The sequence below is a fragment of the Lissotriton vulgaris genome, chromosome 3_1 (assembly GCF_964263255.1).
Source record: "Lissotriton vulgaris chromosome 3_1, aLisVul1.2, whole genome shotgun sequence".
NCBI classification, from domain to species: Eukaryota; Metazoa; Chordata; class Amphibia; order Caudata; family Salamandridae; genus Lissotriton; species Lissotriton vulgaris.
Genome location: NC_141689.1, coordinates 1083678091 through 1083750179, shown reverse-complemented (window position 1 = coordinate 1083750179; position 72089 = coordinate 1083678091).

The following is a 72089-nucleotide window of genomic DNA, read 5'->3' as shown; positions in this document are numbered from 1 at the left end:
TTTATCACGACTTTGGCTGGGTTGAAGTGCCTTTAAATCGCAGATAGCTCCTTGTCAATATGCCCCAAATGGCCTTATTATGAGTATGGCGATCTTGGGACAGAATTCACCAATTTACAATAATTTACAATAATTTAAAACATTATTAAAGGTGCAAACAAATAAGAAATACAACATTTAAATTATTCTATAAAAAATTATTCATATAATTTAATAAAATATCCACCAAATCCTCAATAAATTCAACAACCCCAATAAATAACCATACCTTAACAGAAAACTATTTGAAAATAATTAAAAATACATTTTACAAGAACATAAATGATAACATCAAAACATAATACAATACAATAAAGTATAATGAAAACAATGCTATAGTAAAATATATTTTAAACTTCGATATTATTGTAAAGAAAATAAAAACCAATATTCTTACCTTTAATATTTTTGTCCTCAATATATTTGTAACTACGAAATTTTGATCATGAAATTATGGTCACCCAATATTTTTGTGTCAACAGTTAGGTAATGCCCCTCACACTTGCATTGCTGAGTATGTCCTGCCAGGGGTTAGTGTTTGCCCTGTTTGCCCCTTCCAATGGTCATGGTTGAGTCCAATAATGCAACTGCAAGGAAAGGCAATTTAATGCTATTTAAGGCTTTGCACCATACCTGAGACTACTGACGGACCTCATTTCCAAGATCAGGTACATATTATTAGCTATAACAGATTATTTTCTTCATGAGTTAGAATTTGTTTTAGATAGGTCACTATCAAAGTTTGAATTGAACAATAACAATGTAATTTAAATATCTTGTTGTTCTCAGAACTCTTAATGTTTTTAAACTACAGTGTCTATCAATTGTCAATGCAAAGAAAAAGTAAAAACAGTTTTACAGACAATTCCATCTAGTTCACATGGCACAGAGTCATAAGTAGACAGGCTGCTCACCTTCACGGTCTAATTCAAGAAAAGGTGTACAGGAGTCTAGAAAAAGGTACACCTACCAAAATGTGGATGATTTTTATGATTTTCTTGAATTTATGATGAAACTGCATCATTAGGATGAGAGTTTACATTTAGAAGTCCATCTGAAAATATTTGAACCCAATGATTTTAGGCATATTATTGTAGTCTTGGACACACAGTAATTAACCCTTCTAGTTTAGAAAAATACTAACAGTCTTTAGCCAGTTTCCTGAAGTGAATAAACTAATAATTTGTGGAGTTTAGTGAGAGACTGCAAACCCCATTTTCATTGTCGAGAAATATACAATCAATAAAATCGGTATCACATGGATTCATCATAAAAAAATACAATAGAACAAAAGCCAAATAATGTCTCATAAAATGGTAATACTTTGCTTGCGGGTAAAAACAATAACATCTAATACTTGAGTTGTTAAAACAGTGCTATGCACCACAAGATCAACCTTTATGACTCAGTTTGCTGCAGTTGTGATAACAGTTTTTGGAGGCAGCCACCAGAACCACAGAAGAGAAGTACCTCATACACATCCCATGGGTGTTTACTCGGTCCAATACATTTCCACATACGAGAACAAGCCACCTACACCTAATGGTTACATACTTGGGGCGAAAGAAAAGTAAATATTCCTCAGTTTCTTCAATGAAAGTACAAAGATTACAGCTTCTCGAACCTTCATTAAAAACAGGAAGCAGGAAGCAGCAAGCAAGGACAGTGCTGTTGTGGTGCTGAGTGGTGATGTGGTTGGGCTGAGTGATGTGGTGGTGTCCCCGAGTGATGTGGTGGTGTCCCCGAGTGATGTGGTGGTGTCCCAGAGTGATGGAGGGTGGAGTTGGTGTTGGGAGTTGGAGGGTGCTGTTGGAGGCTGGAGTTGTATGTTTGATTGTGAGTGTGTATTTGGACGTTGGATTTGGCTGCTGGATTTTTTTTTTGTGAGTGTGAGGGTTGAGTTGTCTGAGTCAGAGTTTTTTTGTATTGTGTAGATTGATTTGGCTTGTGTATTTTGATTGTTGATTTCCTGTGTTTAATTGTATTTCCTACTGTGTGTGTGTTGTTTTTCATAATTTCTTTAGTTTTTTCTGTTTGCGTAATTTTTTTTGTGTGTGCTGCTGTTGGTCTTGTGTTGTCTGATGTGTGTGTGTGTGCTTTTTTTGTTGTCCTTTAGTGTGTGTGGGGTGTTGTAATTGTATATGTTTGTGTGTCTGTGGTCTTGTGTGTTGCATTTTGTGTGTATCTGTTTTTTTTTGTGTGTGTGTGGTTTTGGAATGGTGAGGTTGTGTGCGCGTGGTGTTGTGTGTATTTGTTTGTTTGTGTGTATGTTGAGGTTGTATGGGTGTGGGTCTTGTTTATGAGGCTTGTTTTTATTTTTTGGGGTGGTTGTGTGTGTGTGTGTGTGTGTGGTTGTGTGTGTGCGTGTGTTTGTGTGTGTGTGTTTTTCAGTTGTGTGCGGGGTGTTGTGTGAGTGTGGTGGTGTGTGTGTGTGTGTGTATGTGTGTGTGTGTTTGTGTGCTGTGTAGTTGTGTTTGTGGTGTGTGTGCCTGTGTGTGTGTGTATGTGTTGTTTTCGATGTGTGTGTAGTTGTTTGTGTATCTTTGTTGTTTTATTGTTTATATTTTTGGGAAATGTTAAATAGCAGATGTGTGTCTGTCCCATAGCTATATTTACGTATTTAAGTGTTGTGTTCTAGTTTTTTTGGGGAATCGCGTACTATTTTGATTGACGTCCCTGTCAGCCAATGATATTTCAAAATCCTCTCACGTTGCGTAACAATTTACACGCGTCTATTTGGAAATCTCCATATTGGTGAAAGCGCGTCCCGTGTAAGGAGTGTCGGCTTTGTTGTCCATTCCGTGCATCGTTCGACAGGTAAGTTTTTTTTGTTGTTTGTTTTGTGTTTGTGTAGTGTAATGTATTTGTTGATTTGTTGTTTCCTATTGTTTTATTTGCATAGTAGTGTCTTTGTCTTGCAACGAAGCATGTTTCTTTTGAAATGTCTGCTCTTTATGTATGTAATGCATTGTATCCTATTGTTCGGATCTAATTTTTTAATTTTTGGTTTTGGTTACTCGTTGTGTTAATAATTAAAACATAGTGTGTGTTTTTTTGTGTAATTGTGTAGTATGTTGTATATGTGCGTGAATATTTTATATTGTTTCAACCCTACGTTCTATTATATCAGTTATTATTCAATGTACGTTTGTATATCTTTTTATTTTGATGTGTATGTAAATTTCGTGCTGTGTTTTGCAATGCTTCCTCTTCGTTAAACATCAATGCAATGTTTCCGCTTTGTGTTCCGATTTTTTTTTTAAAGCAATATCTTCTTCTTATATATGCTTTCTCCATGTTGCTATGAGAATTCTGACTTATGTCAACATTAATGTAGAATGCGTAATACGTTTTTTATATTTGATGTAATTTCATGTTAATAAATGCGATTGTTATATGCGTACGGCTTTTTGTGTAACTCTTGACCATTGTGTTTAATCCGTACCATTCCCCGGCTGAATAATGCTTATTTATTGCCCCAATAAAAAGTAGCCTGTTTCACATTTGTGTTTGTACATCTTTGTCCTCGCTTCCTGATACATTTTTTCGTTGTTTGTTGGTGTTATATTGTCCGAATCATTTTTGTTTTTGACCTGAAGCCTGATAAACATCATTGCATGCTGTAGCTCACTTTTGGGAAGTAGATTTTGTGTGTAACGTATCTGATGCACTACTCCGTTGTCCCCCTTTTTTTTTATTTTCGTCCTAAAAGTTGTTTATGTCTCTGAAAATGGCATAACATTTATCAATTTGTTACATGTACAAGCTTTTGTTTTTAATAGGGTGGATTAGGAGGCTATTTTTTGAGTCTTTAGTTATATTGTGTTTTTGTATGGTTTAATTAGATTGTTGATTTGGCTGGTGGATTAGGATGGCGTATTTATCGTTTGGATTTTGTTTAGGAGGATGTATTTCTGTTGCGTATCTTGAGGTGGATTTGAAGGGTGGATTCGGCTGTTAGTTTATTAGGGTGGATTAGGAGTCTGGATTTCTATGTTGGAGTTAGAGTGTGGATTAGGATGGTCTATTTCTATTCTTCCTTTGGATGCTGGATTTAGATGGTTGTTTTATAGTGTGGATTTGGATGGTGGATTTGTAACGTGTGTGCAGGTGCCTTTGTATGATGTAGAGGGTGTTATGTTGTCGGTGTGTGTGTGAGATGTAATGAGTCTGAGGGTGTGTGAGGATGAGTGTGTGGGGAAAGTTTGAGCTATTGGTTTTGTAAATGACATGTGTGCACTGTGAGTGAGGGCTGTGTGTACAGTGAGTGAGGGCTATGTGCACTGAGTGAGGGCTGTGTGCACTGAGTGTGGGCTGTGTGCACTGAGTGAGGGCTGGGGGCACTGAGTGAGGGCTGTGTGCACTGAGTAAGGGCTGTGTGCACTGAGTGAGGGCTGTGTGCACTGAGTGAGGGGTTGTGTGCACTGAGTGAGGGGCTGTGTGCACTGAGTGTGGGGCTGTATGCACTGTAAGTGTTGCTTGTGTGCACTTTGAGTGTTCCCTTGTCCCTTTTTTTATGTTTATGCTCGCGCACTACTTTTTCCCCTCCGCAAGGTATTCCCTTAGTAATTATTTAGCTTGACGTTTTGTTTATGTAATCAGAGCGTTACGTTTTTTGACGTAGCATTGCGTTTGGTGTGCGTCAGCTGGGAATTTCCCAGATCTTCTAGAATCTTCGAACGCGGAAGGCGTGTTGTGCTTCCGGTGCTGTTGCTGCGTCATTTGACATGTAAGTGACAACTTTTTTTGTTTTTCCCTATGTTTTCGGATTCCATAATTGAATATGTGTTTAATTTACTGTTAATTTTCCATAGTTTGTATGGTAGTCAGACAAAACAAATTTCGCGAGTGTTTCCAGTTTCACATCTTTATTTGTTTTCTTTTGTTTTCAATGTTTAAAATGATGATGACCTATGTAAATATTTTTGTGAAATGTTTAAATGCTTATATGCCTGCCATGGACATCTGCAGTGTGACCTATTTGTCTTTAATTCTTATAGCCCTGATGACAATACTATGGTCAATTTGTGACACAGGCCACTTATTTTTGCTGGTTGTTCATTTATAGAAGTTTGTGGCGTGCCAATGTAAGAACCATGCAAAACACTAGTTTACATTGCTATGTTTTTTTTTTCTTTCTGTAAAGGTAGGTATTAATATCATAATTCTATTATCCTGATACGTTGCTAAGAGACAGTAAGCAAGTTAGAATAATACCCTACCTTGTTGAAAAGAAATTTCCAGTTTAGACAGCGATTTGCAGACAGCCATTCCCATTACGCGTGGCCACCGCTCCTTTCTCTATGTACCTGCTAGTTAGGTTTTGCTAACTTCTGTTTTTTGCTGCCTTCAGGACTCTTTTTAGGCTTATTTGCATGTTTCTGCTGTACAAAATATGTGCCAGATGTTATCTGCATTGTCATAGTGTTTTTTTAAAAAATTTTGCTAACATGTTGCTGCAATGGTTTTTTTTTTTTTTTTTGCTAAGGTATGGTTCTCTGCTTTCCTGTAAGCTTTTCCCTCAGCCTCTCTCTAACTCCTAATTGCTAGTCACAGTGTTGTTTTCTGTTAGCTGTGCGAATGTACTCATTAATTACTGTGACTAGCGTATCCCACATGTGCATGTTGTGAGCTCCACCTTCCTCAGGTGTTTGTATTTATTTATTGTTTTAATCTGCTTGTCTCCGTCTTTAGTGGGCATACATTGCTTCTAAAACAATGTTTTAAATTCTCACACACTATCGACGATTCCCATCTAAAAGAACGAATTCTATGAGTGTTAAACAGCTCTGCGTTGAGAGATGATGGTGTTGTGCTAAGTGATGGCTGAGTTGCGCTGAATGATGCAGTTGTAAGTTTGAGTGATACAGCGTTTGTGGTGAGTGAGGCTGTTGTTACATTGAGTCATGCTGTAATTGTGTTGAGTGATGCAGGCATTGCAGCGAGTGATGCAGGCATTGTAGTGAGTTATGCAGGAATTGTGCTGAGTGATGCCGGAGTAGTGCTGACTGATGTTGATGTTGCGTTTATTGACGCATTAGTTGTGCTGAGTGATACAGTAGTAGCACTGGTGATGTAGGTGTTCCGCTGATTGATGCTGGATGTATTTTGAGTGTTGTTGGGGTACCACTTACCACCACCACAGCATTACTCTGTAGCACCACTGCAGTAATTTGTAAAACAACAGCATCATTCATCAACACGACTGCACCACTGCACCACCACAGTAGCACTTAGCATTACCATATTAAGACTCAGCATCCTTAAGCATTTGCACTGCATTAGTAACTACCAACACAGCATTAGTTAGCACCACCACAGCACCAATCTGTTCCACTATGAAATCATGCATTTACGGCTGGTATTGTCAATCGTCCCCAAATCAACTCACCATACAAGTTATTTGTTAACAATTTCTATATTTATTTTTATCAAACCAAACGGTTATTTATTTATTAACTTTGTACATAAAAAATGTGAATAATAAATCAAATGTGTCAATCTGAACTTATTTCTTCCTCTGTATTCTCTTTTACAATTTGAATAATCTTCCCATTACAAAAAATCACTTCACATGTTTGTGGTAAATAATGAATAAGTGCTTCGCCAATGTCGTCCACCTCTTCATCCAGCATAAACCACTGTATAAGTGTTTCATTTAGAATGTCCATTGATTGAAAAATGTCTGTGTTAGTTATTTTTGTTGTTATTGTACTTGAAGCTGCGTGTGTGTGTGTGTGCGTGCGCCTGATGAAAGCGTGCATTGACGGCCGGTGTTGTGTATGCCTGGTGAAAGCGTGCACTGATGTCTGGTGTTGTGTGTGTGTTCATGGTGAAAATGTGCACTGACGGGCGGTGGTGTGTATGCCTGTTTAAATTGTGCAGTGATGGCTGGTGGTGTATCTGTGTGTGTCGGGTGAAATTGTGCACTGATGGCTGGTGATGTGTGTGTGTGCCTTTTGCAAGTGTGCGTGTGTGTGTGTGTGCGCCTGATGAAAGCGTGCATTGACGTCCGGTGTTGTGTATGCCTGGTGAAAGCGTGCACTGATGTCTGTTGGTGTGTGTGTGCATGGTGTGAATGTGCACTGACTGGCGGTGGTGTGTATGCCTGTTTAAATCGTCAGTGATGGCTGGTGGTGTATCAGTGTGTGTCGGGTGAAATTGTGCACTGATGGCTGGTGATGTGTGTGCCTGTTGCAAGTGTGAACGTGTATGTGCGTGCGCCTGATGAAAGCGTGCATTGACGGCTGGTGTTGTGTATGCCTGGTGAAAGCGTGCACTGATGTCTGGTGTTGTGTGTGTGTTCATGGTGAAAATGTGCACTGACGGGCGGTGGTGTGTATGCCTGTTCAAATCTTGCAGTGATGCCTGGTGGTGTTTTCTGTGTGTGCCGGGTGAAATTGTGCACTGATGGCTGGTGATGTGTGTGTGTGTGTGTACCTGTTGCAAGTGTGCACTGATGGCTGGTGGTGTGTGTGTATGCCTGATGAAATTGTGCACTGATGGCTGGTGGTGTGTGTGTGTATGCCTGATGAAAGCATGTACTGCTGGCTGGTGGTGTGTGTGTGTGTGGCCTGAGTAATGTAGTTTGATACAAAATAATGGAGCTCCAAGAGCGTGCATGAGAGATGAGAGGAAGGGGGGTGAATGGACGAACATGCATGTGAGAGAGATAGGCTGTGGTCTGCGTGTTTGCGCTAAAGCATGAAACTTGTTTCATATATTTGTATGCAATGACCGAAACTGCAAACTAAAAGTTTTGCGCCACACTTTGTACTTGTGTGACTTGTATCACATTTTTTGTATTAAATGTCGACTTGTATCACCGAAAGAATAGCACGCAAGTAATGAAGTCTGTGGCCTGAGTCTTGTGGTTGGCAAGCAAAGACTGTGCCTGAGAGGGAGGGGGTGAGGTGGACTGGAAGAACGTGCAGGTGAGTGATCGGTAGGCTGTGGTGTGCGTGTTAGCATGTTTATCCCTAAAATTTTGGAGCAATCTGTGGCCAGATGAATGTTTTTTGTGATAAATAATTTTAAAAATTGAGACCGAGGAGTATGTGGCCTGAGTATTGTGTTTGGAGAGCGAAGAGCGTGCATGAGAGGGAGGGGGTGGGGTGGTGGATTGGAAGAATAAGTGAGATAGGCTTTCGTCTGCATGTTTGCTTTCAGTAAAAGAAAACTCCCAAAAGCATGTAACTTGTATCATATATCGATATGCAATACCGAAAAGAGCAAAGTACCAGCCGGGCGCCACACTTGCTACTTATGATGTGACTGTGGATGGGGCGTTGTGCTTTTCGTTTCCTTTAGCTCCGATTTGCATTTCACAAGGGATGTCCGCCAACAGATAAGAATCTTTATGGCTGTGCTTAAAGCACTCCAGTATCCTGGTGTGGTATCCTCACCAGACGGCACCCCCATTCCGTCTGAAAAACAAAAGATGGTCCACAGAATAGTGCTAAGAACGTGCATGACAGTGAGGTGGGGGGTGGAATAAAGAACGTGCAGCAGAGTGACAGAGAGGCTGTAGCCGGCGTGTTTGCGCGCAGTAAAGAAAAAGTATGTAAATTAAAAAAGCATCAAACTTGTCTCATATCTTTACATGTAATAACGTATACAACAATATCCAAGTCATGCGACACACTTTGTACTTATGATCTGAAAAGTATAAGGAAGAACTTTTGTGGCCTTTCTCTGAGGCTCTCGCACACATGAGCCACACAAACAAAGTGAAAGATACCCTGGGTTTGGCTACAACATTTTTTTGCAGGTGAAGCAAGGAGAGTAGAAGAGGGCATCTGAAAATGGAGTAACCTGGGAGGTAGAGGGCATGTAGAGGAATGTCTAAGGTAGTAGACAAACAAAGTGAGGGAGAGACAGTGCAGTGTGCACCCAAATCCGGTGATGTGTATGTCCGTTGAATGCGTGCACAGATCACTGATGGTGTCTGTATCTGCCGAAAGCATGCACTGACGTCCGGTGGTGTCTATGCCTGGTGAATGGGTGCACTGATGTCTGTTGGTGTGTGTGTGTGCATGGTGTGAATGTGCACTGACTGGAGGTGGAGTGTATGCCTGTTTAAATCATGCAGTGATGGCTGGTGGTGTATCAGTGTGTGTCGGGTGAAATTGTGCACTGATGGCTGGTGATGTGTGTGTGTGTGCCTGTTGCAAGTGTGCGCATGTGTGTGCGTGCGCCTGATGACAGCGTACATTGACGGCCGGTGTTGTGTATGCCTGGTGAAAGCGTGCACTGATGTCTGGTGTTGTGTGTGTGTTCATGTTGAAAATGTGCACTGACGGGCGGTGGTGTGTATGCCTGTTTAAATCTTGCAGTGATGTCTGGTGGTGTTTTCTGTGTGTGCCGGGTGAAATTGTGCACTGATGACTGGTGATGTGTGTGTGTGGCTGTTGCAAGTGTGCGTGTGTGTGTGTGTGTGCGCCTGATGAAAGGGTGCATTGACGTCCGGTGTTGTGTATGCCTGGTGCAAGCGTGCACTGATGTCTGTTGGTGTGTGTGTGTGTGTGTGGCCTGAGTAATGTAGTTTGATAAAAAATAATGAAGCTCCAAGAGCGTGCATGAGAGATGAGAGGAAGGGGGGTGAATGGACGAACATGCATGTGAGAGAGATAGGCTATGGTCTGCGTGTTTGCGTTAAAGCATGAAACTTGTTTCATATATTTGTATGCAATGACCGAAACTGCAAACTAAAAGTTTTGCGCCACACTTTGTACTTGTGTGACTTTTATCACATTTTTGTATTAAATGTCGACTTGTATCACCGAAAAGAATAGCACGCAAGTAATGAAGTCTGGGGCCTGAGTCTTGTGGTTGGCGAGCAAAGACCGTGCCTGAGAGGGAGGGGGTGAGGTGGAGTGGACGAACGTGCAGCTGAGTGATAGGTAGGCTGTGGTGTACGTGTTAGCATGTTTATCCGTAAAATTTTGGAGGAATCTGTGGCCAGATGAATATTTTTTGTGATAAATAAGAAAAAAAAAAGGAGACCAAGGAGTATGTGGCCTGAGTATTGTGTTTGGAGAGCGAAGAGCGTGCATGGGAGGGGGGGTGGTGGATTGGACGAAGTTGCAGTTAAGATAGGCTGTCATCTGCGTGTTTGCTTTCAGTAAATGAAAACTCCCAAAAACATGTAACTTGTAGCATATATCAATATGCAATACCAAAAACAGCAAACTACCAGCCGTGGGCCACACTTGCTACTTATAATGTGACTGTGGATGGTCCGTTGTTTCGTTTTGTTTCCTTTAGCTCCGATTTGCATTTCACTTGGGATGTCCGCCAACAGATAAGAATCTTTATGGCTGTGCTTAAAGCACTTTGGTATCCTGGTGTGGTATCGTCCCCAGACGGCGCCCCCAGTCCCTTAAAAAAAAAAAACCTGATGGTCCACAGAATAGTGTAAAGAACGTGCATGAGAGTGAAGGGGGGGGGGAATGAAGAACGTGCAGCTAAGTGACAGAGAGGCTGTAGTCTGCGTGTTTGCGCGCAGTAGAAATAAAATTTAAAATAATGTAAATTAAACAAAACATCAAAGTTGTCTCATATATTTAGATGCAATGACGGACACAGCCAAATCCAAATCGGGCGCCACGCTTTTACTGATGTTGTGACTTGTGATGCAATGACGGATACAGCCAAATGCAATTCGTGCGCCACACTTTCTACTTATGTTGTGACTTGTATCACATGAAAAGTTTGTTCGCCGTTCCTAATTACTACAGTTAAATGCTGTTGTGCTAGAGAAGGGGGGGGGACGGGCAGATAATGTGAGAGAAGTGCGTGTGCGTGTTGCCGCGAGTTGAAAGGCAGGAAGTCGTATGCTTGGAAAGAGTGCACGTCTGAATGTTGTTGTGCTACAGAGGAAGGGGTGGGTTCAGCAAAAGGCGCGCGCTGGACCTTAGAGAGGGTAGAAGGAAGAAGCAGATGGTGTGCGTGAATATCAAAGAGTCTGGGGGCTGTTGGTTCTGTATTAAAATGCTTTGAGAGGAAAGCGGGCATAAACGTAGAAGGGGGGTTGGGAGAACGTGCAGATGAATGAGAGAGAAGCTATGGTGTGCGTGTTGCTGTGCGTGAATGGGAGAGAGTCTGGGAGAGGGGGGGAGAACGTGCAGATGAATGAGAGAGAAGCTATGGTGTGCGTGTTGCCGTGCGTGAATGGAAGAGAGACTGGGAGTGTGGGGGGGTGGGAGAGAGAGTCTGTGGGATGTTTGAGTTTGGTGTGCGTGTTTCCGCGAGTGAAAGGCAAGAAGAGCTGGACCCGAATATATCAGAGCACTTTCATGAGCACCAGGCAGTGTTGTGACTTGTGATGCAATGACGGATACAGCCAAATCCAATTAATGCACCACACTTTCTACTTATGTTGTGACTTGTATCACATGAAAAGTTTGTTCGCCGTTCTTAATTACTACAGCTAAATGTTGTCGTGCTAGAGAAGGGGGGGGGAACGGGCAGATGAATGTGAGAGAAGTGCGTGTGCCTGTTGCCGCGAGTTGAAAGGCAGGAAATGGTATGCTTGGAGAGAGTGCACGTCTGAAAGTTGTCGTGCTACAGAGGAAGGGGGTGGGTTCAGCAAAAGGAGCGCGCTGGACCTTAGAGAGGGTAGAAGGAAGAAGCAGATGGTGTGCGTGAATGTGAAAGAGTCTGGGGGCTGTTGGTTGTGTTTTAAAATGTTTTGAGAGAAAAGCGGGCATAAAAGTAGAAGGGGGTGAGAGAACATGCAGATGAATGAGAGAGAAGCTATGGTGTGCGTGTTGCCATGCATGAATGGGAGAGAGTCTGGGAGGGGGGGGAGAACGTGCGGATGAATGAGAGAGAAGCTATGGTGTGCATGTTGCCGTGCGTGAATGGAAGAGAGACTGGGAGTGTGGGGGGGTGGGAGAGAGAGTCTGTGGGCTGTTTGAGTTTGGTGTGCGTGCTTCCGCGAGTGAAAGGCAGGAAGAGCTCGACCCGAATATATCAGAGCACTTTTCATGAGCACCAGGCAGTTGTATTACAGAGGGACACATTCATTTCTAGGCACAGGGAGATTGCGTGATTTGCCAAGAAACACAGGATGGGGAGTGTCCCTGCCGCGTGTTTGACTGTGGAGGAAAGGTGGGAGGGAACACGGCCTGGAGGAAGCTGGCTGGGGAGGGGGAGGAGAAATCCGAATAAGGCTGTGGAACAGATGGCTGGGCAGAAATGCGAGTCACGGCCATCAAGCAAATGGTAAGGGGAGCCTTTGAAGAGCAAGGCAGGGGGATAGAAGCCCGTTTACGAGCACGTGCACTTCTACAAATCCGGATCGTAAAAAGTCAGCTTTGTGGTTTCGTTGCAATAGGTTCTCTGCGAGACCTAAAAAAGCCTGGCCCAATCAGATCTCTGTTTTTTAAAAATTGGATTTGAGAGGTTCTCCCAACCGTCCATATATGAAAATGGTTTTTTACCCTAATATCTCCAAACCTACTGAACAGATTTAGACCAAATCACAAAAAGCACACGCAATCCAGCTTTCTGCCCATTTTGGTGCATTTCCGTTGAGCCATTTCTTAGATAGCACTGTTTTAAAAAGTCTGCGGAAAATGCTTGGGGAGTTTGCATTTTTGGACCAAATTCTTGACGGAGCCCTCTGAAACTTTCCAGGCACAAACTAGGCAAAAAAAGCACTTTTTAAAAAAGATTTGTGAGGATTTGTCAAATAGTGCCAAAAAGGTACTTCATATGGAAATGCTAACCTAACCATAACTATCCAGTGGCAACCACCAGCTCAGCTGTTCCATAGGAAAAACTTTTTTGTGTTGCTAATAACTTTGGCCCCATTTGAAAAATCTCCACAAAACTTTCCAAAATTATGCTACTTCTTTGACTAGTTTGGGCATGGAAAGTTTGGGGTGATCCATCAAAGTGGAGAATGAGAAAAAGGGGGGTCCCAAAACACAAAATCCCCATACATTTTCATAGACTTTTTTAAGATGTGCATCAGCAAAAATTGCTGATCGGAATTACACCAAATTTGGCAACAGGCTAGATCTTTGTCCGCAGATTGTGCTTTTTGTGATTTGGTGTCAATAGGTTAAGTAGTTTTGGGGAAATTAAGTAAAAAAAATATTTGCATATTTAGACTCTGTCCACGAGAGGCTTGACTCTCAAAGAATCGCCACTTAAAAAATAGAGCTTTCCGTTTGGCCCAGCTTTTTTTCCCCTTGGACCAATTTACTCCTACAGGAGTCAGACTCATGCGGAAGCGAGTGCTCTTATTGGCTCCCAGCAACATGAGAAAATGTTGATGACAGCCATTACAGGACTCATGGACTTAGGTGACTGTCCTGAAGTAAAAATGGTCCCTCATGCCAAACTGGCAAAACAATCTGCAATCTTTGCAGTGATCCCACAGGATTTTCACACGCCCCCCTTCCTGAGCAAAATTCCATAAGGAGCGGGGCATGCGACCCCCTCCAGTGCCATCATAGGCTCTGAGGAGCCTATGAGGAGCCCAAGGCTGAAATGTCATTAAAAGGGGGGAGGGCCGTGCAGTGCCACTGCCTGAGGGTGAGTAGGCTTCAGGAACCCCATCCCCCTGAGCTGCTTTCTATATTCAAGAGGAGGGGGGCTGCGGGTTCCTCTCCCCGAGCCATTATAGGCCCCATGGAGGGGCTGAAATTTGCAAGAAAGGGGAGAGGCCTCTGAGAGGCCATTGGGAGCCCATCCACTAGGTCCGCTATTATTAAAAAAGGGAGCCATTAAAGGCCCCTGCTACCCCATACTCCGGGGTTGGCTCACATACTTTGTTCTAGGGAGCGCATCCCCAGGGCACAGCAGTTTTCCTGCCCACACAGGCATGGGGGAGGGAAACTTGTGTTTGCTTCTGGCTGGCAGGAGCATTTTTTAAACTGCCACCAATCAGAAGCAAACACAAAGTCTGCTCCCAGATGGTGGTAGCTTTAAAAAATGTTCCTGCCAGCGGGGAGCAGACTTATTATCTGTTTCCCTGCCTGCACTGATGCGGGCAGGTAAATAGACAAAGATATTCCTCCTGTGTGGAGGTAGCAGCATAAATAGTTGCTCCGTCCGGGCGGGAGCAATGCCGGATCCCACAACATCAAAGGAACTGGCAGGGGCTGCAAGGGCCTTGGGCCCCCTCCATTCTCCAATGTATGTATGGTGGGTACCCTGGATGGGCACCAGGACACCTCTTTAATTAATTCAAGTCCCGGGGGATGCAGTCCCCAGGACTGACAAGGGCTCGGGAGGGGGCTGCAAGCCCTTCCCTTTCAAAACAGCCGCTAGGGATGGGATCCTCAGGGCCTTATGAGGCTAGGAGAGTGGGCCACACGGCACCCCTCCACTTTCATAAAAAGCCCCGGGGAATGGGGTCCTCCCGGGCCTAAACAGGCTTGGAGAGGGGGATTGAAGTCTCCAGAGATTAATCTTTCTCAGGGAGGGGGGCATGCAGACCCCCGCCCCTTTAAAAAACAAAAATGTGGCCGTGGAGGATGGGGTCCCCAGGATCTAATGAGGCTCGGGGAAGGGGGCCACATGGACTTTAGAGATATTGCAAAGTTAAAAATAACAGTGAAAACAATGTGCTAAACAGAAGAGTTTTGGAGGAGGGCTCTGTGAGAGAATTTTCCAGAAAAAAGGTTTATGCTAGAAATTGTGCATGGAATGTATTTTTCCAGGCAAGAAAAGAACGCATACATCTCACCTTTGTGAAGTGCACAATTCTATCATCAAAACTAGTACTATTGCTGTCCCTACCTTAAATTCCTGACAAACGCCCGAATTTCATATTCAGTCATGCCCTGATTCTGTAGTTACAAAAGTTCTGGTAATGCAACATGAGAAAGGCCTAAATAGTGACAGCAGGGTTAAGACTGTGCTGTCCGAAATTTCCCAGAACACCTAAATGCTGGGAAAAAATATATAAGACGATAAGACCTCATTTTAGAAAGCAGAAATGTAAAGTATAGTGACATGCTATCTGTCAGTTTTGAAATTAAGCAGTTTGAATCATGATGCGTTCTGTGGTCCAGAGTGTAAAAGAGCAAGAGCCGAAGTGTTTGAGGTACTCACATGTATTTATTTATTTATTTATTTATTTATTTGAGAGTATTATATAGCGCTAGCTAGACCCAAAGGTATCGGAGCGCTTTACAACAGTAAATGTTCACATCAAAGCTAACATCTTTTCATTTTGCATTCTGCAGCACACATAGGAATAGGAAATCACCTCTTGTGATTGTTTTTATGCAGGAAGGTGTCTCTTCCTGCACAAAAACAATCCTTCCTCTCATGCAGACACCCTTGCGCCATGGTGCAAGGGTGCCTGCGTCAGTGCATGGCAGCTAATTGTGCCATTTGGCACTGCATTGCTGTTATCAAACATTTAATTATATTATATGTAATAAATTGTTCAATTTTTTAATACTGTTTTCTTGAACTTATTGTTTTTTTCTATGTTTAAAATTATATATTCTCTTGATAATGTAGTTGTTATCGATTTTGGTTTCTTGAGTTACGAGGGGTGTATACAAGAGGTCCGTTCATAGACTGAACATCGGGACTTTTTTAGTTGTTTAAAATTTTTCAAGTGCATTGAACACATCATTTCGTTTTTCATAAGCTGTTGCAACAGCAATGGAAACACTCCTTCATAGAACAGGTGCACCTTGGGTAAAAACAGTGCAATATTCCATCCTTCAGCTGACAGTTACAGCTAGGGCAGCAGGCGCAGTGGCAGTCCCAATTACAGGACAGATACATATCAGGCAGCAACAGTGCAAGATTTGCTTCCTCGTAGAACAGTTACAACTTAGCAGTAGCAAAGTCAGCAGCCCTCACTCAAAGGAGACAGCATGTGTAATCTTCCATTCCCAGCAGAGCAGATCCAGGAGGGCAGACTAGTACAAGCTTTCACAACACATGGAATGTGCACCAGTAAGGCATGATTGACATGTAGGTTATACTGAGGTATATATAGTTCCCTTTGCACAGGTATAGTAAGATCATTTGTGCTTACTCATACTTTTGTGTACCTTGACACAGGCGGGAAACTAGAGCCAAAGTTCGGGGGGTGGGGGGGGGCAGAAGAAGATTTCGGCGGGGTTGCTAATTCTTCCAGCCATAGGCAGAGTGGCTCTAAGAAGGGGTGAAAACACAATAAAAGCCTCATTAACAAGTAAATGCAGCTGCAGTTAGATGGTCGTCAGCCCTCAAAGCTGTCTCACCCGACTGACACACAAGATGGGGTGGGGGGGGGGGGGGGGGGGGGGGGAACGCTGAAGTCCGGTGGGCCCAAAGGGTGTTGCACGCCTGTCTTGACATGTGAGTTATAGGCAGATCACTGGAGCGGGTGCTTAAGTCACCAACTAAAATGTTTTGGTGGATGAATGAGTGAATATGCAAGTTCTGGCACTAGTCTCACTCATAATCCATGTCAGCATCATGAAAGTCCTTCTGCTGTCACCTGGAGAGCTACCGTTGTGTTGATTTTTGGCTTTCCATTTATTGAGAAGTACCCCTTGCGTGGTAGGTCATTGTTTTTGTACCAGCCCACCACAACCTAAGTAAGTATGCTTTTGATAGGCACACTGGTGCCAACCTCTTTGAAAAAGTTTCGAGTGGACGGACATAAAGTGATGCGCAAGCTAACGCTATTAAAATTGTTGAGAACTGGCACTGACCCGGAAGCTCCGATCCCATTCCTGTCTGCAACATGCCTGGAAGAGCACTGTCAATTTCCTCGTTTCCAGCCATTTTAGGAAGAGAGTGATAATGCTATATTTATTCTCCAGGAGAGTGTACATTCTACACGGAATACCTTTACGTACGGTGTTTCTTTCAATTCCCTAGCAGTCACACGCACCAACCAACAAAAGCGATAACAATCATGCTGTCTGATTTCAGTGTTGGAAAATGCTTCTAGAAAATTCTTAAGCATGTAAATTGTGGTTTCTTGAATATATATATTTTTGTAAATTAACTATGGAAATGGTTACAACTTCAGTATTTTACAAGTTATGTTAAAGTCATTTAGAAATAAAACACGTATAAGGATTTATCAAAAATGCTTTCACAATGTACTGTTACAATATGTCAGCAGTGAAAACACTTGTCTATAATTTATCATTTGGGAATTTCCTAGCAGTTTTACCTACTGGCACAGACAACAGACAAGCATGCATTTTTCTTCGGTTGCTATCATGGTCGTGTTATTAGCTTCCTTCCAGTTAAATTCGTCTCACAGTCATTTTGAAAGGGGGCTCTCTGGCCTCTTGAGAATTTCTCTTCTGCCATCTGTTGAAACATGCTCAGTTATACTGTTTCCAGCTGGGCCTGCGCCACATCAGGCCTGGATGACGTAAGAGGGATTTCCAGACATTCCAACCAAGCCTCCCGCTCCTCTCCTCGCACATTCGGGTGGCAGTCTTCATCGCGGGAATACTCTTCCCATGTTCCAACATGTATGTTTGTTAGTTCAACTCAAAAAGTAAACCTATTCGTATTGCTGCAATGTCCGTGTTTGCGCCCAGGACACCTAGTCAGACCTTCTTGCATTTTGCGATTCACGAAAACATCTCGAAATCAGCTCACTAGCGCGATAGCCGTGATATTTACAAATTTGGCAGCGATATTTGACAAAAAATTATCTACTGGGTGACAGCAAAACAAACAATGCCCTTGTATTGGCTGTGCACGCGCACACGTCACTAGCTGCCGCGGTCCAGCCGCCCAATGTCAGCTTCCTCCTGGCCAAAATTCTTCAATCAGCTTTGTGTTTTGCTGGTGTATACCTGTTACTATGCATGACAGCAATAAACACCTCCCTCTTGTACCATCCCTTTCGTGGATATGCTGTGTAATTGCAGTGTGTTGGGCCCAAGAGAAAGTGACAGGAAATGAGGGAAGCAAACCTGTAGGGAAAGTGTGGGAAGTGCTATGACTTCTATCCGCGGCACTCAGAAGAGTTAACACCTCAATGGCTCTCCTGGAGTTGCCCGCCCTGCGCACCCTTGGCTACCCTCTCCATTGTGTGGCCTGCCCTTCCTTTGATGTTTGCCTGTGTTTGTTTATTAGCGCCAGTGGCCTGTATTCAGACTGAGACTCTTACTGAACTGAACCCTTGCCTTCTGTACCCCCTCCCCTTCCCCCAGCGGCTAGCCTAGGAGCTGATAAACATGTCCTGTGCCTTTCGAGTTTAAACATGAACATAATTTACACCTGCTGCCGTTTGCACCCGCTTCTCGATATGATGCATTAGAAAATAAATACCTCTCCCCCACCCCCTCGGCTTAGGGGGTATTAGTCTGACATCTGCTGCTGTCAGACTGTGGACTGCTCTGTTCAGTAACTATGGAATTTTGACAAAGTTCAGCACCCCTGGAAGGACCAAAGGACTGGGCGAGGGCGTAAAATGGCGGGGGAAACTATATAGGGGTCCCAAACCCTTGAGATGGGCCCCATTCCTCCCAAAGCCATTGAATTAAGAACATTCTTGCTTGCACTACATGCTTGTTCACGTAGAGACACAATGTAACATTGACACAGGGTGGGGAGACGTAAACCCTTGCTTTGAGGCAGATGTTGGAATTATTATAAGGTGAACAGGTGAGTAGTGCTGGGTGTTAGGGTTGAATACCACAGCTCACATGGTCGGGTTGATCCTTTCTCTTATATATTAATCTGACCCTCCAGCATTTCGGGATTTACGCAAAAATCGTGAAGTCATCTGACTTGCGTAATGGCCGCAATGTATACAATTTTGACAGCGATATTTACAAAAAAGTGTCTACCGGGAGACAGCAAAACAAACAATGGCCTTTTACTGGCTCTGTGCGCACACGTCACTACGTGTCGCCATCCATAGTGCCAATATCGGCAACATTCATCCGTTCTCATACAGCAACATACATAAATAAACCACACAACACCTTCTTAGTGGAGAAATTTGCTGCAGGTTTATTTGCATAACCAATATGCCAACATGCTGGGTAATCTTACGGGCGATATCAGGGCAGGCCAGCCCCTATGCTGCCGCCCGCCTGATGAGCCAAATTGCACCGTGGCCGTCTCCAATCGGTGATTACCAGTCATTGAGAGGGGCTATCCCTCCCATCAGTGAACCGCCAGTCCACTCCCTTGTTCACGCCCCCCAAAAGGTGGGCAGAGCATTCCAGGCAGCCCCCGGTTGCTCAGACCCACAACCGCCCGTAGGACTAACAGGGCGCCGTAGTTCTTCCAGGGGACACGCTAAGACATCCCTGGGTATCCTTGGCTTAGCACCCTTGTTGTGCTGCTGCAGTATAGAACCTTCTGTACCTTGCAGATTCTGGATCACCCTGTAACACCTCCTGCAACACAAAACAACCAGTTAGATTTTCCCCTTTCCCGTACCCCTTGGCCGTCCACAGGGTAAGCAGTAGGGTGGGAAACAGCGTGACGGCAATGGCTGCGCCTGGCCACCATGCCTAGAGGGTGGCGGGGGTCATACACTCCCGGAGATCGCTACGGGGCACCAAACAGCGCAACGGACAGCAGTCAAGAGACTACTCTGTGGGCGGGGGGAAGGATTTGTACCCCTGTCCCCCTGCCCACTGCCAGAAGTGACGCAGCCAGCAGACCCCTTTGGTCACTCGTCCAGGGAGCCTGGGCAGCCAACTTCTGTGCCTTCCTGTGGCACTAAGGCGACCGCCCTGTTAGAGAGTCCCCTACAGTGCCCCCCGGGCAGCCTTGACATAGTGCCAATATCGGCAACATTCATCTGTTCTCATACAGCAGCATACATAAATAAACCACACAACACCTTCTTAGTGGAGAAATTTGCTGCAGGTTTATTTGCATAACTAATATGCCAGCATGCTGGGTTATCTTACGGGCGATCCCAGGGCAGGCCAGCCCCTATGCTGCCTGCCCGCCTGATGAGCCAAATTGCACTGTGGCCGTCGCCAATCGGTGATTACCAATCATTGAGAGGGGCTACTCCTCCCATCAGTGGACCGCCAGTCCACTCCCTTGCTCACGCCCCCCAAAAGGTGGGCGGAGCGTTCCAGGCAGCCCCCGGTTGCTCAGACCCAAAACCGCCCATAGGACTAACGGGCCGCAATAGTTCTTCCAGGGGACATGCTAGGACATCCCTGGGTATCCTTGGCTTAGCACCCTTGTTGTGCTGCTGCAGTATAGTCCCTTCTGTACCTTGCAGACTCTGGATCGCACTGTAACACCTCCACATCACTGGGGGTGGCCACCATCACAACCAGGGCCCCCCACCAAGGTAGACATTTTTACCTACATCATGCTTATTCCCGGGCCTTTCCTAGGATCAGCAGAAGCAAGTCCAATCCCATACTGGACCAGAGCCCAGCCTGCTCCTCATGGACCGGTGCCCCTGTTGGACAGGCCACGTGCAGGACTTGCTCCCTTCCCGCACGACCGGGCCCGAGCCCGGCTCTTCAGGTATGACACGCAACAACCACCCGTTTCCCATCTCATATGGGACCCCTGCCCCTGGACATCTCCACATCATGGACCCGAACCCCTACCGGCCCCCTCGCCCGGCTTGGGCGCCATCTTGGACACAGCACCACGAGGTCGCGTGGCCTCCGATCGACCCTAACCCTGGGCCTGGCCAGGCCCCGACATCCCGGCACCACCATCCACCCAGGAGGTGAGCGAACTACTTGGCAGGTCAATGGGAGAGAGAGGCGTCGATGGCTCTCCCCCGCCAGGTGCCGATCGCCCCGGCTCCCCCCGGGCACTGGCTCCACCCCCCTGCTGGGTGTCTGGACTCCCTCATCCCGGACCTCCCGACCTCCAAGTGCGAGGGTCCGGACATCAAAGGGGGCCAGACCTATAACTGGGGCAGCTCCAGAGCAGGAAGGCAGTTGTATCCTGGAGTCGAGAGACGCAGTGAAGAACTCATCCTTGATGGACTACTGGCGCTGCCATAGTCCTGCCTTGCGAACTATCGTCCTGCTTGCTGGCGCTGCCGCAACCTTTCTGCAACCTTCCTCGTCGTCGGGACCTGCTGGCGTGGCCGCGGACCGTTTGTAACCACCACCTTCATCGGGACCTGCTGGCTCCGCCGCGGACCGTCACTACCTTCAACCATCCCGGGACCTGCTGGCTCCGCCGCGGCCCGATCATCTAGAACGCCGAGCTCGAGGATTGTGAGCTATTCCATCTACTAGATTGGTAACAAGACTGTCCCGCTACCCTTTTCCCAATCAAGAGACTAGAACCGAGGGGACCCCTTAGTCCAGACCTCCTTGTACCATTCCACCGTACTTAAAGAATTGCTTATAAAGAACGTTAAACCTTATCCTTGTGTGGTGTACATCTGTGGGGGGGAAGTTACTCGTCTGTACGATCGCTGGAGACGGCTCTCCCCGGAGACCTCTCCCCTTATTCTCGGCCGACCCTCCCGGTCCGTCTAACAGCCCCCCTCCTTTTTAACTCCCTGTGAACTTTTAGCCTGGGGAAAAAAAAGCCCTTCTGTTCAGGGATGGATGCATAACTTACACTCAGGGGAATTAAATTCTGGCCGCAGCACCCTCCAACCCTGGAAAGTCAAATCATTGCCTCCCACCAGTCATACCCCCGTGGTGAGAAGGGCGAAAGCCCCCCTGCCTGGGCCGCTGCTTCTATCAAAGCTGTTTCAGTGCCTGAACAATTACACCACGCCTCCCCAGGTGGCTTACGGCCGAATTGCCTCGCCCAGACCTTCATGTGTATGTGCCCAGGATGACCTAAAACAACTGGTACGAGGTAGGTTCCCTGATAACCTTGCCTGGCTGAGGTAAAATTTAACAAGCCTGCCTTTATTCTTCTCACCCAGATAGTTGAGTAAGGACTTGTCAGAGTGTGTCCCTCCCAATCCACCAGTTACCACCCCAGGTGACGCCTTGCCCTCCCAAACTTCCATTAGTATACCAGGGAGCAGACAGTATAGTGTGAACCGCAGGGGAACGCAATGATAGATACCTGCCCATTCTTGAGTACTGGGAATACCAAGTGTCCTTCACTAGTTAGTAGCCTACTCGTGCTTAACCCAGGGGATTCCCCAAGGTTTGGCCCATAGCACACTCGTTGGATGCCAACTTCCACAGCCTACATTGCTGCCAGCTAAGGCTAAAGTGAGGGAGAATTTGCCCATGTTATTGTTAATTAGCTCAATGGTATTTGTTTCATCGACCTCAGAAGGACGAGATACTAAGTGGACCTACAAGGATCTGAACCTGTAACCAGCGGTCAAACCCAATCCCCTTTCAGTTCTGCCACTCACCTGCCTGGGAACATGTAACGCAGGGCCAACTTCCGGCATCTTAATCCATAATTGGACATGCCTGGGCTAAAAACACAACTCTAAAAGCCTTGACAACTGGCTAACCACCAGCCCTGCAGTTGGGTGTTCGCTCACCACTCCCAACAGAAAATTCGCCTGACTGACGCTATTGGTAACATGCCATTAATTAATCAATTTAACCTTAACAAGGCTGCAAAATGTGCTCTTGTGGTTGTCCGTATTAGTGCTCCCTCCCATCCTTATCAGTCCAACCAGGCAACCTGCTCCTTCTTGGGACTGGTACACTCCCGCCCCCAGCAGTGAGAAAATGCCTATTCGTGTGTAGCCCATAACCTTACGTGTATCACTGATGGTACACCAGGGTATATTGAATCCCCAGCTAGCTCCATGCTGAGTGGACATCGCCTCCTCCCAGGTATGTCTTTGCCTATTCCGCTTCTGGTTGTAAAGAGGATGACATTGCCAGCCCTAAACCTGGGCGAAGTAGAAGGAAGCTATACTGCTAACCCTGTGAGCCGCTGCTGTTGCTAATTATGGTACAAATCATACTGGTAAACTAGATGCTGTACTATAGCCTTAGAGGGCAGTAGTAGCCCTTTATTAAAGTCCATGGCTAACCTACTCACAGTATGGCTGGAGCCAGAGAGGCTGTAAATTAAAATCCCAGTGAGATGATCGTTAGAAAGACCCAACAGGGGGTTGACCTATGAAAAGAGGTAGGGACCACCACCACCACACCGCCTGTGAATCAGTCCAGGTTTACTTTGCATGCGCTGTAGTACAGCCACAGTATGCCGGAATATAATCTGTGCCTTGTCATGTGCATTCCCACTCATGCCTCACTGGGCACCTCTGCCTGATGTGTGTGACCTAGGTACATGGTCTCCTTACAAGATAATATGGTGAAGCATGCTAACCTGCCCCCAAACTCAGTGGAAACCCCACATGTGTGAGCTGGCCACCAGCGCCTGCAAAGCATACCAACCCATAAAGTGTTTTGCTTTCTTTTGCTCAAGGGGGGAGGGGGCAGTCCCGTCTAGAGATGCGTGTATATGAAAACCTGTGTCCTGACAGTCCCTATTGTCTAAGGTACCACCTAGTTCACCACCCACAAAATTACAACTTTATCGCCGTGTGGCATGGGTAAGGGCAACCTGTCAAAATATCAAAACGCAACTAAGAATTCAAACCTTACCCTTAAACTATCCATCAGTGGCCCCTAACGAGGCAAACAATGCTAGGGCAACTGAGCAGCCTCTCTCCAACTTTCATTTTGCTTAGATGCTCAAAGACTGGCAGCTAATAGCTTGTTCCTCAGTGTGACCCCTGCCTGCCATCCTTGCAAGGGGGGTGGTATAATGACCACTTAGCATGCACCCTTTTTCCGATGCTCGTCCTCTCTCTGATTAATTGTAGGTCTATGACGAAGCACAAGTTAAAGATACTCAATCAACTCATGGAAGGTACAATGTACTATGTATATGCTGTTGTGCAGCAGTAGAGGAAGCAGAACCTAATAGTAACCGTGATAAAGATGTGTACTGGAATACAACGTGACCTATTGATTATGCACGGTGCTTAGCAGCAGCACTTGGCCCAGCTCCTCAACTTTACCCACTCTGGAAGCAAACCTTTGCTGGTTACCCCTAGATCCTTGCAATACCGCCCCAAGGTCAGAGTGAATTGCTGCTGCATCACCAGATAACTGTCATATCTTGAATAATGGAAGTGACAACTGTTCTCAATACCTGGTAGACTTTAGTTCTTTAACCCATTCCTTCCCCATGATTTGGGAGAGCCGCCTGCTTGTGAATAACCGCTTAGGGCCCACGCTCCCTTGCTCACCGGGAGGGGAGTGTTATGGATAAATACAACATTGTAAGATGCCCTCAATTCCATATCTCACATCCTAGTGGAATTTAAATGAGGGTTGGGACCTCTGATGAAAAAACTGAAGGGGTACTCTGTGTTGGTATCTTGTGCTAGTCCTTGCCTGTGTCCCTTCCAACTTGCGTATTTTCTGCGTATATTCTCCTGAAATGGAACTAGGTGCTGCAAAGCATGTGTTCCTGCTACCAACATATAGGCTCAACCCTCCAAAGTGCTTAGGCTCGGTGAGCTAATAGGTGCCTAACCTATCCATTCCCCAAGAAGCGCAACATTCGCTGCTGTTTTGGAATCCAACTAAGCATTACAATCGATGACCTAGCCCTAGGGATGGAACAACCTCTTAGCCTATGAAACTCATAATGAGCTCAGCTGGCTGAATTCGCGGCAAAGCTTCATAACAAGTGTTGAGCCCTAAAGTCTAGTATGGGGCCTGATACATCTCTAAAGAAATGCCTACTCTCTAGAAGGAAAAGCAGCCTACTCTCTAGAAGGAAAGGCTGCACAAACTGACTGCTACCGCTAATTATCCTAGGGCCACCATACTGTAGCAGGCCCTAAACTGAGAGCCCCGCATCTGCGGTAAAACAGGGAACTTGTCCTTATGTATCCCCAATGCAGGGGAAGTACCAGCATGCTGTTGGTAAAAACAACCCAACCACTAACCGGCCACTTAACCCACCAGGCCCCCGGGCTCACTTCAGGCTATCAATACCTGCTGCCCCAAACACTGCTCCAGCTGAGCAGCCAGACCCCTGAAACATCACCTACAACCTAACACTAACGACAACAGGTCAGATAATTAAGGAAGGCAGGTGAATTGTACCCACAACGGACAATCCACAGAAATTTCAGGTGGTGTAAATGCCAGTTTATTACACCAGCGAAGTGTTATCGTGCCTTGTAAACTAGCTCATATCGGGAAAGAGGTCCCATGGCAGGTGGTGCACAGCATGCCGCAACCTCAGGTATTTAAAATTGCACTGGCTCCACCTGCACGCCCAGTGCTCTTCCTACTACTAAAGTTAGGGCAAACAACTCTATAGGCGTCAATAGGACAGTAAGTCCAACACTAAGCTCTTTCCCCGTACCGAGGTGGGTAAGAATTGCAATTTCAGGTCCACAGAGTTCTGGTTATGTTTTAATTACCACTGACTGACTGCACAAGTGGTCTGCTGCCGGAACCATCTAGGAGAACAAAGCGGAGGTGCTGGACTGCAAAACAATCCTGGGTTTGCTTTACAATTTTCTCCTTAACATTAACATGCCCACTAGCCTAGTGGACGTGTCACTGGCGGTCAAAGAACCGTGACATTCATGCGCTAAGATCATGACCCTATCCCATGCGCCAAGCGTGGTATGGACAAACTCTCACCGATGTCTGAGGATTTGGATAAAGCATACCCGCAAACTACCCTCATGCTTTCCCTGGGCATTGCGTGCCTCTGGAGCGATCTGTGTGCTGCAGAGTTGCTGACTAAACTTGGCGCATGAGAGCACCTTATGTTTCCTCCTGCTGTCCCTTGCGCATAACCACCCACGCATCCATACTTACTATCCTGAATGTGGGTTCTCCTTCTTAATTGGAAGCTGCACAGTGCGTACCTCCAAAATTCTGTGTCGAAAATGAAGCAGACCTACAGGGACCTAATGTCTCTGTTACCACCACGCATGTACCTGTTTTGTTTGCAGTCGGTGAGGGTGTTGTGGGGGGTTGCGGTGAGCCGTCAATCCGGGTGGCAATACTGATCCTGACCTGCTCAGGGATAAAACACGTATGCTTGGTCAAACTGATCACCCATGGATGCCCCAGGTAGTTGCCTCGATCGTCTGCATCGCCTAACCAACTTTCTTATTCCAGAAGTACCACCTTTCGTGCCATTGGTTACCACGCCGGCCCTGCTGTGTATGCGGAACTCGTGCCACGTGAGGACTTGCTGGTGGGTGTACCCTCTCCGTAATAACTCTGTAAAGCAAGAACATATATGAGACATACCCGTACCCCAAAGCCCTCAGGTAACTGTGGAAAAGGGGTGGGGGGGGATTAGCTCTCCGCTTATCATGCTGGATGAAATGTTCCTGGCGAGGAACGTTTTCAACCACCTCAGGACTGGCCTTGTATGTTGATTAGGATGCTGTTTCTGTAATTGCATCCATGCATGTGACCCCTTTCTTTTAGTACCTGCAAGAAGTCAGCAATACTGTTATTACCTGTAATTGTGTTGCCCATATCACTCAGGATTAACGTGTTTAAATTCCACCGATTCCTCTTGCAACTGCTTTGAAAACAGCTATGCTGATTGTACTTATTATCCAAATCCTGAGATCCAGAGTCCAAAAGCCACTGGTTCATATATTCAGTGGTCTGACACCTGAGGGTAACGCTCGCGCCATGTTAACACATATTAAATAAAGCATAGATGCAGCTCCAGACAAGCCCCTGGTGGCAAACTGTGAACATGGCTTGTGGCAATAGAAACGTTACCAATAGCAATTTGCATCCCATATCTATCACTGCTGACCTATCTATTACCCCCATACACTGGAGGCTCCCTTCTGTGCCTATCCTCCCCACAAAACCTGGCATAACCTGCTGTATTGGGCAAAGCGCACCTTCTAATGGAAATGGGGGGAGCGCCGTACCGTAACAAGGCAGCCCGGATCTTCGTTGTAACCCCCCGACCGCCGCCGGGGCACCCTGTTGCTCGTGAATGGAAACGTTGGGCACGTGGATGAGAAGCATGCCGCCCCAGACCCCCCCTCCCCTCCTCTCCAGGACAAGCCTCCCACCCTCTCTGGAATGATCGCGAACAGCCGCAATGCCCGGAGTTTAGGCGCAATACTGTGTCAGCTGAGAAGAAAGGTGGTAAGAGGGGGGTGCGGGGGGCCTGTTGGAAGTGCTCCACACACAGCATGGCCCGAGTCGATCGCCACCCGCGGGATGGGGGAAGGGCGCGGGCACGTCACCGAACACCGCCGACCCCCACAACCCAGGCTTCCCACAAGCATACTAATAAAATTACCCTTGGGGGTACCGCCTCACCGCACTGTAGGCCAAGGCCCTGCCTTCCCGCCCCCACCACCCGGCCACACCACACAGGGAGTCCGGGAAGGGCCCCTCCAGGGCATGACCCATGGCTGTCATATGTTTGATGCAGTGGTCGAAGTGGGAAAAAAAAGTAGGGGAACTGTGGGTGGAGAATCAGGGGGCGGGAATAACCGAAGATTGAATCAGTGGGCGGAGTCAGGGGTGTGGCTGGAAATAGCAAAACATGCCAATTTTCTGCACGTTTAGCATTTCACTGACCAGTTAAAGCTTATAACGTTATTTAATTCAAACAATGGATAAACATGTGTATTTGAGGTTCAATTCAGGAAAAAGCAAACACTCATAGAGAATACAGGTTTATGTAAAGTGTGCAAAATATAAGCAGGAACAACATGTTACCTTAATGCTTTTACTCTCATTGTTCAGAAATCCATGATTATTTTTTGTCTCAAACATTGAGGTCATGAATACAGGGCTCCTCCTGCACACATGTGTTAAGCAGGGCTCAGAAGAGAAAGGGACTCTTTAGTAGAATCTAGACTCACGGAAACCCACAAAGGCTCCTTCACATTCATGTCAGCCAAGTAGCAGCTCAATCATAATATAGCAAAAAGAATAACTAGTGGACAGAATGCAGAACAATGTCATACATTCACCCCAGTACAGAGATCTGGGCCTAAATCCATCGTTTCTTTGCTCGCCATTCCAGTCTGGCCCCAGCCATATGCAAATCTGTCTTGATCCTACGCCCAATGGGAACAGTCCAGCCCGAACTGCCAAGCCAGGTCCTCCCTGGACTGGAAACAAGCATCCTCGGACCAGTTTCGGGCTTTCAACCCTCATCAGCCAGGACAGCTTGATTCCAGTGGCATGGAGAGCACAGGACCCACATCTGGGCATACCCGTCCCACTCTAGGTGACAAAAGCAAATAGAACAACTGATGGACAGAATTCAGAACGTTGTCATACATTCACCCCAGTACAAAGATCTGGGCCTAAATCCATCGTTTTTTGGACACCATGCCATTCCAGTTTGGACCCAGCCATATGCAAATCAGTCTTGATCCTGCACCCAATGTGAATAGTCCGGCCCGAACTGCCAGGCCATATGTATTCAAGTGTCCTTTCATTCGGGAAGTGAACACAAAACAGTACCCACTGAACTATGTACATAAAATATTGCTCTTTGATATGCATGGTACATGTTCTTTGCAGCAGGCATATTACCCCTCTGCGCTACCTTAGATGAGTAAAACAGCCACTAGACAAAACATGCTCCTATCTCTCTCCATCAGGTAAATTGATCACCAAAGTTATCTTGGCACTTGTATTGTTGACCAAAACCTGCTGAATAATTTTGATCACCAAAGTTATCTTGGCACTTGTATTGTTGACCAAAACCTGCTGAATATACGAAGAACTTTGCAATGTTTTTAAAACTCCTGCAATTGTACAAAACCGGTCCCCCCAAACTAAACTAGCCCCCTACCCTTCCAGTCGCCCTGGGAAATGCCTGCTCCTGCCCTTTCACTGCTCCTGATCAATCAGTCAGTACTCCTGCTCATGCTCGATCAACACTCATGCTTTGTCAATTCCCCGGCCCCCTCCCTTCTCCTGCCCCATCACTTCTCCTGGCGCTTCACTTCTCCTGCCCGTCACTTCTCCTGCCCTATTCACTGCTCCTGCCCCGTTCACTGCTCCTGTCCGTTCAAAGGCTCCTGCCTGGTTACCGCTCTTGCTAATGACTAATGACCGCCCCTGCCCCATCACTTATCTGCTTCGTCACTTCTCCTGCCCGTCACCTCTCCTGCCACATCACCTCTCCTGTCCCATCACCTCTCCTGCCCTGTCACGTAACCTGCCCGTCACTTCTCCTGCCCAGTCACTTCTCCTGCCTGGTCACTTCTCCTCTCCTGCCCTGTCATGTCACCTGCACGTCATGCCACGTGTCCATCACGTCACCTGCCGGTCACTTCTCCTGCCCGGTCACTTCTCCTGTCCCGTCACTTCTCCTGTCCCGTCACTTCTCCTGTCCCGTCACTTCTCCTGCACTGTCACTTTTCCTGCACCGTCACTTCTGACCCATTCACTGATCCTGCCCCGTTCACTGCTCCTGCCCCGTTCACTGCCCCTGCCCCGTTCACTGCTCCTGCCCCATTCACTGCTCCTGTCCGTTCACCGCTCCTGCCGGTTACCACTCCTGCTCATGCTTAATCACCGCTCCAGCCCCATTACTTCTCCTGGCCTTTCACCTCTCCTGCCCATCACCTCTCTTGCCCATCACATCATCTGCCTGTCATGTCATCTGCCCATCACTTCTTGTGCCCGGTAACGTCTCCTGCCCTGTTGCCTCTCCTTCCCCATCACCTCTCCTGCCCCATCACTTCTCCTGCCCCGTCACTGCTCCTGCCCTGTTCTCCGCTCCTGTCCTTTCACCGTTTCTGTCCTTTCACCGCTCCCACCCGGTTACCGCTCCTGCTCATGCGCCGTCACCTCTCCTACCCCGTCACCTCTCCTGCCCCGTCACCTCTCCTGCCCCGTCACTTCTCCTGCTCCGTCACTTCTCCTGCTCCGTCACTTCTCCTGCCCGTCACTTCTCCTGCCCGGTCACCTCTCCTGCCCAGTCACCTCTTCTGCCCAGTCACCTCTCCTGCCCAGTCACCTCTCCTGCCCAGTCACCTCTCCTTTCCTGTTGCCTCTCCTGCCAAGTCACTGCTCCTGGCCTGTCACTTTTCCTGCCTCGTCACATTTCCTGACCCGTCACTTTTCTTGCCCCGTCATCACTCCTGCCAGTTCACTGCTCCTGCCCGTTCACTGCTCCTGCCCGGTCAGCACTCCTGCCCGATCACCGCTCCAGCCCCATCACTTCTCCTGTCCCATCACTTCTCCTACCCTGTTCACTTCTCTTATCCGTTCACTGCCCGATCCGTTCACTGCTCCTGCCCGGTTACCGCTCCTGCCCATGCCTAATCACTGCTCCTGCCCCTTCACTTCTCCTGCCCCATCTCTTGTCCTGCCCCGGCACCTCTCCTTTCCTGTCACCTCTCCTGCCCTGTCACCTTTCCTGACCTGTCACTTCTCCTGTCCTGTCACTTCTCCTGTCCCGTCACTTCTCCTGTCCCGTCACTTCTCCTGCCCGTCACTTCTTCTGCCCTGTCACTTCTGCCCTGTTCACTGCTCCTGCCCTGTTCACTGCTCCTGCCCCATTCACTGCTCCTGCCCCATTCACTGCTCCTGTCTGTTCACTCCTCCTGCCCGGTTACTGCTCCTGCCCATGCCTAATCACTGCTCCTGCCCCTTCACTTCTCCTGCCCCATCACTTCTCCTGCCCTGTCACCTCTCCTTTCCCGTCACCTCTCCTTTCCCATCACCTCTCCTGCCAGTTACTTTTCCTGCCCGTCACTTCTCCAGCCCCATCACTTCTCCTGCCCCGTCACTGCTCCTGCCCTGTTCAACGCTCCTGTCCTTTCACCGTTCCTGTTCTTTCACCGCTCCTGCCTGGTTACCGCTCCTGCTCATGCGCCGTCACCTCTCCTTCCCCGTCACCTCTCCTGCCCCGTCACTTCTCCTGCTCCGTCTCTTCTCCTGCTCCCTCACTTCTCCTGCCCATCACTTCTCCTGCCCGGTCACCTCTCCTTCCCAGTCACCTCTCCTGGCAGTCACTTCTCCTTCCCAGTCACCTCTCCTGCCCAGTCACCTCTCCTGCCCAGTCACCTCTCCTTTCCTGTTGCCTCTCCTGCCCAGTCACTGCTCCTGACCTGTCACTTTTCCTGCCTCGTCACATTTCCTGACCCGTGACTTTTCTTGCCCCGTCACCGCTCCTGCTAGTTCACTGCTCCTGCCTGTTCACTGCTCCTGCCCGGTCAGCACTCCTGCCCGATCACCACTCCAGCCCCATCATTTCTCCTGTCCCATCACTTCTCCTGCCCGTTCACTTCTCTTATCCGTTCACTGCCCGATGCGTTCACTGCTCCTGCCCAGTTACCGCTCCTGCCCATGCCTAATCACCGCTCCTGCCCCTTCACTTCTCCTGCCCCATCTCTTGTCCTGCCCCGTCACCTCTCCTTTCCTGTCACCACTCCCTCCCTGTCACCTTTTCTGCCCTGTCACCTCTCCTGCCCTGTCACTTCTCCTGTCCCGTCACTTCTCCTGCCCCGTCACTTCTCCTGCCCCGTCACTTCTGCCCTGTTCACTGCTCCTGCCCTGTTCACTGCTCCTGCCCCGTTCACTACTCCTGCCCCATTCACTGCTCCTGTCCGTTCACTGCTCCTGCCCGTTTACCGCTCCTGCCCATGCCTAATCACCGCTCCTGCCCCTTCACTTCTCCTGCCCCATCACTTCTCCTGCCCTGTCACCTCTCCTTTCCCGTCACCTCTCCTTTCCTGTCACCTCTCCTGCCAGTTACTTTTCCTGCCCGTCACTTCTCCAGCCCCATCACTTCTCCTGCCCCGTCACTGCTCCTGCCCTGTTCAACGCTCCTGTCCTTTCACCGTTCCTGTTCTTTCACCGCTCCCGCCTGGTTACCGCTCCTGCTCATGCGCCGTCACCTCTCCTTCCCCGTCACCTCTCCTGCCCCGTCACTTCTCCTGCTCCGTCTCTTCTCCTGCTCCCTCACTTCTCCTGCCCATCACTTCTCCTGCCCGGTCACCTCTCCTTCCCAGTCACCTCTCCTGGCAGTCACTTCTCCTTCCCAGTCACCTCTCCTGCCCAGTCACCTCTCCTGCCCAGTCACCTCTCCTTTCCTGTTGCCTCTCCTGCCCAGTCACTGCTCCTGACCTGTCACTTTTCCTGCCTCGTCACATTTCCTGACCCGTGACTTTTCTTGCCCCGTCACCGCTCCTGCTAGTTCACTGCTCCTGCCTGTTCACTGCTCCTGCCCGGTCAGCACTCCTGCCCGATCACCACTCCAGCCCCATCATTTCTCCTGTCCCATCACTTCTCCTGCCCGTTCACTTCTCTTATCCGTTCACTGCCCGATGCGTTCACTGCTCCTGCCCAGTTACCGCTCCTGCCCATGCCTAATCACCGCTCCTGCCCCTTCACTTCTCCTGCCCCATCTCTTGTCCTGCCCCGTCACCTCTCCTTTCCTGTCACCACTCCCTCCCTGTCACCTTTCCTGCCCTGTCACCTCTCCTGCCCTGTCACTTCTCCTGTCCCGTCACTTCTCCTGCCCCGTCACTTCTCCTGCCCCGTCACTTCTGCCCTGTTCACTGCTCCTGCCCTGTTCACTGCTCCTGCCCCGTTCACTACTCCTGCCCCATTCACTGCTCCTGTCCGTTCACTGCTCCTGCCCGTTTACCGCTCCTGCCCATGCCTAATCACCGCTCCTGCCCCTTCACTTCTCCTGCCCCATCACTTCTCCTGCCCTGTCACCTCTCCTTTCCCGTCACCTCTCCTTCCCGTCACCTCTCCTCCCGTTACTTTTCCTGCCCGTCACTTCTCCTGCTCGTCACTTCACCTGCTCCGGTCACCTCTCTTGCCCTATTACTTCTCCTTTCCTGTTGCCTCTTCTGTCCGGTCACTGCTCTGCACAGTATCTACTGAAAGGTATATCAGGGATGCTTCCCCTTTGCTTTTCTATCATCCCGCCACTCCAGGCTGTTTCTGCAGTACTTCTATGTTTTTGTGTAGTACAAGTGGGCTTTCTTCTTATCAAAGTGCCCCAGAACCTCACGCTTTTGTGATTGTGTAACAGGTGCCAAAAGATGCCAACCATTGGCAAGAAATCTTTGCCCGGAGTCAAAGAGTGAACAGGAATTAAAACCTGCTGCCACTCATTCCTGCTGTTGCAAAAATGATGCTTTCCTGGACAGCCACGGAGGGCAAAAGAGGGTCCTGTAGCTCTACCACCACAATTTTCAGGTTCACAAGTCTTGCAGTGACTTTAAACTCACAAAGGTGCCAAGTAATTGTGGGAAAACTTACCTTGCTAAACAAGAGTGGAAGTAGTCACGTATTCTCCCATTGGTATTCATTAAATATGGTTACAGTCATGAAATTTATAGAGTGCACTTTCACCCGAATGTATCATGGCACTAATACTCCGGGGAGAGCAGACATTATGTGTCAGAGCCAAACACTTTACTGAATAGCCAAGTTTTAAGTGAGCACGGCTGGCGCATTGTCATTCGAAAGGGCTAATCAGCCTCAATCGGAATGACAATGGGCCTGCCCGTAGTCTGTGAGAGCTCAGGGGTGCTGCTGCAACCTCTGGAGTTCACAGAGAAGTGCGAGCAGCCCCTGGAATCTAATGGAAAAAAAGTGATAGTTTTTAAGGAGGACTGTGATACCTTAGATTTAGATTGAATATTACAAGCACCTCCTGCAGGATATTCATACTTTTAATGTGATAGTTGCAGCACTTTTCTCCAGGGCTGCCATACCTTAAATGGTAGAGTGTCATTACTTTTCTACAGGAAACCTATTTAATGAAAAGTGCACCTCTTCCAAATTGTAACCCGTACAATGTCCAAATGTACACAAAGATTACAAATAAATATGACACCCTACAGTATGGGAGGAGAAGTCTTTCACTGTATGCATTCCCCTTTCCTGTGTTTTTTATTATTCGACATTTCTCTCACGTGACACCAGAATACAGATGTTCTGAGCACCCCACACTTCACACTCTCTCCAAATGTTTATTGAAATCAGCCTAAAAAGAAACATCCCATAAATCCCTCTAAGTGCCACAGGCCCACATACATTGACTGTTCAGGTATCTCACACAATTCAGAAAGTCCCATTGTCTATAATTATGTAGAGGTGTGAATGGAGGCTAGCAGTTTACCTCCATATCACATACACTGGTTGCTAATCACTGTCTTAAGGTCACCCAGCTCCAGGTGCATGGGAAGAGGACCCACTTCCCCCATCTATGTTAAGCAGTCTTATATATATGGAGTCATAGCTGACTGCCTACTTTCTCCTTAACATCCCTTCACAGAGACTGCAAAACGGGGTGTGTTGTCACTGTCATTACAACACCACTGCTGGGACAGTTCTGAAAAAAATTAACAAATACTGAAGAATACTGAAGAAGAACTCCATTTCATGGTGAAAACTCCCACAAGAATAGCATTCTTTGCGGATGTATGACATTAAAACGCATACTTTTACATCGCATACCATTACAACGCGATTTTTACAACGCAGGAGCCTTTACAACGAATGCCTTTACAACGCATGTCATTACATAGCAGAAGCTATTACAACGCATAATAAGCAAAAGAGTACAAAGTTCCCCCAGGGAAAACGAACAGTAAAGAGGTATGTGTGTATATGGGAGTAGAGCAGAAGCAGGGAACAAGGAGTTCCCTTGTAGGAACTAGAAGACCTCACACACCCAGAAACCTAGGTGTCATGCTTCATCATTGGTCTCCTACTCCTCGTCAGACTGGCGCTGCAATGTCTGACGGGCGCCGTAGGTGCTCTTTGTTGGAGATCTTTTGTTCCAGCCAATGGCTGAGTGCATGTAAGGGGTCTGGTGAAGGTGTAGTCGTGAGGGAATAGTGAGATTAAAAGAAGGTGGGTCAGTCCACAAGGGTCTTTATTCACGTGGCTGACTCCCTTAGTTAAAAGGGTGGGAGGGGAGATAGGGACTGTGAGGGGCACAGTGGGCTAACTCAACCCTCTAAAAAGGTTGACATGTTTCTTGCCTAACTGGCAATTCTTCAGGACCTCGGGTGCTAGGTACTACACAGTGGAAAAAACACAGTAACATAAAGGAGAAAGATACAACCTCACTGGGTCAATCAGGGAGCAGGCCAAGTGGTCCTGCTCCAGCGGGGAGACCTAAAAGAAATGTGTAGAAGTAAGCCGGGTGCATTGACAGTGGCATATATCTCAACAGTAATGGGTCACCACAGTACTCCGTAGAACACACATACACAGAACAACAAACAAGGATGTATCAAAGGATACATATAATGGGCAACTCATAGTAGTTTTTTCTCCACCAAAACATTGTGGTGTAACAATAAATAAAAAATGTATTCAAATGTATGAAGAGGCTATCACAAGGTAAAGAATGATTGGGCTAGTTCTTACCCAAGGAGTATCACTAGTAGGCCCCGCTGTCTGTTCCCGTGGGGCTACTCGTTAAGGTAAGGTACCTGTAAGAAAGAGACATATACAGGCACACAGATAGTGTACTGGGTGTCAGTATATGGTATGGCAAGTAGGAGGGAACATATAAGAGGCCTTAGTGTAAATGGGCCAACAGTGAGGCTGTTGGAAGTAAAAAGTGCCTCTGGGTTGAATGGCCATGCACGGCTCGTTGTTGTTCCTGCCTCCACCTCTAAGGCAGTGTCAAGGGTAGTCATGCCTCAGAGAAATCCCACCTGGATGGTGTACATGGGGCCCCCCATCAAACCATTAGGTGGACAAACGGTTGAGAAAGAAGAGCACCCTTACTCTGCATAAAGAAGTACGTTTCAACATTATCCACGTCAGACAACGGAGCCATCTATGATCGAAATCCTAGATCTTTATACAATCCCCCGCAGACCAACCCATGGTAATCAAGGGGGGCCAAGCCATTCACAAACCATCAAAATACAGTTAACGGTATCCGTGAGGGCATGGGGTAACTCGAGTCATGTCTCCGAGGTCGGAGGCGAGGTCTCACCAACAAGACTCGTGAAGGCAGTCGTAAACCATGGCAGTCTCGGATATGCACAGGCGATCACACCGCTTACCTGTAGCGTGAGCAGCCTGGGTGTAAGAACCTACCCCCAACAAAGGCGCCCCGTCGGTAGCGCGGAACAGCTGGTACCGGTTTGCTACAGCAACCGGGATTAAATAGTGTGTCCCGTGCCTCCGCGAAGACAAACCTGCCGGTGGGCGTGGCTCCCGGCACTCCTGTCTGCGCACGCGCGAGACCGGAGAACGTGTGCAATGAGAGGTTGTCACTGTTGACGACTGCAAAAGCGGCAGCCATCTTAGCAGGGGGTGGTATATAGAGGAAATAGTACCCACCCCAATGTGAGAAAGGGGTTATTGTCCCTCATTGCATATCGGGTTCAGACTGAAGCGACCCCAGAAATCCTACACTATTAGTTTACAGAGTGAGAGAGAGAAGGTAAAGACGATTACAAAAATTAAGCATATCGTCACAGGTTACCGGGAATGTGCGATGGTAAGGTGTGATAGCCAGGTTGGCATGGGTGTAGCCTAGGTGGACACAAGGTGCCCAATCATGAGTGAATCAGGACATTGCACTTCATTATATTGAGAGAGTTAAAGCATGACCCTCAGTGGCCCTTGTTAATGATCAAGAGGGGTGGAAGAGGAAAGGGGTAGGGGGATGAAATCATTTTAAGCACCAATGATTGCAATCAAGGTTAGGGTTGGATTGCCATAGCAGTATGATGTTCACATAGATGTTTGGAATTCGGAAGTTATTCAGATCAAAGGAACACATGACAGGGTTGTGACAGCCAAATGATGGTAATGTCAGAAGCATAGGGTGGTTCATTTAGCAAGTGATGCCCACGGGACAGAATCATTCAGACCCAATGTGTCCAACTGAAGGCGATGTATCCATCGCTGTTCAATTCTGAACAGGGCTTGTTGTGTTATAGAGGGGTGAGACTCAAGTACAAGCCACTTAATATTGTCAGCTTGGTGGCCATGTTGGACATAATGTTCATATAGTCTGGTATGGGTTTTGAGCAACAAATGTTGCTCTTATGTTCCATGATTCTAAATTTGACTTGCCTCATGGTCATGCCAATGTAATTTTTACCACAGGGGCAGGTCAATAAGTAAATGCATCTGGAACTGTTACAGTTTGTGTGTTTGTTCATGTGCCAGGTGAAGGTATCTGATAGTTTAATGTCTTTGCATTGTATTGTCTGTTGGCATACAACACAACCCCCGCAAGGGTAGTGACTCACCACTGGTGGAAGCCTCCACAGGGTACTCTGGCCGGTGGTAGTTTGTTTTTTGGGGCGTGTGTGAATGAGAGCATCCTTAAGATTGGCAGTGCGTTTGAAAGCAAACCGGGTGCGCGGGATATCAAGGCCCCCTGTGTTCAGTAACCCCCAGTGTTTGTTTACAGTTTTTTTCAAGAATGCAGAATTCTTTGTAAAGCAAGTCACACAGGTGATCACGTCATCAGGTTCTTTCTGGCGTGTCTCCAATAAGGCCTCTCTGGGATTATTGAGGGCTCTTTTACGTGAGTTGTGGATCAGTCTTGTGGGGTACCCTCTATCTTGTAGTTTGTGTTGGAGTAGGGCAGATTCTTTTTTGTAGTCAGAGGAGGCAGTACAGTTTCTGCGAATCCTCAGGAACTGACCAAAGGGCAGGTTTTCCCGTAGGGCTCCGGGGTGGTGGCTTTCAAAAAGGAGTAGACTATTCCTGTCCGTCTCTTTACGAAAAAGGGAGGTACTCAGTCCTTCTCGGTCCAGGCAAATGGTTAGATCCAAGAATGGTATCTTGGAATCAGAGATTGTGCCTGTAAATTTGAGGAATTGGTTTTGTTGGTTAATCCACATACAGAAGGCGTCGCAACTCTCCCGGTCCCCACGCCATAGAACCAGTATATCATCGATATACCTGCGCCAGAGTGTAATGTTCTGGATGAAGGGATTATTTTCTGAATGGATAAATTGGTTTTCGAAGGTTGCCATGTAGATGCAGGCTAGGCTAGGGGCAAAAGTTGAACCCATTGAAGTCCCCTGGATCTGGTGGTATAGTTGGGACCCATATTGGAAGAAGTTCTCAGTTAGTGCTATACTAGCACAAGCCATAATGAAAGAGATGGGTGTGGGTGAGTTCCAATTTTCCATCCGGAGAGTGTTCTCAACTGCTTCCAAGGTGGCCTGCTGGGGAATGTTGGTATAGAGCGCCTCCACATCCAGTGTTAGGAGGAGGTCGACGCTCTCTCTCCCCTCGATGGACTCAATGAGGCGAAGTACATCCCTGGTATCTTGGAGGAAAGATGGTATCTTTTTTACTACAGGTTGTAGGAACACATCACAGAATTTGGACAGGGGCTCAAGTAGTGAGCCGATGCCGGAGACTATCGGTCTCCCTGGAACAGGGGTGGTACCCTTATGAATTTTTGGAAGAGTATAAAAATAAGGCAGAGGCATTTAGGAGTCCTAAAGTTAGTAGTCCTAACTTTACTACTACTAAATTGAGAAAAATCGTAATTTTAGGACTTTCGGTATTCACAGAAGGCATTTAGGAGTCCTAAAGTTAGGAGTCCTAACTTTACTACTACTAAATTGAGAAAAATCCTAATTTTAAGACTTTCGGTATTCACAGAAGGCATTTAGGAGTCCTAAAGTTAGGAGTCCTAACTTCTGTGAATACCGAAATGAGTAAGTTCATTCTGTGAATACCCAAAGTAGTAAGTGCATTCTGTGAATGCCAAAAGTAGTAAATTCATTCTGTGAATACCAAAACAGGAGTAAGTTTAGGATTGAGTCTTAGGTTCATTCTGTGAATCAGGCCCACTGTCTCTATTCTACTCTTCTATACTACATGTGATACCTAGCTAGGCTACTCATATAAACCCATGCACTGCGTCATCTGGCATTGTATAGAATTATGTGTCATTTGTGAAGTGTGAACATTGTGGAATGGGCAATTCCCTCACTGATTGGTGTTAATCATATAATACTGCTACTTCTCTGTAGCAGGTGCCCAGCAGTTTTATATGTGGTGTTTTTAGAAAACCTAACCATTTCCAGATTGCAGGGCCGTGTGTGGATGGGTAGTCTTGCATTCCATGTGGACAGCCCATTTGATTACATCATATAACTATGGTATGATTTAAGGCCCTAGGTTGACAGGGTGATGACATTTCATGATACAAGCACGAGGGTGGATTTGGGATGTGGTTACACATGCAGTTGAAGCAGACTGTGTTAATGACAACATTATGTGCAACTGTGCGCAGGTCATGTGCCATTCATGCATGTTCTAATGCCAATGTTGGAGCCAATTTAGTTATCGTTGAACAATTTGGGTTCTGTGCTATGGTGTTATGTGTTGAGTTATGATATGCTTGCCTATTGTGTTTAGGCAATTGCAATTAACATACTACTCATCTTATTTCAGAAACTAGCTAGGGCAGTGAAGAAGCCAGGGCCGACACCGTTGGGGAAGCCGCTGGCCACAGTGGTTCCCTTCACCACAGTGACACAGAGGGAGCCAGTGGCCCAGAGAGTGTTGGGAGTGCCACGGAGGAACAACACAACAAATCTTCCTTATCATCAGTATCATCGTCAAGTGCCAGTGGATGCTCTGTGGTGGTGGACCCACCTGGAACTGAGACAACTACATCCATGTCCCCACCCCGTCCATTTCCAGCTGTCCAGACTGATTCCCTTAAGCAGGGGAGAGTCACCTTCCCACCAGGCACCTTACGCCCTGCCTCTGTCTCCCCTGCTGCCCTGAGTGTGGAGGCTATTGATGTCCTGAGACAGATCTCTGTGGATCAGATGGCTGTGTTGAATGCCCTCCAGGTGCAAACATCCCAGCTGATTCAGTTGGTGTCGTACCTGGAAGGAAGCATCTGGCCAACAGAGATCTTTCCAGGCTCTGGCTTCCACACTCTCTTCCAAAATGACAGCTTTCTATTCCACCATATAGCCCTTCCCCATCCACTACCCCTATCCCTCTACCTGCCCAGAGCACACACACACATCATCACATACTTACCAGGCAGTCAACACCCTCACCACCACATCCACTGACACACACACAGACACCACTACACCAGAGGCTGCCACAGCCACTTCCAACATCACAAACATAGCCACCACAGCCACACAACCTGCCCCAGCCACTACTGACGTCACAAATCCAGACCCCACAGCCACAACACCAGCTACAGACACTTCTGAATTCACACATCCAGATCCCAAGTCACACCACCTGCCACAGATTCTACTGATGTCACACAGTCACACCCCTCACCACCAGCCACAGCCACTACTGACGTCACACAGACAGAACCCACACCACCGGCCACAGACACTAATGAAAGCACACAGCCAGATACTACAGCCACACCAACAGCCACAGACACTTCACACACTTCCAAGCACCACTAACATTCTACAGCCGGAGACATCAGACACACAGACATGCACACACAGCATGCCCTTCCACACCTCAGACCTTACATCTTTCTATCTCCAACAACCAATCCCTTGCCATTCCTCCCCCCCAGTCTCCCAAAACACTTACCCAGTGTACCCTTGATCTTTTCCCCGCCACAACTCCGCCCTCCCAAATCCAAAAGACCTGGTTTCCACGTCAACACCAAAATAACCTGTCCCTCTACTGATAAAAAAATGCCTTACCACCATACAGGGTAAATAAACGTAAACTCAACCGTCCTGATACCGACCCACCCCTCTTAAAATCCAAAGAGCCTCTACCCCAACCTACCCCAAACCTTCTAAGCTGAAGAGTGATACCCCTGTTCCCACCCTCCCTATACACATCACCACCCTAAAAGTCTACAAAATACCCTGCATAATCTGAGCCGGTATACAACCTTTACAACAAAACTTTTACAACGCACTACCATTACAACGCAGTCATTACAACGCAAACCATTACAATGCATTGCGCTGGGGGGCGCTCTAGGATAGGGAATAAGTTTAATTTAATATCCAACACCTTCCCTAGCGTCCACGGGGACTGGAGTTGGAATAGTAAATTAAACTTTTCACTATCCAGCACCCCAAAGCGCTATGCGTTGTAAAGGCATGCGTTATAAAAACCGTGTTGTAAAGGCATGCATGGTAAAAGTATGCGTTGTAACGTCATACATCCCTCCCAGCGACCTACCCAACCATTTCAATTCCGAGACCAGTTCTCCCAAGGACCAATCCAGCCCCCCTCAGTCCAAATCCTGGTCCACAATAATACATTTTTGTAGGTGCCCGGAATGCCCTTTGGATGCCCCTTTCCTGGGAAGGTTTTCCTTGCAGTGATCTGGTTGCAAAGTCAAGTGGCACAGCAGTGTGCTGGACCACATCACCATTCTTGGACTGGCCATTGGCCTTTCCTGGCAAACATTGATAATTTGTCTGAATAAAGATGCTGTAGTTTATGGTGACCTTTGTCCTGCCTTTGCTACTGATGCTATTTGTTGTTATTGAACATTTTGGGATGTGTGACAACTATTGGGTTTGTTTCCCCATGAAGGCTGATCCATTTGCAGTGGTAAGTATACTCAAACCATGGGACAAGTTATGGAGTGACAGAGGACAAGGGTCAATGTTCAAAGGTTTTATGAGTGGAATGAGTTCAAATTATGACATACATCGGGTTGTGTGTTATCTGCTTTGGCAAGTATAGCATTTTCGCTAATGCAATGTCCACATCTTCAGGCTTGCAGTACGACCTGAGATATGTGGTGGCTATGTGTTACATATTTGCTAAGTAGGTATTTGTTACACCACACATGGGGAGTGTAGTATTGTGATATCTATTTGTAACTTTGGAGGCACATGTAAGCATTTTCATGTGTGTTCTTTCAACATACTTCTCACATGTCTGACTACTGCTGTTGCTGTAGTGTTGATTTTAAGATGTGCACTCACACATCAGCCCCATAAGCATGCCACTATGTGACAATCTTGGTTGTACCAATTATACACCATGCTACAGGTCCTATGCACATGGTGACATTGATGCTGGTGTAATTTGGACTGAGTCGGATAAGGTATCCCCTTGGTTTGGATACCCACATCTGCAGGGAGTCTTTGCAGTGTGGCCTTTACTAATCTGAGACTGTAGTTTTTGGTAATCCCATTTACCTGACTTTTCCTATGCATGTGGTTGATGTGTGAAGGGGCAGTATAGAGCTTTTGCAGTGGAGTTGTTTAATTTTTTGCCTGAGACATCCATATAGTTGTGTGTTTGATATTGCAACAGAAACTAGCTTATGAGCAATATGAGGGTGTCTCAGAAGATGATAGCTATGTCATTAGTGAGGAGGTGCTGTTTTGTGGTACTGTTTATTGCAGTTTTCTTTACACCAGCTTCTGAGATGTCCACACATGGAGATTTTGTGAGTGTGTTCCTGTACATTGTCACTAATCTGCACATAGGGGGTAACCATTCAGATTTGATGGGAGCATGCATTCAATGATGTTACATATAGGGACCCACTAGATATGTTTGAACCAGGGATACCACTCCCCTAGATTAATCCATGGCGTTGTGTCTTAAGGAGGGGTCTATGTAGTGTGTGCAACCCACTATTGATGTACAGTGTGTTTCAAAGTTGGCTAGGAGTGTTTTCAGTCAGGTGATGTGCATTGTCTGCAGATTTTTACCAAGGATGTTTGAACCACACACACTAACAGACGCCCACCCTCTATGTCTCCTCTGTTATAGTAGACTTGTACAGTTTTGTGAAATGTGGGTTTTACTGTGTTTTAAGTGTCCTCCACTATAGGTCTTTGCTTGAGATTAGTGTCTTCTCACAGGTGCATGGCGGATGTACATGATCGCGTGGCTTACAAGCATGTAAGCTTTACATATGTGTTTGCCATATTGTCCCACACATACAATATATATGTTCTTTTGACATAGCAAATCAAGGTATATGTTAACTGTTAAGACGAGTTACATTGCATCTACAAGGAGTCACTACTTCTGGATTTACCAATGGCTGTTACTTGCATTAGTTACAGGAGTTAGTACTCAGGCTTAATTGAATTATAATTAGGGTGAAGCTTCTGATCTGACGTAACAACACTGAGAATGGACTTTAAGGGTTTCTTGGCTGTTCCATCTGCGGCAGTGGTAGGGGGTGCTACTGCTGCAGAGTTGACTAGATTTCGCACCCTGAGGGTAAGGACGAATATGTAGAGTCTTTTGGGACCATTCTTTGCATCAGCTTTTATGACCTACTGGTGATGACTACCGACAGACCCTGGAATGCTTCTACATAACTCTCTTATTCACTCTTTCCAAGGTCCCTTCAGACTCCTCATGTCCAGCTTCTCATGGAATTTGTACATGCTATATGTCCCAGCGTTTTCATTTGGGCACATGTTGCTCACAGACCCCCATTCATTCAAACAAATGTATGACCCAGCTTTTCCATGGCGGTCCCTCAATATGGTGGTGACCATATGTAGACTGGTAGGTGTGCTACTTACCGAGGGTTCCATCCACGACGCTTTCCATTTTGGTCATCCGTGAACAAGTATAGTAACTGCAGGACGTGCAAGATAGGCTTCATGTCAGCCCAGGAAGTGAAAAGCTGTGTAGAGGTGGGTGTGGGCCATATATCCTTCCCTTTCTGCCAGCTTAAATGAGGTGGTTCAACCGCCACTAGTGGCTCATCGAAAGGCGCATTGTAATAGGGCAGGCAGTCCATAGGGCAGTCTCCTCTCCAACAGGCTCCATTGGTCCATTCCGAAGCCACCACGGTCGAAATTTCCTGTCGGAGCTAGAAGCAGGGGCGTAACATAGGCGGGGGGCCCTGAGCTGCTGGGGGCCCCCTCAGCACTGTACTCATGCCAGAGAGCTCCAGACTAAATCCAGAGCAGGGGCCCCTCTGTGTACCTTGCAGGGGGCCCCTTGAACTTCGTTACGCCACTGGCTAGAAGGACTGCGGCGTTCTCATTTCTGCGCATACGCATGATTGTAATTCAGCGTTCAGAGCATCCGCTTCTGACATGACCGCGACTGTGTTGACCGCCTCCGACAGGACCATGGAAGCCAGTCTGACCAGCATCGTAATCAGACCCTAGTTGTAATGTATATGATTTTTGGGAATGGTATGTGTTTTGCGGTTGGGTTTTCTTGTTCACTTTACAAGATTTTGTCAATTAATGTTTCCTATGGCCATTGGAAGTTACTTTATTTTTTAAGGAAACCACTTTTGGTTTATAATAAAACAATATTTTTAGCTTTGATTTCCTTTTTTGGGGGTTTAATTTTTTTAACACTTTTCCTATTTTTTATGGTTCCTACATACATTGGATTGCTTTGTGGATGTCTTTTGAATTTGTTTAATTTTTTATTTTTTGGGCTTTTTGGAAAATATGTTTTCCGTTTTTGGTGTAGTATTACTTTTGATTATATGAATATAGAAGAAGATCTGCAGCTACTGAACAGAACAGAAAGTTATATTTATTTTATTTTTTTGGGGTGGGAAATGTTATATTTTATTATTTGTGTAATTATTATGTGATTGTTATTCGTAAATGCATGGTTTATGTGTTCTATTTATTTTACATGATGTGTTGAGTTTGTTCTTTGAGCTTTTTGGTTGGTCAGGTTTAAATTTTTTCATGTAAGTTATGTATTCATTATTTTGTTATATGTCGTATTTAATACTGGAGTTTTACTTAATGTTTAGACTAATGTAATAACATATGTTTATTACTTACATAAAAAATGATTTATCATCTTGGTTTAAATCTTGTGACAGGGTTTTGGGACTTTTGTAGTTTTTTAAAACTTTTTTATTTTAGCATTTTCCTACAAAACATACATCATAACGCAAATTGCATAGTCTTGTCCCATCCCTCATGTGCGCCCAGCTCACTTTGCTGCCTTCCATACCCCATCTCCGTAATATTCTGTATTAAGGTAATTGTGTCATGCAAAGTCAGCCACTAAGAAAACGAGCGTGCATTGCCCTCTGTCAGTTCGGCTTGCAGGTGTGCCCACAATGCCCATGTAGGTGGATTCATACAGACCTAGCTCCTGTGCTCCCTCTTCTGTATTCTTAGTGACATTTTGCAGTAAGGAATCCATGTTTCCAGGTTACCCACCACTTTATCATCCTTTCTAATCATTCAGATCATAGTTTCCTCTGTTAGCGCCCATTTCATCATGTCTCATATCCACAACTTAGCAACTGGACGTGGCATACCTAACCAACCAACAGCTATGCGCCGTTTGGCCAATACCAATGCCAATTGTTCAAACTTATATTGCATTTTATTCTCCTGCACCTGGTCAATAATGCCTAATAAGCAGTGTTTAGAAGAGGAATATATTTGAATCCCCGATGCTGAATTAGTTTGAACCTGGCATTTCCTGATACCTTCCTGACCAATTCACTTGTCACCGCCCATTCTTTGTCAGAGAGCGGTTCTTCCATATCAGTGTCTCATGTACTTCTAGCCTTACATGGTGGCTTGGGTCTATCACCCCTCATGGCTTTGAGGTTCTGAAAATTACGAATTTGTTCGTACTCAGCCTCCATTTTGTGACCGCCGCCATTTTGTGTTGCCCTCACTCAGGCAGCTCGGTGAACGCGATATTTTTGTAGTTTCTGCCTTTGCGTGTCAGGTGGCTTCTCTGCTAAATGTTTACTAGTGAGTGTCAGGGTCTGGCCGAGTACACTAATTCCTGTCTGAGCTGATTAATCCCCGTCCGGACTACATGTTGGTTCACACCATTGTTTCCTTTACTTATCTTATCTGCTGTCCTTCGCTACATGTCTCCTGCATTCTCCTGTTTCACGACTGTCCTTCTGCAACACACACCTGTGTGTTTTCTTTGCTCGTAAACTGAATAATGTGGATTAATTCGTAATTTACTTAAGAGGTCGAGCAACAAACGGGACCGGGAATTTGAGTTGGCTTGGTCTTAAAACATTGTTTCTAACGTTTGCTTATAGCTCATGCTCTTGTGAAATTGCCTTTTTGCATTGTGTTGTACTGTATATAAACCTGTGTGCCACAGAGTTAAGTAGCAGTCTCTTTTGAACCTTGTTGCATTGACGACTTCTAAGACCACTGTACTAGCTGCAGCTAATAAACGCCATCTTCTACGCCAGACGAAGAGTCCGTGTCTCTGTATTTGATAAGGCAGGTGAACTCTCGGGATTTAGGCGTACCCTGCGCCGCCGGGCCTTAAGGCTGCGGTTCTCCAACTGGCGCCCAACGTGGGGTGACTTCAGCGGTAGCGGTTGAGCCCGAGGGTCGTGAGGAGCCCGGCAAGAAAATTCCGGAGGAGGCGCACCACCTGATCGACCCCTGCATGTCGGAAGTGGACCGAAGGTCTTTGACAGCGCGGCTACTCCTCTCCGACGGCTGCTGACGACTGTTGCCCTGACTGTCGCCCTGCCTTGGACCCTTCTGATGACGTTTGGTAAAGCGAGAGGATAGACGGACCTTCACTGGTGTGGAACGATTCTTAGTTAAGTATTTGGTGGGTCGCTCCCACAGACCTTTGTTTTGCTTTGTTTTGTTTTTCTTTTGATACATTCAGGTATTGCAATCCCTGAAGCCAAGGGGTAAGTACGATTGTACTGTTTCACTGATCTATACCCCTTGTTGTTTGTGATCAGTCTAGAGAAGTAGCGATGCCTGGGCTGAGTAAGTCTAAGAGATTTTGTTGTTTAGGTTGTATGAGGGATTCCCAGTTAGAGGAATCATGCCCAATCCCTCCAGTTGGAACTCCCACTTATGAGCTCTATTCGAAACATGGTATTGGCCCCATTACCTTTAACGAGACATGGGTCCGATATACGAAGAATAGTGGAGTCTTAAAATGGCCCCAAAACGGTAGCTTTGACCCCCCTATATTAGATAATTTAGAAATTATTTTGTTTAAAACAAAAGCCAGGCCGGCTATGTTAGACTGCTTCCGCCTTTGGCGTAAAGAAGCCAAACAGTAAGAAATTAAAAAGCGAAAAAGGATAAGAAAGCACAAGATATGTTGATTTTACAGGCTGCACAACAGCTTAAAGATAATGAAGATGTAAGTGCGAGGGAGGTGTCAGAGAGACAACATCGTATGGCGATAGATAGATGCTATCCGGTGTTGCCTACTTCCTCTTCAGATAAAAATAAGGAATTAGATGAACATGCCCTAATGACTTGTTTGCTGAATTCCCCTCCGCCCTATGTGCAGAATGCTACCGCACCTCCGTTACCCCCTCCTGTTGTTCAGCAAGTGGTTGCTCAGTTGCCAATTGTTCAACAACAGGCTCAACCTGTCAATCCTTCTTTTCCTGCTCCTGCCTCATCCTTGCAGTCTGTGATTCAGCCTCCGTCTTCTCCTGCTCCTACTCCGCAGCCTGCTATGTTTCAATCTCCGCTGCCTTCTACATCTGCCATGTCTCCTATTCTTTTGAAGGACTCCCCTACCTCGCAGAGGAGGATAGTGGATGCTGTTTCAAGTTTCCTTCCCCTCTTATTGGGTCTTTTAATTTGTCTCCAGCTTTTTCTCGACGACAATCTCGTTGTCAGCTTCCTCTTATGGACGAGAAAGTGCTTTTGGGTTCTCTCGCTCGTAGATGGATTGAGCGGGGATTAGAATTCAGTACTACAGATATTATGAGTAACTTTTATCAGTGGTCGGGACCTACGCAGAGATATGTTTTTAATGTCATGTGTCAAACTCTTATTAAAGGTTGGGATGATATGGAGTAAGATACAGTCCCCTTGGAATTACTGAAGCTACAGGCAGACTTCGATAAAGGCGTTATCGTAGGAAACGGGGTTGAAGAGGCAGTGAATAAACTCATTGCATTTCGCACTATGTTTCTGTCCTTGTCTGTTTCTGAGGTTAATCCCGCCAGTAAGCAAGGTAGTAAGAATTATCCGATGCGTGAAGTTCCTCCCGTATGGAGAGAAGCGGTACAAGGTCCACCTGCAATCGCCGCTCATTTCCAGCGTATATGGGTCCATGAGCCTTGGAAGAGGTCTGAAGTTTTAGCGCTTAAGAGCACCCTTCTGGACCCTCGTAAGAATCCAGCTGGATACTATAAAGAATTGTCCCAAACAGTCGATGCTTGCATTATGAATTTGGCCGATATTGACATGTTGTTCGGAAATGTGGTTCCGCAAGGTATATGGGCGCGGATTCATAAAGAAGATCACTTGGTTGAATTAGGTGGCGATTGGGCTGCTATTAGAGCCACAGATGTGAATCGGGTAGGCGGTGCGAAGCCTGAGGATTTGATTACGGCTCTTCCAGGGAGAATAATCGAATTGATGAAGACAATGATGCCCGCAGTGCAAGTAAATTGGGATAAGCTGGCCGCGTGCAAGCAAAAGAAAGATGAAAGTGTCTCGGATTTCTTCACTCGAAGAGACGTTTATAGACCATAGTGGTCAGGATTTGAGTGTAGAGGGTGGTCAGCGATTATTTGTGGATAAGTTTGTATATAATCTACTTCCTGAGTTGTCGAACAAATTAAAAAGTTCGGAAAGTGTATGGGCTGTCTCTTACCCTGCTAAAATATTGGCTACTGCACAATATTATGAGAACAGAGATAAGGAGGAAGAGGAGAAACAAGGGAAGAAAAATAGAGATCTAAAAACGAAGGTTCTTTTGCAGCAGGCGTATCCGCCTCGCTCGAATCAGATTCAGCAGTCCTCCCAGTTCCAACAGCCCCCACCGTTTCAGAGATTGTTACAAAAGCCTGAGTATTATGCGCTGCGACCTTCGTTAGGCCCGAACCAATGTGCATATTGTAGGGAAGAAGGACATTTTAAGAATAATTGTCCGGTTCTATTACAGTGTAATAATGGGATGTCTGCTCCTCGAGGTCGTGGTAATTTTCAGACAGGATCTAGAGGTAGAGGACTGGGTGTGCCCTCTCAGGAGCAGCGATCTTTTTCTTCATCCACTTTGAATTATTTTGATCAACAAGCAGTTCCGTCCACACAATATTACAATGATGATTATCGTATTGAAAATGGAGTTGATGACTTTCAGACCGAATAGGACAGCCATGGACAAAGTGAGGGAGTTGTATCGATTCCAGTAGATCAAAATGGGCCATATGTTACTGTCAATACTATGGGCGTTTTAGAACCGTTTCTTTTGGATACTGGTGCGATGAGAAGTTCTATTATACATTCTAAACTCCCTGGGGCACCTTTGTCTGGCTTTGTAAATACATCCGTGGGATTTTCTGGTGCCCCAGTTTGTAATCCGGTTTCTTGCCCTTGGCCTGTCTCGATTGGCCCTTATGATTTTGAAACTTCCCTTATCTTGACAACTGGTTGTGGGGAGAATTTGCTGGGTTTGGATTTGTTAAAAAGATTGCATGCAACATTGTATTGTTCTCCTTCTGGTGTGCATCTTACATTGGGAAAGAAATTGATGACTCCCATGTGTTTGTCTCGAGATCAGTTTCCACCTGAGTTGCTTTCTCTCCCGGAAAGTCTTTGGGCTACGGGTCCGAATGACGTGGGTCGCCTTGCGATCCCGCCGTATTTTGTTACAGTTAGAGAGAATATTAGGAAGCCACGTATTCCCAAATATCGTATCTCAAGTGATGGAGAAAGAGCACTATTGTCTATTGTTGATGACTTTATTCGGAAAGGCGTGGTTGAAGAAACGAGAGGCAATGTTTGTAACAGTCCTGTTCTTCCGATTCTTAAAAGAACGGTTCCCTCACAGCCTCCTGTCTATCGATTTGTTATTGACCTGAGAGAGGTAAATAAAATAGTGGTACCACAGTTCCCTGTTGTTCCGGACATTACAGCCTTGTTAACGATGATTCCTGCTTCAGCATCCTGGTTTTCAGTGATTGACCTTAAGAATGCTTTCTTTAGCATTCCTATAGCTGAGGAGAGTAGGGACCTCTTTGGTTTCTCTAGGTGGCCGAAGTTTCCGCTTTAAGAGAGCTCCTCAGGGCTATTGTGAAAGTCCTTCTATTTACAGTAAAGCTCTTAAATCTCAGCTTGATTCATTTTCTTTGCCTTCAGGCGCTTCGCTTATTCAGTATGTGGATGACTTACTGGTGGCTGCTGACACGGAAGATGTGTGTAAGAGTGCGACTGTTGCTTTGTTGCATCATTTGTCTGCTTTGAATCATAAGGTGTCACCCTCTAAGCTGCAATATGCCCGCCAAGAAGTGACCTATTTAGGTCATCTCTTTTCGAAGGAGGGAAGGCGATTGACCCCAGAACGTATTCATGCTATTTCACAGATGTCTGTACCTATCACACAGAGAGAAGTGCGTGCCTTTTTGGGTATCAATTCCTATTGTAGACAATGGATTCCTAATTTTTCCCTTCTGGCGAAACCATTGCTGGCACTAACATTGAAAGATACGCCCCATCCGCTCCCTTGGACGGATGAATGTCAGCAAAGTTTTGTTGATTTACGTACTGCTTTGTGTTCTGCTCCGGTGTTAGGGACTCCAGATTACAACAAGTCCTTTACATTATATGTTCATGAGAGAGAGGGTTGCGCATTGTCAGCCCTGACACAGCAATTCGGAGATAAACAAAGGCCGTGTGCCTATTTCTCTGCTACATTAGACCCCATAGCTAAAGCCTTGCCCAGCTGTCTCAGAGCTACAGTAGCTTCCGCAATCTCTATTAGACAGTCTGCTGGACTAGTATTGGATAACACACTTGTTGTTATGGTTCCACATGCAGTGGATACCTTGCGGAACAGAACCAAAATGCAGCATCTCACGAGCGCTCGTTTGTCTGGTTACGAGTTGACACTTCTAGCAAGTCATGTACACATTAAGAGATGTAACATGTAAAATCCAGCTACGTTGTTGCCACTTCCAGATGAGAAAGATGATCAGGAGAAACATGATTGTTTTCTCCGAACGGAGTAAGAAACGAAGGGTAGAATTGATTTAAAGGACACTCCGCTCAAGGACCCGGACGGGATCATTTGGGAGGACGGTTCCTGTTTTAAGCTCCCGAATGGAGAAACCACTTCTGCCTATGCTGTCACTACCTTATGCACTATTGTTGAGACAGCACGTATTGAACATAATTCAGCCCAAGCAGCTGAAGTAATAGCCTTGACTAGAGTGTGTGTGTTGGCAAAGGAAAAGAGAGTGAATGTGTACACTGATAGCCGGTACGCCTTTGGCGTTGCTCATAGCTTTGGCAAGTTGTGGAGGGAGAGAGGATTTTTCACTTCCCATGGAACAAAGATTCAACATGGCCAGTTAGTGACGGATCTTCTCGAGTCTCTTACCTTACCTACGCAAATAGCGATCATAAAGTGCAGTGCACACAAGAAAGTTACAGATGATGTGGGTCATGGAAATGCATTTGCAGATGAAGTAGCGAAAGCAACAGCTAGAAACATTACAAGCCGAATGTATGTGGCAGGCCCTGCAAATTGGGTTAGGGAAGTTGGAATGTGTGAAGATACGATTGAGAGTGTGAAAACGATTCAGGGAGGGGCTACTGAAAAGGAATTGAGTACGTGGAAAGAAAGTACGGGAATGTTCGATCAGATGGGTTGCTGGACAGAATTGTCGGAGTACCAGCGATGGTTATTACCGACCGCTTATGTGTTACCGGTTGTGACTATGGCAGATGGTCCAGCTCATATTAGTGCGAAGGGCATATGTAAGCTTTTGGCTCCGGTATGGCAGAATGAAGGGATTCCGAAATGTGCAGAAAATGTGGTTAAACATTGCATTGTTTGTCTAATGCATAATCCAGGAAAGGGTACCCCAACTCCAGCAGGTCATTTTGCCCCTCCGTCATATCCTTTTGAGGTGTTGCAGATTGATTACATTCACATGGATCGCTGCAACAACCTCAAGTATGTTCTGGTGGTGGTATGTGCCTTTTCCCGGTGGATAGAGGCCTACCCCTTGAAAGATAACACTGCCTTGTCAACTGCTAAAGTCCTAATAAAGGAATTCTTCCCTAGGTTTGGTTTGCCGCGCATTGTCTGGAGTGACAATGGAAGTGAATTTGTGGGCCAGATTATGCAGAAAGTCTGTTCTGGTCTTGGCATCCGACAAAAATTCCATGCTGCAAACCATCCACAATCAGCAGGCTTGGTTGAGTGTTACAATGGCACACTCAAACTGAAGTTGGCTAAGATTCAAGCTAGCACTGGTCTTGCTTGGTCTGATGCTTTGCCACTAGCTCTTTTGTCAACCAGAACTACGGTACACTCTCGTATGGGACTTAGCCCCTATGAGGTGGTATTTGGACGCCCGGCAAATGTTTGGGGTGTCCCTCGTCCTAAAAAATATTCTGACATTCTGTATCCTTTGTTGATTGACTATCTGCACGATTTGACTACTAAATTGAGTGTTATTCGTCAACAGGTGCAAAGTATTTTGCCAGAGGCCTCTACAGACCCAGGTCATACGATTCGACCGGGAGACTGGGTCTGTACTAAGAATTTCCAACGGACGAAGAATCTGGAGCCGCGCTGGTCCACACCTACGCAAGTCTTACTCGTCACCCACACAGCTGTGAAAGTGGTTGGCAAGCGTAACTGGGTGCATGGCGTGCACTGTAAAAAAGTGCCACTGCCGTTGCCCTTTGACCAGTGGATTCGTAGTGGTATGAGAGAATCGGACACTGAAGCAATTCCTCGTTTTGTTCCCTTCAGTGACGCTCAAATTTATGGGACTCAGTCAGAAAAAGCAGATGATGACATTCTTCAAGCTGCTGTGCCTTTGCATCGTCGGATAGACACTACGAATCCAGAAGCTTTATTTCAGGACCAAACTGTGCCGAGTAAAACACGTTACGATTTAAGACCCAGAAGCAATAATGCTAATTGAACTTTTTCTGTGAACATTCTCCTATTTCAAGACATTCCTTTTTGAACTCTTCGTATTTTTCCTTCCTTGCTGATATAATTTTTTTCTTTTAGTTAGCTTTAGACGTGCCATCTGTCTCCGTCGCAGGGTCACGGTAGGAGTCGCGGACTATAACCTGGTTTTTGACCTTTTAGTAAGTGGCTAGTGCCTCAGGTTTTACAGAAATAAATAGCTGAGTGATTGAGGAAGAGTGCAGTGAGCGACATTTTTTTTAGATAAAGATGGATGGCGCAAAACAACCATAGATAGGGAAAACAGGAAGAAGGAAATGCGAATTAAGTACTGTAAATTATTGCGTAGTCGTTTTGGCGTAACTTTGTGTGTTTTGATGGTTTTATGTATTTTATTAGCTTGCACAGGATGGATTGTTCATACTCTACAAACTAGAAATGTTGATAATTCCACATCTTCTTTGCCTTCTCGTCTTTCTGTCCTTTCACATAAAATGCATACTCTACCCCCTCATGAGCAGATTAGGAGAGCAGAGTATATGAACAATACGTTCATTCAGCTGTTGCACCATCATCAGTTGGCTGTTAACATGACTGACTGTTGGGTGTGCAGTCTTATGCCACATAATGCGCAAAAGGGAATGCCATATCTGGTTCTTCCTTTTTCTTATGATTTTCAGCTTGGGCTTATCTGACAATGTTCTCAGCCGCATACCACAACAGACTTAGAAGCCCTGTCAGAACTTCTGGAATTAGACTAGATTTTAGTCATAGTTCTCTAATAAAAGGCATAGTAGTAATGGCTAAAATCGTAGAGAAGAGTAAGATTCCATTAGATGAGAAGAAAGCTTAAGATGGATGGAATGTTACCCACTATGTCTCTATTCTTGGGGACAAGACTAAGAAGGGTGAGTCTTCTCCAGTATGGACAGTGCCCCATCAAGGTAATTTTTGTCTCCAAATGAATAGCAAGAAAACTGACACACAGCAGAAATGTACATACACATACTTCTTTACATCCCTTGATTTTCCTCCATTGGTTCCTTCACAAGGAACGTACTTTGTCTGCAATGACCGAGCCTATACTTGGCTTCCTTCCAACTTTTCTGGCACTTGCTACATAGCTTTTCTCCTTCCCCCTATATATACGGCTCCGTCAGACCATCACAAAACTAGACATAGCAGAGGTGTAATCGATGCCAAAGGCACAGCGGAACAAGAGGGAGGAGACTTCCTTAAAGGATTCCTTCCCTTTTGGGGTCCGATGATCAACAGTAGGCATATTAGGTAATTGGTTCAAGGGGTTGAGACCACTAATAATGTTACTGCAGGTGCGATAGGTAACATTACCGCAGAGCTTCAGGCTGACCGTCTTATGACGATGCAGAATCGAATTGCACTAGATGTCATTCTAGCAGACCGAGGTGGTGTCTGTAGATTGATCAGATCTAGTTGCTGCATTTATATTCCAGACGACGCTCCTGCAGTATACCAAGCCATTTCCAAATTGCACACGATCTCCGAGTCGATTGACCAAGACGAAGGAGATTGGTCTTTTATGGGATGGATTTGGGGAATATTGTCCACTTGGGGATGGAAGTTCTTAACATTCCTGGGAGCAATCTTGGACGTCATATTCTCTTGTTGTGTATGTGTGCAATGTGGTCCTGCAGTCTGTGGCCTTTTGGCTCCTTTATGTGTTCCACAATCTGCTACTCAGAAGACAGAGAATATTCAAATGATGGTGCAGCACTAACTTGAAGACCTTATGAAAATTAGTGTCGACTCTGACTCAGATTAGCGTGAGTTGGTTTGTCTTTGCCTGAGTAATTGCAAAAGGAGGGTCTGAGGTTCTGAAAATTACGAATTCGTTCGTACTCAGCCTCCATTTTGTGACTGCCGCCATTTAGTGTTGCCCTTACTCAGGCAGCTCGGTGAACGCAATATTTTTGTCGTTTCTGTCTTTGCATGTCAGGTGGCTTCTCTGCTAAATGTTTACTAGTGAGTGTCAGGGTCTGGCCGAGTACACTAATTCCTTTCTGAGCTGATTAATCCCCGCCCGGACTACATGTTGGTTCACACCATTGTTTCCTTTACTTATCTTATCTGCTGTCCTTCGCTACATGTCTCCTGCATTCTCCTGTTTCACGACTGTCCTTCTGCAGCACACACCTGTGTGTTTTCTTTGCTCGTAAACTGAATAATGTGGATTAATTCGTAATTTACTTAAGAGGTCGAGCAACAAACGGGACCGGGAATTTGAGTTGGCTTGGTCTTAAAACATTGTTTCTAACGTTTGCTTATAGCTCATGCTCTTGTGAAATTGCCTTTTTGCATTGTGTTGTACTGTATATAAACCTGTGCGCCACTGAGTTAAGTAGCAGTCTCTTTTGAACCTCGTTGCATTGACGACTTCTAAGACCACTGTACTAGCTGCAGCTAATAAACGCCATCTTCTACGCCAGACAAAGAGTCTGTGTCTCTGTATTTGATAAGGCAGGTGAACTCCGGGGATTTAGGCGTACCCTGCGCCGCCGGGCCTTAAGGCTGCGGTTCTCCAGCTTTGTACATTAAAATGATTAGATGCCGGCTCTCCCTCTAATGAAGAATACGGTCCAACACATAAGATGTGGGTGGGGTCTAGGGAATCCCGTCAAAATCTCCCCCAGTGCTGGCCAGTTTAGCGTATTGGATAAATATTCTGGGGCCAACCCCAAAGGCCTCACGAGCTTCCGGAAATGTAAGAAATGTCTCTCCCAGGTATAGCTAATCAAGGGGCAGACAGCCTCCCTCATGCCACCGCAATTGCCGGGATGCCACTGATATGACGGAAGGGCTGTAAATCACATAAGGGCAACTCTCTGGCATAAGATGAATGTCTGATCTCTCACATATCAGCTCTCCCCCAAAGAGTCACAGTGTGGCGTGCCAAATAAGGATACATAAATTCTAGACTGCCACCCCTCATAAGCAGTACTGTCAAGATCTCCAACATGTACTTTTGCCACTGTAGACGCTTTTCCCAATCATCCTCCATAATTAGCCACTTGACCGCTTACCACATATGAGCCGCATAATAATACAGTTCCAAGTTGGGAGTCTAATTCCACCCAACTCCTGGTCCACAAACAAGAACTCCAGTGCCAACCTGCTGCACCTTCCTACTTACACCAAGGATAGCAAAATACTATTTAGCTGCTTAAAGACCGAGTTCCCTAAAGGGGATAGTGAATTCTGGAGGTTGTAGGAGCAGTGTGATAGGAGGATCATCTTTGCGATAGCTATGCACCCTGCTATGGATAGCAAGAGCATATTCCAAAACCTCACAGAGGATTTTAACCCGTCCATGACTCGATCCATATTGTACGTATATTGTTTTTCAGCAGTCTGTGTGACCTGGTTGCCCAAGTATCAGAAGCTATCGATTTTCCAGAGAAATCCCAAATCAGAGAGCTGGTCCTCTGAGTAGGTTGTCAACCCTCCCAGGGGAAGTAATAAGCTTTTGTGGTAGTTGACATGAAGACCCAATACCCTTCCAAACTCCCTCAGCAAGCGCATAAATCATGGGAGTGGGGTTCAAGGAGCCCTAAGACAGAAGAGAGCCTCGTCTGACACAGAGACACCAAGGGGCATATCAGCAAGGGACGGCGAGAATTATCACTAAGCGCGCTTAGCGCTAGGATAATTATCGCCAGCTAGTGCTGAATTTTATCACTGAGATAGCGTGCTATCAGCAACACTTATCTCAAAAGCGATAAAAATCAAAGCACTAGCTGGAAAACAGTGTGATTATCGCTGGAAAACCGGCGATAAACACACTGCGACCGGTGATACCTTGCTGAGGGCAGGGTAGTCTTAGCCATGTAATCCACCTCCCATTGGATTTCATGGATAAGTCAAAATAAAAGCAGGCGTACAGGAACCTGCGTTAAGCACGGTTAGCGCTTCTTTTCTTGTCGCTAAGCATGTTAGCATTTCCCTTGATAATTGGAGAAATATCGTTTTGCGACATTCCTCCAGTTATTTTGGGAAAGAATGCCCAATTTCCATCTCATTAGAGATGCAAAGGGAGGCATAGGAACAAAGGGTGCTAACGTGCAAATATGCATGTTAGTACCCTCTTGTTGATAGGGCGATAGTTTTATATCCGCTTTTTTGGCTTTTTAAGCCAGAAAAGCGGAGATGAAGCTCTTGCTGAAATGCCCACAAATGTGTTGTGTCCCCCATAGCATTTCCCAGTCATGCAGCTCCCTCTGAAGCAGAATAGCGACTGGCTCCAGGGGAAGAACAAACAGCAATGGCGACAGAGGACAACCCTGTCTTGTTCCACCCTCCACGTTCCATTGTTTTGAATGATGCCTCCTGATTTAACTGGTACCTTAGGGTTCATGTACAGCACCCGGACCCATTCGCAAAAGGCCAGACCAAAAGTCACTAATTGGAGCACTTCCAACATATACTTCCAGTCCAATGTGTTAAAAGCCTTCTAAAGCTCCACTGCAACCAGGAAAAGTTCCTCCGAATTGTCGACATTACATGACAGAGCCTCAGTATGCCAATTGCAGTACACCAGCCAAGCCACACTGATACTCATAGGCCAGCTGTTCCACCGTACCATGAAGATCGGTGTTGATCATAGTTAGAGGGCGATAAAACTAGGGATCAGTCCACGTCCCTCTTGGCATGGTAAGCATGCATATCAGGCCTTCTCGCATGTAAGATTTCTGCGAAAAGGTTTTTTTAGTGTTCAGAAGAATGGCGCACAACTTGTTACGGTATGGTCATAGTCAAGAGATTTAAGAATGGAGATATTTTGGTTGGTGCCTCTGGGCCAGAGGACCTTAACCTCTGTAATATAGGAAGGACAGAGACCTCCTTTTCTGGGAATTAGGCAAAAGTCCAGAGCACACAACAGTATAAATAGACTGGTTTGTCTAAACGTAATGATCGTAGGGATAGACCAGACAAAGTGTATAGTTTTCAAGGGTTTTTATTCACCACAGTGTTCCCGACCTGGGAATCACTGCGCACATAAAACAAGCCGACACATGTTTCGTCACAACATATGGCTGTGATTCTTCAGGGCTAGAAGAAAGTAATCAAAATATAATTAAAATTAAAAGGGTCAAAAACCCGCAATGGAAAGTTACGTTATGTGGTAGAAGAGAACACCCGTGAGGTGGAAACCAACACAGAAGGGGTAGGGACATGGAAACAAAATTTGTGTTTATCCGTATTTGCTGTAATAAAAAAATGCTGTAACTACCTATAGTCAAGGATAGGACCAATGTGTGGTGACTTTCGGCGTAATCCATAGCAAAGTACATCAAAAAACTCTAGATCTTCATAACATGGTGCAATTGTGGAGTGAGATAAAATATTTGAATAGGAGCATTGAATCTGACACATTGGTACATATGATCAGTTGACAAAGACATTCCTATTTACGTCATAATGTGCCAAATAAGCCATGAATTGATCAAAACAGAAGAAACTCTCAATTGGAGAAAAAGCAAATGAAAATGCAGTATATGCAATGTGGGTTTGGGCTGGAGAGCTACATAAAGTTATTTGACTAAGCATGAGATTATACCTGTGGGAAAATACAGGAGAAAAAGTAGTGCATGATTCATAAACATTTGAGAATTATGTTGTCAAAACAACTGAGGTTTGAAAGTGGAGACAAACTATGGCAATAGTCTGCTTCAATTGTTTCAATTTATATTATATAATACATATGGCTTAATGACATTTCTGGTAAATGGATCTGAAATCTATTGATCAATAAAGGAATCTAAACACATTAATGGGATTAACTTGAAAATATAGGCAGTAACCGTACTGATTGGCTGTAATCAAGTGTGAAAGGTAAATGCTATATTGTTTCCCAAATGTTACATGCAGTTAAGATTTAAAGCACAGTTATAATTATTCGGAATGGAAGGTTCGGCTCGCAATGAATCCAGTTTATGGATTTAGTACGTTATCCCACAAGATCTGTCGAGAGGAGATTTACTTTTTTTTAACATTTATCACGAAACTGAGCCCAAGCGCTCTCCTAAAACACACCACTACAGTGTTTCACGCGCTCAACACAAAAGAACGCAGCCGTGTCACCTAACACCGTTTCTTTGTTAACAAAATTAAGGAAAGAATTTTAAGGTACGGTAACCTAGTTAAGCCATATAAAATTGGAGTGGGGTAGCTGTGAAAATAAGAGTGAAGAATTACACGGAAAATAAACGAGCTAGTTTGTTTAAGCACATAAAGCATTACCTGATATCAATGATCAGGAGCGTTGTCTGCGGGCGGCAAAAAGGGTAGAAAAGAAAGGGGAAATTAGCATTTCCTTCAGTGCTTGGGAGAAGGACAATTTATTAGAAAAAACCCTAAAAATTAGGTAGTAGAACTCACCGGTGAACCGTGATAATTCCAACCCGGTCCTAATCGGGTGGTATTAGAGTTTGAAAAGGGCGGCACCAATCGGAAACGCCGGTGCCGGTCCCTAAGTTACCGAACTTGTTGTATCTGCAAGTTACGGGGGCACAATGGTGAAAAGAAAATGAAGTATTTAGAAAGGGGGAAAGTCCGTGGGGATTGGGCAGTTAGTTTGGCCTGAAAACGAAAAGAGATTTTGAATCTTACCCGTGGTAAAGTCGGAGTTATTACGTCGACCTCAATCGGTTTCCGAATGCGGGAACACCGACTTTGGCCGGACCCGCCCCTTTTAAAGGAAATAGTGCGAGACAAAAAGGGCTAGAACGCTCACTTTAAGAGAATGATTACAGGGAAGAGTTACTTACAAAACGAAGGGAGACTAACCCCGTGCTTTGTAAAAGGAAAAATAGCATGTCCAATTATCACAGCTGCAATGCAACTAAATAAGCCTAGAATTAAGATCGCCATGGGGGCTTATCTGTGAGGAAGATTTGGAAAAAATGGATGCATTTTCCATTGACAATCTAAATTGGAAAAAGGACCGTGATAAGGCCAAAAGAACTTTTCAGAATGAAAAAGAATTTTTTGTAGAAAGAAATTATTTAGTAGGCGGAAATTGTGCACAAAGGCGCCATTAAAGTGGGGCAGACAAGGGGAGGTTGTGGGGTTCTATGAAATCATAGTTCCCACACAACACTGGTCCTTACAAACGAAAAGAAAATAAGCAGACAAACATATGAACAAAAAATTGGAGTTATACAAAAGCATTATCTGCAATCTTTCTGCGACATGTATCAGCATTTCTAATGTCAGTGATTACTTATTCCATCATTTTTTGTGACAGCAGCCAATGATATCTGTCCGAGGAAGGAATCATGTCTCCATCATTGTGCTAATATTGTATGGCATGGTAAAGAGAAAAAGGGAAATCAATGAGATTATGCAGTGGCTATGATCTCTCAGGTGTCTGGGCCCAGAATGAAGTGTTATTCGTCATCAGTGTTCTGGCCTGTTTTGGTAGTGTCTAGACGCATTATCCAGAGAGCTTCTTCCATCCTTAGGCGTAGTTCTCTGTTTCCACCTCTCACTGTTGCTTCTACAACGTCAATACCATAGAAGGAAAAGGTTTTGATATTTCCTTGTGAAGGACATGATGACATATGTATCGCCATGGGATATCTGGCACCTCTCGTAGCATATGCCCTTGCGTGTTCTCTTATGCGTTCCTTGAGTGGCCTGATGGAACTACCTACATATCTACTTTTACATGCACATTCAATGATGTATACTGCAAATTTCGTGTCACAATTTATATTTTTATTTATCTTGTATTGTTTGGATCGATGATCAGAGAAAGACTTGATTCCATTGTTTGCCCACCTGCACATCGAGCACATCCCACATTTAAAAGAACATGTGATTGGCTGACCCAAAAATCTAAAGGTTTTTTTTAATGTGGGATGTGCTCGATGTGCAGGTGGGCAAACCATGGATATGTCATCATGTCCTTCACAAGGAAATATCAAAACCTTTTCCTTCTATGGTATTGACGTTGTAGAAGCAACAGTGAGAGGTGGAAACAGAGAACTACGCCTAAGGAGGGAAGAAGCTCTCTGGATAATGCGTCTAGACACTACCAAAACAGGCCAGAACACTGATGACGAATAACACTTCTTTCTGGGCCCAGACACCTGAGAGATCATGGTCACTGCATAATCTCATTGTTTTCCCTTTTTCTCTTTACCATGCATACAATATTAGCACAATGATGGAGACATGATTCCTTCCTCGGACAGATATCATTGGCTGCTGTCACAAAAAATTATGGAATAAGTAATCACTGACATTAGAAATGCTGATACATGTCGCAGAAAGATTGCAGATAATGCTTTTGTATAACTCCAATTTTTTGTTCATATGTTTGTCTGCTTATTTTCTTTTCGTTTGTAAGGACCAGTGTTGTGTGGGAACTATGATTTCATAGAACCCCACAACCTCCCCTTGTCTGCCCCACTTTTATGGCCCCTTTGTGCACAATTTCCGCCTACTAAATAATTTCTTTCTAAAAAAAATTATTTTTCATTCTAAAAAGCTCTTTTGGCCTTATCAAGGTCCTTTTTCCAATTTAGATTGTCAATGGAAAATACATCCATTTTTTCAGAATCTTCCATGGCGATCTTAATTCTAGGCTTATTTAGTTGCATTGCAGCTGTGATAATTGGACATGCTATTTTTCCTTTTACCAAGCACGGGGTTAGTCTCCCTTCGTTTCGTAAGTAACTCTTCCCTGTAATCATTCTCTTAAAGTGAGCGTTCTAGCCCTTTTTGTCTCGCACTATTTCCTTTAAAAGGGGCGGGTCCGGCCACAGTCGGTGTTCCCGCATTCGGAAACCGATTGAGGTCGACGTAATAACTCCAACTTTACCACGGGTAAGATTCAAAATCTCTTTTCGTTTTCAGGCCAAACTAACTGCCCAATCCCCACGGACTTTCCCCCTTTCTAAATGCTTCATTTTCTTTTCACCATTGTGTTCCCCGTAACTTGCAGATACAACAAGTTCTGTAACTTAGGGACCGGCACCGGCGTTTCCGATTGGTGCCGCCCTTTTCAAACTCTAATACCACCCGATTAGGATCGGGTTGGAATTATCACCGGTTCACCGGTGAGTTCTACTACCTAATTTTTAGGGTTTTTCTAATAAATTGTCCTTCTCCCAAGCACTGAAGGAAATGCTAATTTCCCCTTTCTTTTCTACCCTTTTTGCCGCCCGCAGACAACGCTCCTGATCATTGATATCAGGTAATGCTTTATGTGCTTAAACAAACTAGCTCGTTTATTTTCCGTGTAATTCTTCACTCTTATTTTCACAGCTACCCCACTCCAATTTTATATGGCTTAACTAGGTTACCGTACCTTAAAATTCTTTCCTTAATTTTGTTAACAAAGAAACGGTGTTAGGTGACACGGCTGCGTTCTTTTGTGTTGAGCGCGTGAAACACTGTAGTGGTGTGTTTTAGGAGAGCGCTTGGGCTCAGTTTCGTGATAAATGTTAAAAAAACGTAAATCTCCTCTCGACAGATCTTGTGGGATAACGTACTAAATGCATAAACTGGATTCATTGCGAGCCGAACCTTCCATTCCGAATAATTATAACTGTGCTTTAAATCTTAACTGCATGTAACATTTGGGAAACAATATAGCATTTACCTTTCACACTTGATTACAGCCAATCAGTATGGTTACTGCCTATATTTTCAAGTTAATCCCATTAATGTGTTTAGATTCCTTTATTGATCGATAGATTTCAGAACCATTTACCAGAAATGTCATTAAACCATATGTATTATATAATATAAATTGAAACAATTGAAGCAGACTATTGCCATAGTTTGTTTCCACTTTCAAACCTCAGTTGTTTTGACAACACAATTCTCAATTGTTTATGAATCATGCACTACTTTGTCTCCTGTATTTTCCCACAGGTATAATCTCATGCACAGTCAAATAACTTTATGTAGCTCTCCAGCCCAAACCCACATTGCATATACTGCATTATCATTTGCTTTTTCTCCAATTGAGAGTTTCCTCTGTTTTGATTAATTCATGGCTTATTTAGCACATTATGACGTAAATAGGAATGTCTTTGTCAACTGATCATATGTACCAATGTGTCAGATTCAATGCTCCTATTCAAATATTTTATCTCACTCCACAATTGCACCATGTTATGAAGATCTAGAGTTTTTTGATGTACTTTGCTATGGATTACGCCGAAAGTCACCACACATTGGTCCTATCCTTGACTATAGGTAGTTACAGCATTTTTTTATTACAGCAAATACGGATAAACACAAATTTTGTTTCCATGTCCCTACCCCTTTCTGTGTTGGTTTCCACCTCACGGGTGTTCTCTTCTACCACATAACGTAACTTTCCATTGCGGGTTTTTGACCTTTTAATTTTAATTATATTTTGATTACTTTCTTCTAGCCCTGAAGAATCACAGCCATATGTTGTGACGAAACACGTGTCGGCTTGTTTTATGTGCGCAGTGATTCCCAGGTCGGGAACACTGTGGTGAATAAAAATCCTTGAAAACTATACACTTTGTCCGGTCTATCCCTACGATCATTACGTTTAGACAAACCAGTCTATTTATACTGTTGTGTGCTCTGGACTTTTGCCTAAAGGCCTTCTCGCATGATTGAAGAAAGTATCCCTTTTCTCTTGTCTCATGAAGCACTTCCACTAACTTTTCCATCAGATGTGGTGAAAAAGTCTGATAGCATTCCACAAGGAAGCCATTGCTCCCTTGGGCTTTACCCCTAGAAGGGCATGCCAATGCTGCTTGGAGCTCCTCTAGAGGTACATCTGCCTCAAGCTCCTCCATTACCTTGAAAGTGAACCCTGAATGTGCAATTATGTCCCGGTGTGTCACCGCCGCCATGCCATCTAGACAACCCAAGGAGTACACAGGAGGGGACTCTATATCCTGCTTTAATAACCAAGCAAGCAGGTTGCTAGGTTTGCCTCTCTCTCTGTGCAGTTGCTGCCTGTATGCCTTGACTGTCAGCTTCTACAGCCTGTCCCATGTTACGCCCAAGGCAGGCCATGCTTCAAGTGACTCAAGGGTCTCCACTTCTCGTAGTTTGGCCTCAGCCACTATAGTCTCCTGGTGGCATATTACCAAGCAGGGTGATAGGCAATTATCGCCGCTTTAGCGGCCGTTTTTGGCCGCTAAGCGGCGATAATTCTATCGCTCTATTAGCAAGCTGTCGCTAACAGCAGTTAGCGACAGCTTTAGGCGATAGCGAGCGGTTTGGGTCCCGCTTTGCATGTCAGAGATATTTATCACTAATGATATGCAAAGTGGGCGTACCCAACCTGTTAGCGACTGAAAGCAGTCGCTAACGTCGCTATCGCCTATTTGCAAGGCAGGTGTAGCAATGGAAATATTCCCGCTATCGCCAAAAACTAACGCCTGCTCTGACCAGTTCTTAGCCATGTTATCCAATGGGAGGTGGATAACATGGCCAAGAGCATGTTGTCGCTAATGCGTGAATATCGCTGTATTCTCAGCGATGTTAACGCTATCGCCGGAAAATGTATCACTTTGTAGATAAACGTTGCTAATAGCACGTTATCTCAGCGATAATTTACGGCGATGCTTAGCGATAAAAAATTCGTTGCTAAGCCTAGTTAGTGATAAATATCGCTAATCGTTGGTAATATGCCCCCTGGTCTATTAGCTCCCACTGTAATTATTTCTTTGCCCCATATATCTTGCCCAGACACACTCCTCTCATCACCATCATCATAACCTTCCATTCAATTGCTCTCTGGGATGTAGATCCGCAGTTGTCTGCCATACACGACTCAAGTGCAGTGGTAAGGTCCGCTAGATACACCTCATCTGTAAGCATATCCAGCAGCATCCGCCAAAATGCAAAGGGTCCTGCCATTGCCCCCGAGTACACTCTAGGAGCAGAGGGAAATGATCAAAGAGAATCAGACCAAGATAGTGTTCAGAAAAAATAATATTTTGGGCCAACCCAGCAATCACACAGTCCAGCCTACTACAGGTATTGCAGTAAGAACAACAATTGGTCCTGACGTACCTCTTCAAAAACACCCAAAGATGCAAAAATAAACTCTAAAATTCCATCAAATCAATCATCAAACAAGGTCTGCAAACAAATGGAGGAATGAGACCCTCTCAAACAATACACCGAAGAGAAAGGCAAGAGACTGCTGGTTTATAAAGACAAAATCTTTTTTTATATATTTCATTAGGAAATGAGCACAGTCAATAAAGCATTGAACAATAGACAGTTGTCGAAAGGGAAGGGCAGAAAAACTGCTCATGTGCAATGTGTAGGAAAAAAGAGAAAAGATCAAAAAGAAAATAATTGAGAAACAAAGTAACATAATTCATAAACAACACTGGTTGGGTTTGTTTTGAAATGACGAAGCCACTGTTAAGCCTGTTTACAACCCTATTTGTAGTGTATTATTATATGACCATCTCGCAAAATGGTGCTGTTTGTTTTAAAATGCACCTTTCAACTTTCAAAAGGACCAGCATAATGTATTCCAGGCAAAAAGATAAGATTATTATTATTTTTGTATTCTTTTTATTAACAATGCTCGTGAGACCATTCAGTACAGAACAATATTCATGCAGCACTTTGGGAAAAAACACAAGAGTTGACAGAAAATTAATCATTGGGGACCAGCGAGGACAATCGACAAATATTATCACCCTCTCCCCTTCGAGTCTGCCCCAGATTCTCTGTATTTCTGCAAGGGTCCCCATTCTTTCTTCCATTTCTTAGTACACCTCTTGCTTTTGTATACAGTTTCTTCGCCCCTTTGGCACCAGTCAAGGTCTCGCTCTTATTCCTCCCACCGCGGGGGTGTCTGTACCTTCCATCCCCAAGAAATTTTCTGTTTCGCTACTCCCGCTGCCAGGACTAGCCATATTTCCACATATCTAGACCAGTCAGTGTCCCCTTTAATCATCAATAAAAGCAACTTCGGCTCCATCGGAACCGTCTCCCCCACCACCCTAGACATGATGTCTATGACCCTCGCCCAGGAGGGGATGCTCTCCAGACACTCCCATAATATATGAAAGAAAGTGCCCTCCCCTTGGCTGCCCCCTAGACTTAATGCCAAGTGATTCTTGCCCCATGCATAGAGGCACGTTTGGGGATAATAGGTTCAGTGAAGGATTTTTAACTGTACTGACTCTGAACCTTGAACGGATCGCAATTTCTCTAGGACTCTGTATCGCATCCTGCCAATCCTCATCATCGATATCCCCAAGATCCATGGCCCAGTCTGCCCTAAGGGCGAGTAGGGGGTCAGATATGTTGTTAATTAATTTGTGATATATAATAGATGTGGGTTCCTCCATAATGGGGTCCAGTAGCAGCCTATCCTCCATTGGAGAGTACTCTGGAATGGACGTACCTACTTGTATGTGTGACCGAAGGGCATGTAAGAGTCATATGTGGTGATATCTTTGCGACTGGTATAGATTGCACTCCCTTTGGAGGTACTCAAAGGAACGGAGAATCCCTTTTCCAGATGTCACCCAAGTACTCAATGCCAATTAACAACCACCCCTTGAAACCTGTTAGAGCAGTCACCTCTACAGTTGCTCACAAAACCACAGTGGGGTCCTCCCGGGCAGTGTGTTTGCCTATTCTAGGAGTTTATTAGCCTCTCTCCAGCACTGCAACACTACTCTGGTGTGCTCGGGCCACACCATCTTCGACCTCAGGGCATAAAGGAGGAGTTCATAGTTGCCCCTAGGCATAACCATCCTATCCACCCTGTATTCAGGTTCACCACTGTCTGTATAGACCCAGTCATTTATCACTTGAAGCTACCAAGCCCAGTAATATAATTTGACATCTGGGAGCGCTAGCCCTCCATTGTATACACCCCTGAGGAGCTTGTGTAGTACAATCCTAGGGGACCCTCCATCCCATAACAAGGTACTCACCTCCTGAGATATTCATTTACAAACCCTTGGTGGGACAGGATATGGTGTATTCTGTAAGATGTACAGGAGTCTCAGCAATGGGGGATCGACCGGGAGGCTGTGGGCGTCAGAGAAGCGCTGCCAGCTGGGGCCCGACACTCTCATCAGATCTTCGGCGGCAGGTTGGAGCCTGCCGTATCTGCCTGCCATGGCCGCTACGACCACCGGTCTCATCAGACCCTTGGCGGCGGGCTGGAGCCTACCGTGTCTGCCTGGCGTGGATGCTGCGATCACCGGTCACAAATGGTCACCTCGACCCGCAAGGCATAGGCTCTTCACCGGTGCCCCTGACGGTGAGTTCGAGCCTGCGGTGATTGCCTGCCGTGGCGGCTGGTTGCTCTGAGCCTGCAGAGAAGCCGAAGTGCAGAGCGGAGCTAAGTGGCGAGGCCGTCCCCCCCATAAGGAGTGTGCCGACGTGGAAGCGCCGGCTGTGGGAGCGCCAAGCCCTGAATCACGAGGCTCGCGGCGGAGGCACCTCTGGCCTCTGCCCCCTCACCGGAGCGTCCACTGGGAGCTATGGCGCTGAATGGCGGCGGAACCCCTGACCAGTACCGGCTGGGCTGCAGTGCCTCTTGGGAGAGCTGGGCGACGGACCGGATGGATCGCGGCTTCGGCGCCCCCCAGGAGGACCGCGCTGCAAACACGGAGAGAAGTCGCCACATAGCCCCGCCCCAGGAAGTGCACTGAATAAATCATAACAACGATGATAGCACTACCATCGGCTATCATTCATTAATGGAGGCATTATTTCTATGGAACCTAAAGAGGAATCTACACACCGACAACATGGAAAAAGGGCGTGTTTGAAGCCAGCAGATCAACCATCTCGTGAAAAACGGCCCCAGGACTATGGCAAGGTATCGTGCCTCTTGCTTAGTTTTTCATTTTTTATTTTTCACCGCTTTTTAAGTTGATCTACATGACTGTACTTTTTTGTCCCTCTGCACAAAATGGCTGGGGCCATAAAGTTGTAGTATCTACTCGACTCTCCCTGACCTCCTCAGAAAACAGATCTTTCACCCAAAATGGTTGGGGTCATAAAGCTGCAACAACAAATTGCCAGACCCTCACAAAGCTACTGTACTAGCACTGCCTTCCCCTGGCCTTCCAAAATAGACATAGGACTCACCTCTACCCTCCCAATAAGATAGAGACAGGACTACCTCGAAACTTGTATGCATCCCTGATCTCAGGGCATAAGAACAAACATAGGACTACTTTACTCTTTGATACCTCTCTATCCGGGCGGCCATCTTAGACTAGTCAATCCCCATCTCCTCATCATGCCTAACAAAGCGGCCATCTTAGGCTAGTCAAACTCTCTACCCCTCCATACACACTTCTTAACTTCTTCTCCCACACCTCCCCCACGCACACCATAGCTCTGTTCTTACACCTACCCTCACAGCCCCCCTCACCTGCCCCTTCCCCCTCGTCCAACATGGAACCCACTGGAAAACACACATATAAAATCATTTACCCCCCAGAGCTCTCCAAAATAAACGCAAAATGTTTTAAACACAACTTCATAAAGTCCCACCCTGAAACCCCCTTTTAAGAGACCTACTACTCCCTCATCAATGGAGCTAAGAGCACCGATATCATTCTTTATACTATACGCAGAGCACAATGGAGAAAAGCATTCCTCACCTTACTCACCATATCGACCACCAGGAAAACTGCCCATGGCATAACAATTTCCACCACTCCATCCCAACTCTACCCAGCTAGAGCATCCATCACTATCTACAATAACGGTACTATCCTTATTCAATCCACAGACAGAAACCTTGACCTATTCGACAACCTGTTCCCCACTTTCAAAGAATACATCTCCAACGCTCAGATCCCTCATCATCCGGCCTCCAATCCCAACATCCTCGACCTCACAGCACCTCCTACCATTAACGCGCACCTCCTCCCTACCCCCAGTACTATACTCTATCACCCCCCGGCCACATACACTCCACATCCCTCAATCCAACACCGCCACCCCCTCCACCCCACTCCCACAAAACCAGAACCCCACACTTACGACTAGCATCTCAGAACAACAAACCTCACCTGACTGCACCCAACACAACATGACTCTCCCCAACCCATCTCCCCCCCACCGTATGCACTCCCTCCACCCCTAGCCCTCTTTTCTCCCCCAAACTCTCCCCCCCACTCTTTGCACTCCCGCCACTCCTGGCCCTCTCTCCTCCCGCAACCTCTCCCCCCCACCCTCACTCCCTTCTACCACACTGTCACCCCCGCAACGCCCAGCCTCCATACGTCCCGCAATTGGCTCACCCCCACTATCAATGATTCCCTGCCCAATAACACCAACACCATCACTAATCCTTTCACTCCCTCCCCCCAACCTCCCCACCTACCCGAACAACAAAACACTCCCTAACACCTCCAACATCAACACACTCACTAACACCTCAAACCCCAACTCCACCCACCTCACTAACACCCCAACCCCTCTCCCTCCCCCACTCTACCCCCACCCTTCCCCCCCCACTCCACTAACCTAGACACTTGCTCTCCTTCCACCCCCAACTCCTTACCCAACACCACCCTGGACACGATCATGTCAACCCTCCTCCAAGTGAGAGAAGAACTCCACACCCTCAAAGAGCTACTCCTCACACACCCCAGACACCCCCCTCCCACCTCCACTTCTCAACCTAACAGCATATCCCCCTCACATCCTACTCACCCCCTACACTGGACCTCTATCCCCTCTCGCAATTCCTCCAACCGCCCTCGATGCACTATCAAGACTCTTTCGGACCTCGACACACACACCCTTCTCCGCACATATGTCCCGGATCGCAAAAACCTCTTAGCCACCACACACCTGTCCATTCCTACGATTATCTCCAACCCTCTCAGACACCCCACACATAACTACAGAGGCTCTGTCCCCAACAACCTCACAAAAGTCCCCCTCACTCTAGATCCCTCCTCCTCCCTCTGCACCCCAGACTCAAATGCACACTTCTCAATTGTAGATCGGCCCAAAGACACGCCTCGGAGATCGCTGATCTCATCATTTCTTTGAACCTTGACCTAGCCATCCTAACTGAAACATGGTTAACTGAATCGTCTACTCCTATCATGGATATCCTAGTCCCCCCCAACTGCTGCATCATTGGACTTGACAGGTCCAGGAAGACAGGCGGTGGAATCGCTTGCATTTACAGGAGCAACCTTTCAATTAATAAAGTCACCGCCCCTTCTCTTACCTCCTGTGAATACATCTGCCTTGATGTCATCAGTGAAAACAAATCTGTATGTTCACTACACATCATCTACCACCCACCTGGGGACAACATCACCTTCTCCCAACAACTCATGGACACCATCTCAATCAACTCAGGACGGCAAAACACACAAATTTACCTTGGCGATTACAATCTTCATTGGAATGATCGTAATGACGCAGTGGTCAATAGCCTCAAAAATTACCTTAATGCTTCTGACCTCACCCAAATTTGCAACAGCCTGACCCATGACAAAGGCTCTATCCTCGACCTTATCATCTCCAAAGAAGGCACTACTCAACTTGATTCAATCCAACCCTGTGACTGGTCAGATCACCATATTGTCACATTCTTCATCAATGAAAAAGTTAAACGTATCCCGGTCCAAACCTCCAAACCCAAAGTCTGGAAAAGAGACTTGAAGAAACTCGATCCAAACTCTCTACCCCCTAACAGCTGCAATCTCCTACTTCCCCCTACCGGCGTTAGTAACGTTCAGTGCTTAACTGACCACTATCTCAACGCTATGACCTCAATAATCAACGAGGCTGCACCGATGCAACTGAAAAGAGTCTCCACCAAGATCTCCAACCCTTGGTATGACGGGAGTCTCAATGAAGACAGAAGGGCCATGCGAATGGCAGAGCGCACTTGGAGATCTGTTCTCTCGGCTATGCACCTAAAAACTCTGAAGAAAAAGAGAAACGCGTACTTCAGGAAAATAAAACGCTCAAAGTCAGACTTCTTCAGACTCCAGCTCGACCAAGCAAAAAATCGTCCAAGAAAACTGTTCCAGCTAATCCGATCACAATCCAAGGATCAACCCCAAGCAGTCAACACCATGGGCAATGCACCTTCCTGAGAAGATTTCTCTGCTTTCTTTAACCAAAAAACTGACAACATAAGGAGCGATCTCCTTATTGACGCAAGCCTTTACTCCAAACCCCACTGCATAACACCCAATGATCCAAAAAACAATGCAACATGGTCATCCTTTGACACTTACTCTGAAGAAGAAATTGACAAACTACTCAGCACCCTGAAACCATCCAATCACCTCAATGACCCTCTGCCTGCTAACGCTGTAAAAGACTTCACCCCTTTGCTCCTCCCACTCTGGACTAAAATTATCAATAGCTCACTCCAACAAGGAACAATCCCTGACTCCCTCAAAGTTGGACAAGTTACACCTTTACTAAAGAAACCAACAGCCGACCCCACTGATCTAAACAACTACCGTCCTATCACCAACATTTCCACTCTCGCCAAACTGCTGGAAAAAAGCGTTCAACTACAATTGACAAAGCACATAGAGCAGTATGATCTCCTAAACCCTCATCAATCAGGCATCCGAGCAGGGCACAGTACCGAAACTGCTATGACTCACATAATTGATGACGCCCTCCAAATTTTAGATCAAAATGATACCTGCCTCCTCATCCTTCTTGATCTCTCTTCAGCATTCGACACTGTGAAACATGAGAACTTACTCGAGCTCTTAAGCACAAGAATGGGTCTTTCTGGGACTGTTCTTCAGTGGTTCACATCTTTTCTTCACAACAGGTCTCAGAAATTCAAGAGCAACAACTTGATGTCCTCTCCAGTACCTGTATCGTTAGGTGTCCACAAAGGATCCTGCCTATCCCCTACTTTGTTCAACCTAGTTATGGAACCTCTCACCACCTTGCTACAAGCATCCAATGTACACTTTCACATGTACGCCGATGACACTCAACTATATCTCAAACTACAATCCCCCAAAGACATTATGCGTCTGAACTCAATGATCAGAAACACCCAATCCTGGCTGGCCGATAACCACCTCAAGCTCAATGCTATGAAAACTGAGTTCCTTCTGATCTCACCTCCCGCGAAAATCTCTACCACTCAAACCTGGCTTAAACACCTAACTGTACTCAATGTCCAACCGACCATCGTGGACTCAGCAAAATCTTTAGGCATAACACTGGACGCCAGTCTCAACATGCAGCAGCATATCAGCAAGGCAACTAAGGGAGCGAACTTCCAAATAAATACCCTGAGGAAACTTAAACCCTTCCTCCCAGCCAAAGACTTCCAAACTGCTGTACAAGCGCTAATCATCC